Source organism: Enhydra lutris, unplaced genomic scaffold (genome assembly GCF_002288905.1).
Source record: "Enhydra lutris kenyoni isolate GAN:26980312 unplaced genomic scaffold, ASM228890v2 scaffoldscaffold58, whole genome shotgun sequence".
In the NCBI taxonomy this organism is placed as follows: Eukaryota; Metazoa; Chordata; class Mammalia; order Carnivora; family Mustelidae; genus Enhydra; species Enhydra lutris.
In genome coordinates this window covers 9,197,351-9,269,102 of record NW_019154142.1, presented here as the reverse complement: position 1 = coordinate 9,269,102, position 71,752 = coordinate 9,197,351, and the positions used below count along the sequence as shown (strand labels likewise).

General features: G+C 42.8%; 1 protein-coding gene across 2 annotated transcripts; it reads left to right on the top strand.

Moving 5' to 3' along the window:
• Positions 1-39,798: 39,798 nt before the first annotated feature.
• LOC111158276 (PR/SET domain 1) lies at positions 39,799-61,322 on the top strand. 2 transcript variants are annotated; one of them, XM_022520205.1, is made up of 7 exons: positions 39,799-39,918; positions 41,535-41,774; positions 48,829-48,948; positions 52,359-52,611; positions 57,545-58,644; positions 59,150-59,278; positions 59,658-61,322. In XM_022520205.1, the coding sequence occupies exons 1-7, from the start codon at positions 39,877-39,879 to the stop codon at positions 60,228-60,230; spliced, it is 2,457 nt and encodes an 818-aa protein (XP_022375913.1). In that variant the 5' UTR covers positions 39,799-39,876; the 3' UTR covers positions 60,231-61,322. The 2 variants fall into 2 exon arrangements, with proteins under 2 accessions (XP_022375913.1, XP_022375914.1); XM_022520206.1 differs by lacking the exons at positions 39,799-39,918; positions 41,535-41,774; positions 48,829-48,948 and adding an exon at positions 52,135-52,143.
• Positions 61,323-71,752: the final 10,430 nt, after the last annotated feature.

The following is a 71,752-nucleotide window of genomic DNA, read 5'->3' as shown; positions in this document are numbered from 1 at the left end:
GATGCGATGGATAAAATAGTGCAGACAGGAAAGAATCTATTTCTTCGCGCTTCAGTCTGATGAGGGTATGGGGGAAAATTTAGAAGAATTTGGATTTTTAAAACTCAAACTAAATGTAGTGTTTCCTAGGCAAAGGCTAAACAAAACAAATGCTTATCCTGTAGACAAATGTTCTAAAAAACCCATCTCTGCTCACCGGCTTGGACTCACAAGCTAGAAGCAGAGCTAACTTCAGACCCTCCTGGGTGATATTATTATAAAATACACTCTCACACCCAGTTCCACCAATTGTCTGATTATTTACCTTGAGCAAGGCAGAAAAACAAAACAAAACAAAACAAGAAAACCCCACCGTTGTTAGAGGGAAAGAAAGTATTAGTCCTGATTTTAGTAGAGCTCCTTTAGAGCAGAAATACACACACACACATACAGCCCCCTTAGCAGGATGCTAATCAGGCCTATTCAGAACAGCCCTAATTAATGTAATTAAAATCTGTCAGATCAAACTGATTAGCCTGATACTCAAGCCAGAGTAGAGGGGAGTGGGGTGCCTGGAAGAGGGGGGAGGCAATCCCTGCCAAGGTGGGGTTAGCTTTCAGTGGAAGGAGGTATTTGGTATCCAAGGTGATCAAAGCAACTTGTTTTTCATTTCCATGGAATAAGGACTGTGGGTTCTTGGCCTCAGGTCTAGTTTCCTGCGCCTCTAGCTCCTGGCATGTCCTGAACCATTCAGGTGGGAGAAGCGGGTCCTTTCCTGACGGTGATGGAAGGCAATAGGAGAGGCTGCTTGCCTTCGTTTTGACAGCTAGAATACAGATGAAGCAGTTTTCATCCCCTGGCAATCCCCTGTCGCAGTCTTTGGCCATGACCACTGACACACCGGCAGGAAGGAGACAAAGGCCATGTCATGTGATCATCCCGATAGGGCTGTTGACACAGGCCTCTTCTGCAGATCCACATTCTGGGCTAGGAGTGGCGAGTGGCTTCTTCCTGGCCACACGCTGCACTGAGGAGAGGGAGAGCACTGCTCAGGGGCAGCCTTTCCAGAGGCCCCGGGGGAGAATTCCAGGCTGCTTGAGTGCAAAAGTGAGTATTTCATCAACAGTGGGAGAGAGTCTTATTTGAGCTGAATGAAAAAGGAATGAAGGACAAATAAATTCAAGGTTAAGAAATTCTCTGAGCTTCTCATTGTACCTTGAGAATACATTCTTTCCTTGGGAGGAAAAATGACATTCTTCCTAATAACAGTTTTTCTGAAATTTCAGATAGGATTATCATAGTTATTTTTCACTTCTTTACCAATTAAGAAGTTTGAAAAGCAAGACTCCCTTAAGAGATTGATGATCACCGTAGGAAGTGACTTAGATGATCTCTTCTGGTTTTTTAACAAACTAATAAATAAACAGGACAAGTGTCCTGGGTCTTCGTAATTTTTCTGTATTTGTATCTATGTTGGTTTCTCCGCCAATACCTTTCTCAGAAATACCAGGAAAAGAGGAGTGCCTGGATGGCTCAGTGGGTTAAGCCTCTGTCTTCGGCTCAGGTCATGATCTCGGGGTCCTGGGATCGAGAAAGAAAGAAATACCAGGAAAGGAAAAAGAATAATCCATGGGCGTGAGGGAAGGATTTGGAATCTTAATTTGTTTCCTTAATTGTAAGTACTACGTGTTGTGCATCCCTCATTTTTAGTTACAGCTTAGCAACTTAATTCTATGCAATTTTTATTAGTTTTTGAGGGCAGTAAGAGAAGTTGGTTAAGTTGGGTTTTATTGGCATAGTACATTTTAAAAATGGTCTTTAGCAGTGAAATAGGTCTTTGGTGGAAATGCCCACAGAGAGGCAGACAGACACATGAACAGTTGGCCAAAAGGTACATTGAGAATTGCATATTTTCTTTCCATTGTGTGTGGCTTAGCTGATCACACAAGAGTTAAGATATAAAGGCTTTGTCAAAGGAAGTCGATTGGGACTTTCCAGGGGGGAAAATGTGTATTAGGATCTTCACTGCAATTCCCTCTCCTGGCAGCCCTATCTTCAGAGGTCCATTTTGCTGTAATCTCTCCAATGGTTGCACCAAAAGAATAATAATTACATTGACTTTCACTAAAATTTTACAGAGTGATAAGAAAACCATTATGGTAACAGAAAGATTAAGAGCCAGAAGTTGCGAAGCCTGGAGAGTTGTCAGTTTTCAGTGTTGATCAGACAAGTGAGAGCGCACCCCATACCTCTCTGATCCTTGGTCTTCTCCAGGGCCAAAAGGCCAGGGCCACTATATGAACTGCACAGGTCCTAGAGTCTGGGACACTTTAATAAATACATTCAAAGTAGAGGAATAGTCTTTTTTTTTTTTTTTAACCTGTAAAACTTCAGATTTTGCACTTCTTAGCCAGCTTATGCCAGAAATCTTAAAACATTGTGGCAAGAGCAAATGAGGGTTATGCCTTTGTTTGTATTTTATTTCGTACGAATGACTAGAATTTGGAAAAGTTCCTCTCCATCTTCCAGACTGCTGATGGCATGGGCACAGCACCTGTCAACAACATCTTTAGCAGAAGCAGTGCACAAGCGGGGGTGGGCAGGACGCCGGCACTCAGACTGGACCACACCACATTATCGCGATGTCAGCAGCTTAGCTCTGTCCTCACCTGGACAGATCAGGCGAAGCCAAGCCTCTGTTTGACTTAGCCCCCTTTTCTCGAAATTTCACAACTTTATGGCTCTTCTGGTTGCACTGATATCCTTGAAAAAGACAGTTTAGTTCAGTTAGTGAACCTGCAGTAAAGTGCAGTTGCCTGGTCAGCACAGGGTCTTATCAGGAGAGAAACGCATTTTATGGAATATTGAAGGCCAGCAAGGTAGGGAAAGACTTTTCTCTTTCTTTGGTGGTATGTTTCTCTCACTTCAGAATTAACCTTTTCCATTTCTTAATATTTTTAAGCTTTATTGTCTAAATACGAGGGAAAGGCTTTCCAACGTCATGTCCGCACTTTTGGAGGCGACAAAGCATGGAGAAGGGGGAGTTACGTTGTAAAGAAACTGACCCTAGGAAGCAAACTAGGGGTAGCCCTGAAAGCTGATTCTGCTGCCTCCATAGTTTTTATAGAGTAAAGCTTGTCAACAAGTGTTGAAATCCATAACTTCCTTTTACCAACAGCCCTTAGGTGGCTGACCTGATCTTACGTATCTTGTTTCTACAAGGATGTGTTTTCCATTTGTCCATTTAGTAAATAGGCACTTCCCTTCCCTCACTGCCCAGTCCCGTAACACTAGTTGGAAGCCTTGGTCTCTACTTCATCTCTTCATCTGGAGAGTTGTCAGTTTTCAGTGTTGATCAGACAAGTGAGAGCATACCCCATACCTCTCTGATGCTTGGTCTTCTCCAGGGCCAAAAGGCCAGGGCCACTATATGAACTGTTACCTCTCTTCTCCCCACCTTGAACCCCTTTCTTTCTCTTTGCCATACCGCAGAGTGGGGTCAGCTTCAAAGTTCTTTCCCAAGTAACTTTTCCAGACATACTTCCCACAACTACGTAAGAGTCCTTCATTTTAGCCAGTGTGGATGGGAGAGAGAGAACTGCATTCTTTCCACCTTTGTTTGTCCAGCTGAGGCAGCTGGAATCCTTCCTTGGTGCCGTCATCCCCCACAGTACGCTGGGAGGCTCAGCTCAGATGACACCTCCTCCAGTCCCCTGCCCTGATTGCTCTTTTCCTCTCCTCTTCTCTGCTTCTCCTGTGTCATTTTTGTGGCATCTCTCACATCCCGCCTAGGACTGCAAGCACATGCACCTACTACACCAGATTGGAACCTCGTGCCCAGAAACAATGTCCTAATTTATCTGGGCATCTTCCTCAGTACTTGGTGCCATGTCTGTCATAACTTCACTGAGCAAATGAATATAGGAAAGAATGATGAGTGGCTGCTTTTACCCTTCATTTCAGTTTGGTTCCTCCTTTCCCTGTTTCTCTATTTTCCTCTATTTCTCGTCTCTTTGGCCTAAGAACACAAATTTAGGCGATCGGGAATTTCGAGCACACATTCCCCTCTTCCACTAAGCTTTCTGCCACTCCCTCAGTTCTCCTTCAAGTGCAAAATAGTAAATTATTTTGAAATTCCAAACCATTAAGATTTGGATGAGAGTGATGTAGGCAATGAGTAAGGAGCTTGCATACTAATCTCAACTCCAATGTGAATTTGGAGAAGTCACCTGACTTCACCGGACCTCTTGTTTCCGCTTCTGTGAAATGAAGGGATTGGACTGACGGACAGTGGTTCTCAAGCAGGGGCCTCGGATCCCCAGGTTGCCTCCCAGACAGATTTTTGCTTTTACTATATTATTTATTCAGATTACTTAAGATTTCAGTAGGTTTAGGGGCACTTGGGTGGCTCAGATGTTAAGCATCTGCCTTCGGCTCAGGTCACGGTCCTGGAGTCCTGGGATAGAGCCGTGCATAGGGCTCCCTGCTCAGCAGGAAGTCTGCTTCTCCCTCTGCCCCTCCCCCTGCCTGTGTTCCCTCTCTCATCTCTCTCTCTGTCAAATAAATAAATAAAATCTTAAAAAAAAAAAAAAAAAAAAAAAGCCATGTGGATACTGTTATGCTATTTATTCTACATCATCTCAAAGTTTCCATAGAGCATTCAAAAATTGTGTGATCTTAAAGAGCACCAAAAAAGCTTGACTAAAATTAAAATGAAAGCCAAGAAGAGAGTTATTGCCCACAGGGATTTTGTTTTTATCCAGGGTTATTTATAATACTTTGGGATTTAAGGTGTTGGGGTTCTTTTTAAGTTTTATTGATTGGTTGATTGATTGATTACAAAAACAGATGAGATTGTTTCATAATAATGTATTTTCTTGAGCTGTCAGGTTTCCAGGCATGCTAAGTTTTCTGCCTCCCTCCATTACACCTACCTAGACAAAATTTCCCTCTCGACAAAAGGCTCTGATAGACTTGTTAGTTTTGTCCAATAGATGTCTTCGAGTTATACCTTCAAAAACACATTGTGTACGAGCTAGTACGAAGGTGGGTTTGGGTCATTCATCCTTTCTTTTTTTCTTCCTTGAGATAAAATAAAGTAAACCAATATACTCACACCTAAGGGATTGAGAGAAACACTATTCAGAAGTTACAAGTAAAGGAGAACATTTTAAAAAGTCATGTCCTTAAAAAAGAATTGTGTACTTTTTGTACTTATAATCTAATAATAAGTTGTACTTGGAGAAAATTTTGTAAAAACATATTTGGAAGAAGTATGCTCATAAAATCTTTACACCTGATTGGTTGGTTTTGCTGCTATAACTATAGTGTTGTACCAAATTAAAAAAAGAAATTCTCTCTAGAAAAGTCAGATCTCACCTATCATAAGTCCATAATGTTATCCATTTAGTTTGTGTATTTTTTGCGTTCAGATTCTTTGACCCCCAACTGAAGAGAAGCTTAAGAAAGCTCAGGAAACAAAACGTCTCCTTAATTACACCTAGGACTAAGAAGCATGGCAACAAGAAAATGTGACATGTAATATGGCTCTCGTTAATCGTTAACTCTTTGAGTTGGACCTGGCTCCTTAAACAAACATAACCACAGTGGAATGGGTCTTCTTTCCCCTGTAGACCCAGGCTTATGGACTAAGCTGGAGGATTGAGGAGGCCTCTTCCCCAGACTTAGAGAGTGGACTCACAGCAGGAGGGCTTTCACTGTCTCTTCAAACAGGAAGGGAAGGAATCATGTTACTTCAACTGCTATTTTCACAAAAAGAAGGCAGAGAAGGGGGACTGGTTCTCTAAATGTCTTTCAGATCATAGGGTAGCTGACCTGGCTTTCTCAGCTGTTATTTTGCTTGTTTAACTGACCCGTTGGCTGAACAGGTGTGTGGTGCAGCAAAGGGTTGCTTAGGATAGCTGGCATAACTTTCTTTTCCAGGCAAGAAGTAGACCACAATATGGCTTGTCCAGGAAGATTCTGAGGTCTGAGCCCCTCCAGGGGAAATGATGCTGAAACTTGAATTTTCTTTGTAGAAGGCAAAAATTATTTTTGAAAAGGTGAGTGGGTAGGCAATGATGGTTATGCTGTGTTTTCAGAATGGTGTTGCCTTTCTGTTTTCTGGGTAATATGTTTGTTTTCTTTTTTCACATATAAGTTGGATAAGTAAGATTTACTTATTTTTTTAAAAGAATTAACATTATGTTCAGTGAAATAAGCCAGGCGCAAAAGGATAACTATATGATTCCACTCATATGTGGAACCTGAAATTGTCCAATTTAAAGAGACAGTATGTAGAAAGGAAGTTACCAAGGACTAGGGGTAGGAAGGGATGAGGAGCTCTTTAATGAGTTTGAGGATGATGATAAAGCTCTGGGAGTGGGTAGTAGTGATAGTTGCACAACAATGTGAACATACTTCATGCCACTGAACTGAGCACTTAAAAAAAGGATTAGAATGCTAAATTTTATGTATATTTTGCCACGTTAAAAAAATCAGCTATGATAAATAATGTTCAAAGACATTTTTATTATAAGATATACCAAAGGAAACTTTTAAAAATTTGGTCCAGTGACTTGGAGGTTATCATGATTAAGATAGACCCGTTTGTTCGTTGAAGTGAACTGAGTATTTTGGCAATATTTTTTGCTCTATGGGAAAATTTCCACACCCTTTGTGTTAAAGGCATGGTCTTCCTTAATTGCTAGTTAACAGATGCCTTTTATATCTATATGCTTTACATTTAACTAACAATTCTAAGAATAATTATCAGCTTGATTTAAATAATATGTAATTTGCCTCATCAGACTGTGACATAATAAAATGTCCAGCATATCAAATTCAATTATTTTGGATCCTTTGTTGGAAGACTGTCTCCTTGTTAGCGGTTGATGATGCATTTAGTGAGATGGCAGGTTTGCACCCATACACTTCTTAGCTATGTGTGTCTTCATTATACAACTTAAAAAAAATCCATAGTCATCATCTAGAGGTTGTTAAAACCTAAAAATTATATTATTATTTCCTACAATTTTACTCTTTAATTTAAAGTAGTTGTTAGAGTAAAATTTTACTTGAGTTAAATATGAGTTTTAGAAAACATTCAGTCTTTTATTTTATTCAGTTAACTCCCTTTCACTTCCTGCTTCCCCTGATGATTTTATTTATACAGGTTTGGGGAGGAGAGTCAATGAGCTTGGCATTGGCGATCTCCGTCTTCCCTACTCTTCCTCTAGCCCCCAGAGAAGAAAAAGCTTTTTTGCAGTGTAGAATCAAATCATTTAATTTGAATTTGTAATCAAAATATCTTTGAACTTGACAGAAGATCTCTTAATGAAAGCTAAAACTCAATCAAAAATGAAAATTAAAACATCTAAATTAGAAGGAAGAGGAAATACTAATAAAGGATCTCTTTTAAATAATATTCTCCCCTTACATGTTTTTTATAGGTTTCACTTACAATCAAAAAAAGAGAAAACACCATGGAGACCCAGACAATAAATACATAAATATACTCTTCCATTGCATCCCTAGTCTTTTAGCTCTTTTAACTACACTTTTTATCAGCACCAAAGGATGCTGACAAAACTTTAAAATGCCAGTACTCTCAAGTAGCTTGCTTGTCCTCCGTGGGACCTAGCTCTTGAGTAAAAGGCTTGAAGTAAACTGAGTTCCCTGAACCGAGAGAGGATCCTTGAATAAAAGTGTCGTGGCTAATGTCCTTTTTTATGGTTTATTTTAGCAGTAGCTCTGTGCCTCCCCCAAATGTTTACAATACTCTGGGTAGAAAGTTCATGCCTTCGAGCATCCTTAACCCCCCCGTTCACAGAGTGGTGAGGTAGTTTGAATGAGTGCCTAGAGTACAAAGGTTATGAACTACTTGTAACAACTTCCAGAATAAAAGCCCCTCTGGGGTTTCACTGCATAGTGCGACCATTGGGTTGGTCTCTTTTTTTCACGGAGACTAAATGCTTGGATCAGAGGTCATGTGCTTGCGGCCTCAGTCTGCCTACTGCTGGATGAAGCGGCTGACCCAGACTGATGGTGTCCCAAGGTAGCTGTCATTATTTGATTGTAGCAGACAAATAGAGAACAAGATGGTCTGAAAGGTTTCCCATAGTTCTGTATAAAGAAAGCTGAAGGAACGTCCAAACTCTGATATTTCACAGAAGGGTTCTTAAATGCCTTGGGACTTCAGTAAATGATTCGCCTCTTTCTTCTTACAAGTATTTTGAAATCGTTTATGTGTATGCCTGGCTATCCTTCTGCTCTAAATTGAAGATCAAATCGCTACTTGTTCCCGTTTCTCTGTATCTGTCTGTCACTTGAAATGAACTCTGTATTGTGTGTGTTTTGGGATGGTGGGGGAGCGTGTCTTTGATGGTATTTGGTTTTCTTTCAAGAATACGTTAAGTATTTAAAAGACCTTTTCATGGATAAAAAGCACTGCTCTTCAACTAAATAAGTGTTATGTGTTTTCTTTTGTGCTTTACAAATTAATATATGAAAGACTTAAGCATTTCAGCCTAAGAGGATCAGTGTCAGATTAATATACAAGCTTTAAGAAGATAAGGACCGCGTGTGTTTTAACTTCTTCAGGTAGAACTAAGAATAGCTACGTGCCGCTTAATCAATTATTTTATGGTGATGGTAATGAATCCTAGCCGTACTTGTTAAGGAGAAAGGAGAGAGAAGATTGATTTAATGCTTTTCAAACTTTTTTATGCCAAGAAAAGATACACACTTCTTTTATCTTTATGAGAATACTGTGTATGTATTCTTTTATAAGCAAAAATGCCCCACTTACTGACCCTTTGATGAAGGGGAGACATATTTTCAATTCATAGTAAAGAATAAGGTTTTGACATTTTTGTACACACCATTTTATTTAAGATATCACTACTATGAATACTGACACTTGAGTTGTACCCTTAAAACAAATGTATTGAGATGATCCTTACTGCTAATGGATTTATGACTTGGGTTTCATCAGCTAACCAGCGTGTGGTCTCTCCTGTACTATCTGAGCCAAGGAAAGAGAACATTCCCTCTAAACATGGCTCCACCATGAGTTTCCCTGCAGTTAATGGGTTAGGACTCGTATCACCATAGTCAAAATATTCATCGTCCCCTGAATGTTGGTAACTTTGCAGAAAAAGTTGTTGCAAAAGATGACCCTTCCCACTCAGCCCTTCTAGTGAAACTTCCTATACTTCAGCTAGTAGGAGAGTGGACAGGGGACCTTCAATGTTTGTTTGATAATACCCTACTTTGCCGTTTGTTGAAACAAAAAGAAGACTTAGTTTTTGGAGGAATATTTTTTCTTTGATTTTGTTTTAAACGTATGAAAAAAATGCTCTCATTACTCCAGGAGGATGCATACATGTCCAGTATTATTACATCCATGAAACATTTTAGTAATCTAGTTGGGGTTCAGTGTGTGGTTGACAACCTGGTTCACTAATGTAACCAGTTGTCCGTGTGCGTCTTATGTTTTATTTACTTGTTAGAACATCTAAAATGGAAAAAGTTTGTCATTGGTGGGTCTGAAATCTTAAAAAAAAAAATGGAGCATGTGTCCCTTTGAGAAGTCTGCAGATTAGATTATCAGCACAGTTAATACTTCAGGGACCTTGTGTCTCTCTAACTTGCCAATATCTATTTGTTGAGTGTTGCAAGAGTTTGCTAATTAAACAATCCATAAGGTGTTTTGAGCAGAACTTGTGGACATTTCACCAATTAAACAATTTATTGCCGGAGTTGAAAAAAGTTAGTTGGTGTTTATTAACTAACTTTCTTGCCATGTTTATGGAGGAATCTTGGGTGTAATTCCTGGCTCTGACTGGATTATTTTTTAAGATATTTTATTTATTCCTTTGAGGGAGAGAGAGAGAGAGCCCGTGAGCGGGAAGGGGCAGAGGCAGAGGGAGAAAGAATCTCCAGCAGACTGCACGCTGAGCAGGGAGCCCAAATCGAGGCTCGATCCCCCAACTGTGAGATCACCACCTGAGCTGAAACCGAGAGTCCCCGGCTCAACCCACTGAGACACCCAGGTGCCCCCTGACTAGAATTTTGAAGTGTCCAGTCATTTTTTTTTTTAAAGGTTTTGTTTATTTGACAGACAGAGATCACAAGTAGGCAGAGAGAGGAGGAAGCAGGCTCCCTACCGAGCAGAGAGCCCGATGTGGGACTCGATCCCAGGACCCTGAGATCATGACCTGAGCCAAAGGCAGAGGCTTAACCCACTGAGCCACCCAGGCACCCCGTCCAGCATTTTTGACACTTCAGTCGCCAGTGTGCCTGTCATCATTCCAAGACCCAACCATCATTTTGCTGAATTTGCAAAAATCGGAAGTAATAAGACTCTTTTGATGGAGAGGCCAAATAAAATTAAAGTTGTCTCTATGGGAAGGGGTTTCATTCTTAAGAACAAACATCAAGTTTTTCACTCAAGGTAAAAACACATTGTGTCTGATATAAAGGTAGAAAGTGCGGTACTCAAGATTAAAAGAAAACCCTTTGAAGTCAAGAATTTCTATATCATAATTCTTAACAGATGAAGCTACAAAGCCGTTTTATTTCATTAGTTAAGCGCAAACTTCCATCACCAACTCTTTGTTGTTGCAGGCCAGCAGGATTTAGGGAATTGGCCTTCCTAACTGAAATGGAAGAAGTACAAGGAGTCTGGATGGGACCCACTGACCCTTACGAGGGTAAGGGCTGTTTCTGGTCTCCCCACTTTCTGGCCACTTCTCCTGTGCAGGTGATCGGACTTCAACTAATTGGCCATTCCTAAAATGCAATTAATAGAAGTATTAATCGAGGCCTGATAAGAGTGGGAAAACTGTCCACTCACCAGATTCTGTACTGAATCCTCCGATGTCTATGAACTGGCTTGGGATTTTCATCCCTCAGACCCACTAGCCCATTTTTCGGCAGCGCACAAACCCCTCAGAAGCAGCAAGAGAAGCTTCTACAGAGGAAGTGGGTTTGAGTCTCTTCGCCCTTTGTTGTGGTCAGTAGAGGAACTACTTGTGCTTTTTAATTAGAAGGGTGGGACCAGTCTTCTTAATTGCAATTTGAGTTATAATGTAAAGCATTTTTTTAAAAAAAGGATCTTTTAAAAGGAATTCAGTTACATTCTAGCCATTCAGTGCCTAGCTTTTCCTTTGAAATGTCTTCTCATTTTTCGCTTTTGACTTAACCCCTCCTCCAGAACATATTCAGCTTTCTCAGTTCGGAATAAGGTTTTGAAGCTGCAACACGGCTCATTTGTAATTTAGTTTGTGAAGGTGCCCAAAGTAGGCAAGACCCTGAAGTGGGGAGCGCAAGGACACTGGGTGTGCCTTTCATTTTTGGAATGGGGATTCAGAAGTGCCCACAAAACAAGAATTCAGCAGTGCACACTCAGAATAGCCAGAAAGGGTTCATCCAAAATTGCAGACAGCTGCCTGTGCTAAGTAGGACTTATCCTTAGAACTAGACAAGGAAATTTGTATTTCCTGTTTTAATTAGAAGAGACTTTCACAACATAAGTATAAAAGGCATGGTTTGCCCCAAAGACATGCATCTGCTTTATATAAAAATAAGTGCATTATAAGTGTGAGAAATTGCTTGAAGATGGCCATGATATTGAGAATATGCTGTGTATTTACTTTATAGTCATCTGAGGTTTTCTTTCCCAGTAAGGTTAAGAACCTCAAGAATTTTTATGAGTGGTTTAGAGAAAAGCATGTTCGAGCCCTCTTGTTAATGTTATATTTGTATAGAAAGGTGAAGAGAAGCTTTTTGCTTCATACACCTGTCATGGAGATTTACGTAAATGCAACTTTTTCCTGTACACCTTGAAAGGAGGCAGTGGTCCTTAGTTTTTCGGTTGTTGGTTTGGGATTCATACTGTATAGTGTATAAGTTGATAGGAGTCGTGTGTGTGTGTGTGTGTGTGTGTGTGTGTTCTCCTAAATTTGTAGGATAATTTACTGGTTTATTGCATGATACTGACTTTTTTAAAATAAATTAATTTTATATATATTTATGCCAAATTCACTATATTTCAAAGGGAAGCATATGAAAAGAGCCATTTAAGTAATCTGGAGTGACAGGGTTCCTACCAGAACTATAAGTCCTCTTTTAAAATGATACTGGAGGGGTGCCTGGGTGGCTCAGTGGGTTAAGCCTCTGCCTTTGGCTCAGGTCATGATCCCAGGGTTCTGGGATAGAGCCCCACATCGGGCTCTCTACCCAGCGGGGAGCCTGCTTCCTCCTCTCTCTGCCTACTTGTGATCTCTGTCTGTCAAATAAATAAATAAATCTTTAAGAAAAAATAAAATAAAATGATACTTGATGTAATAATCATTTGGTTGCTGTATATAAAAACTGTATTAAAAAACTCAGTTTTCATTTCTGTACTTTTCTAACTCTAAAAAAATGTGTCTTAGATCACTTATATTCTTTTAAAATATTTAAAGGTAGATAATCCAGACAATAAGGAGGGGAATATTCTGAAATTCATAGTTTAACTATTGCTCTTAAAAGTAGGTAGAACAGGGGGGTGCCTGGGTGGCTCAGCGGGTTAAAGCCTCTGCCTTTGGCTCAGGTCATGATCCCAGGGTCCTGGGATCCAGCCGGCATAGGGCTCTCTGCTCAGCAGGGAGCCTGCTTCTCCCTCTCTCTCTCTGCCTGCCTCTCTGCTTACTTGTGATCTCTGTCAAATAAATAAATACTAATAATAAAATCTTTAAAAACATTAAAAAAAAAAAGTAGGTAGAACAGGGCACCTGGGTGGCTCAGTTGGTTAAGCCTCTGCCTTCAGCTCAGGTCACGATCCTGGGGTCCTGGGATTGAGCCCTGCTTCAGACTAGCTATTCAGCTGGGAGTCTGCTTCTCCCACTGCCCCTGCCCCCTGCTCGTGCAGTCTCTTTCTCAAATAAATAAATAAAGTCTTTAAAAAAAAAAAAAAGTAGGTAGAACATGATGCAAATTAATTCATAGTCTTCCTCTCTTGCCTCATGCTAGTTCCTCCCGACTTCCTCATTTGGACAAGGGGCACCTCTTGGTTGTACAGATTTACACACTTGACGTGTTCTGTGACTCCCCCTCTCCTTGGCCCCTCTGTCCATGACGTACCACCCTGCACCAATATTTGGCAAAAGTTCTTTTCAACTCTCAGCCGCTTCTTGGGCAGCCTCAGAGCAAGGGATGCTGGCCTCCATCTGCTTCCAGTCCTGTTTTCACACACAAGTAGCCGGCATATTTCTTTAGCTCCAGCTTCATGTCAGTGTTTCTTTCTTTCTCCCCGCCCCCCTTTTAAGATTTATTTATTTATTTATTTGAGAGAGAGAGAGAGAGAGAGAGGGAGAGAGCATGAGAGTGCAAGTGGGGGCAGGGGCAGAGGCAGAGGAGAAAGAATCCTCAAGGAGACTTCCTGCTGAGTGCAGAGCCCGAGGCAGGGCTGATCCCAGGACCCCAGGACCGCGAGCAGAGCCCAAACCAAGAGTTGGCCACCCAACCAACTGAGCCACCTAGTGACATCGCCTTGTCAGTGTTTCTGTTCAAGGAATCACTGTGTTCAACAGTCCCTTGATGGACCAAATTTAAATTGAGGCTCAGAGATGCTGAGTGATATGCTCGAAGCTTTCACATAATAGAGACAGTGGCCTTCATGCATTTCAGAGGCAATGGAACACCGTAATGATATCCAACAGGCAAATTTAGCCCTGGCCCATCCATGCTCAGTTTCTACTCTAGAGTATGGGCTTAGACCATAGACCTGTCCAGGAAGCTTGGAAATGAAGCACAGATAGGTTCTAAAGCACAGTTGCAAGATATACTCAGGGGACGATCTATCCTGATAGAAAACTAGCCATCCCATACCACTTTGTCTATCAGATTGGGAAAGGCAATACCTGAAAAATGCCAGGCTAGGCAAGAGTGGGGGTGGGGGTGGGGGAACCACTGTTGGTGAAGTTGTAAATAATACAGTCATCAGGGTTGGAGAGTAAGTGGGATGTATTTATTAAAACAGAAAAACTGTTAGCCCCCATTGTCCACATATCTTGTTTTTATAACTCTCTCAGATTGTTGATAAAGAGGTTTTTGACTATTTCAAATTTGAAACTAACTATAGAATCTTAAAAATAAATTTTGCTACATAGGTTGGGACACATCATTTAAAGTGCACTATTTCCTCTTATTCTTTAAGATCTAATTACCAAGAGTAATTTTCAATGTCTTTGTCCTGTAGGGTTCATCTTAAATTTATTTATTTTTCTCCTCACAGAGAAGGAAAATGTGTAACCCCTTCTTTTATGAGGTTAATCCACTTGAAACTCATAGCTTGAAACTGACCTTGTCACTGATTTATACTGCAAAACAATTCGAGATGCATTTCCAATGCTCCAGATACAACTCCTGGTAGTATTGCTGATGGGAGTGTGGAAAAGCAGAATCTTACCAGAGTAATTGTAGTGCAGTGCAGACAAAAAATATTGGCATCCCCCGGCCATTTCCAAGAGGGGGAAACAGCCTTGATATGGAATTGTTCTGATGGAAGGTATTCCTGTATAGAAAAAGTTATGAATCGACTTCAGACCTTTTACACTTCTTCTCTTCTCCCTGAACATATATACATTTTTTAATTGCAGATTTTGACTAAACTGTGGCTTGCTGCTACTCACCTTGCAACAGCTGGTTAATAGAAGGGCTGCTGATGTGTTAGGTCATGTTGATCCTCCCCTGGTTGCCCTAAGAGGGTTTGGTGGGGAGCACTGGGGTTGAAATGAATAATCACTGCTGGCTTCTGTTTTTAAGAGTCAAAGGAAATGGCAGACCCCTTTCCTTCCACCCTCCCCACTCCCCCCCCAAAAGAGCCTAATGAAGATGGATGAATTCCCTTACCCCTAAAGGGTGAAGAGGATGCCCTCAGTCTGCAAAAGGAATGGCGGGGTGACTCTTGGGTCCCCGCAAATGCAATCTTTTTTCATGGTGTTTTCCCAGGGCTTTCTGACTGTGGCCACTGCTCAGCTCTTAAAACCTCTACCTCCAGGTCAGGCTGAGGTCAATGTAAACCAACTCAACACCTCCTTTCCAGATCATTCTTCAAATGGCAAAAAATTGCCTGGGGAAATAATGTGCTTGGATTATCCAAAGCTGCCTTATGCAAGTATTTCCACTCCCAACATTTTCATTTGTCTATAGAGCAAGTGATCTTGACACCAACTAGTCTGATCTAAAGTTGGAATAAGTTGGTAGAGTTTTTCTGATCTTAATCTATATCCTGCCTCTACATGTCTCCCACCCCACGCCCAAGAAATGAACAGACACATTTTAAAGCAAGAGCAGGAATTACTAACACGTCAGGCATGACTTTTCTCTATATTTTCAGGAATCAGCTGCAATTACGTGCTCTGTGTGATACATTTTTTTCCTCTAAGACATGACTTCATGTATAAAGATAACGAATCCATTTAGCAATTCCTGGTTCCTTGAAAAATAATTTCTTAAAAGTTAGAAAAAAGTACAAAAGAAAGGCATTATGATCAACCCAGAAATATTTATTGGTCAATTCTGAAAATTCCATTTTAAGTTTTCTACATGCTGAATTAAGTTCTTGATCAAATCATTTGTTAGTCTGAGAGTTAAAGGATGGAGTGAGGACGAGCTCAGAAAAGGAGAGTAGGAAGCAAAAATGCATCAAAGAGCTTTTGTTTATTTTGGTTAATTTCCCACTTGTGCCCTACTCTTATTTAAAGTGAGTTATCTTCTGTCATTGTGTCAAGGGTGTGGCTGGTGGGGATTTAGTGTATACTATGTTTACTTCTACATTTTAACAGAACACAGTATAGAGGGAGCTTTCAATTCAAAACTGTCTCAGAGAACTCACTTTGCAAAGGGTAGTAATGCCTTCGTATTAAACTTTTACCCCAAATCCAGCAGGGATGGACCAAACTGTGAGAGGAAGTACATTTCTTGCAGATGAAAGGGAGAAATCACTGTCCTGTCTAAAAATAGCATTGTGTTTTCCACCAGTTAACCCCAGCTGGAGGTAGGACGAAACAGTAGTTGTCTGGGAGAAAGAGAAGGTAATTGAGTGTGACCATTTCTTCTGCAAGGCCAGCTGGGGGGCGGGGGGGCGTAGGGGTGAAAGTTGAGTATTGTCATGCAGATAAGGCCCCAAGGAGGCTTGCCTCAATGTCTCTTTGGCTTTTCTACACAATGTCCTCTGGAGGTGTTGAGCTGTAGACAGACGAAACCCAGGCCTGTTCACAGGGCTCCGACAGGGATCGCGTCCCTGCCCGCCCTCCCCACCCCTGCCTTGTGAGCCGTTCCGCTACCAGGGAAGCTGTTGGGCTGCTGACATACAGGTGGATGGTTTGACAATGGGTTCAAGTACAGAGACCTGAGGAGTACGTAACAAATGATTTGAATCTGCTGTTCTGAGGAACATCTGAGTCACTGTCCACCTGAGAAAGCAGGGTGAGAGGGAGAGCTTGTCTGAGCGCATGCAGGCGGGGCCATGGTCCCCGGGACCTCTGCGTGCAGGAAACCCTCCGTCCAGTTTTCCTGGCAAGTGCATGTGTAAGTTGGGTCCTGCTGTTTCAGATGTTCCCAGAGCTGGTTCTCCTTAGCGAGAAGGAAAGAATGCTCGCTTAGCCAGAGTTCTCCCAGATGCGAAATAAAAGCTTGCATTGATGGGGAAACTTTCCACCGGGGTGGAGTGAGAGGGACAGCAGAGGGAAAAAGCCTTTGGTGACTCCCAGGTTTGGGAAGTTCTCGATCCAGTCACTGAACTGCCTGCTCTTGGGGCAGTTGCTTCACTGAACTGCTGTTTCCTCACCTGTAGGAAAGAGAAGACACTCCCCGCTATTTTCTATTTTTCTCACTTGTCTTCACCAGGACCTCTGCCAGCCACGGCTGCTGTTAATGTGACTGCACTTGCTCAGACTGCAGGAATGGTCAGGGACTCCCAACCGGTTTATTCTTACCTCCAGAAGACCAGGAGGATGTCTATAGCTTTAGAGGGTTTTTTGGTTTGGTTTGGTTTTCATTTTTGTTTTTTTGTTAAACGTATATGCTATTTATTCAACGAGCAGTTTTTGAGTATCTACTGTGTATAGACTTGCCCCCAACACAAATCAGTCTATAAGAGCTAGACGTGCGAAGACGGTCCATTGTCAAAGAGCATCCTATAATTTCTCTCCTTTTACAAAGCCTTGTGTGGTTACACTGAAATGAAAGTTGGCTGAAAGTCTTGAGGGAAGACATCAGAACCAGCAGTCCAGTTTTTCTCATGTCCATTGCTAGCATCCTGTATCATCTGCAATATTCAGGCTATTGTGATCATGGATTAAGAAGGCTACACTTTTGCTATGCAAATAGTTTTCGAAAATATGTTTTTAATTTTCTACACTGAAGTTCATATGTGATTAGGCTGCCTGCCCAGCAATGTCATGTCAATATTGTAGAATATAATTATAATGTCATCTGTAGTTTATCAGTTTATTTTTTTTTTCAATATTTATTTACTTGACAGAGGTCACAAGTAGGCAGAGAGGCAGGCAGAGAAGAGAGAGGAGGAAGCAGGCTCCCCGCTGAGCAGAGAGCTGGATGCAGGGCTTGATCCCAGGACGCTGGGATCATGACCTGAGCCGAAGGCAGAGGCTTAACCCACTGAGCCACCCAGGCGCCCCAGTTTTTCTTATTTTATTTTAGATTATATTTATTTGTTTGACAGAGAGAGAGACAGCAAGAGAGGGAACACAAGCAGGAGGAGTGGGAGAGGGAGAACAGGCTTCCCGCAGAGCAAAGAGCCCAATGCGGGGGCTCCATCCCCGGACTCTAGGATCATGACCGGAGGCAAAGGCAAATGCCAAGTGACTGAGCCACCCAGGAGCTCCTATCAGTTTATTTTAAATAAAAACCAGGTCAATAGACCTTCAGATAAGAGGTTGGGATAAAAGAAGATTGAGACTTCATTGCTTCTATAGATTGAGCCTGTGATTTCCAAAATCAGAGGCCGTTTGGTAATCCTAATGGATTGACTTCCAAAATTCCTTGGATTTGCCCTGCTAGACTTGTCTCTCTAGGGCTTAGCTGGATCCCTGTGGATAGATATTATGGTTTATATACGGTAATTCCACTTAGTCCAGCTGTAAATTTAAGTCTATTGTATTACTATAGCATTGAAAGGCAGCCTTGCTCATACCCGCGGAAAGCTGACCCTTTCAGACGTGTTTAGCAGAAAATCAAGGATTTTCAATTAGCTGAGAGGCCCTTGGAGAAATAGCCACCCTGTGTAACCACACATTGTCTGTGGTTTCCACTTGCTCCTTCCAAATGGGACAAATGAAGAGAGATTCTGTTTATGGTCATTAATGGGCAAGCTTTGGTGGGGGCTTTGTTCTTAAATGGGGGCTTTATCTTATCCCTGCTGGTTAAGCCCCTCCATGCACTCCTCACCTGTCATATCTGTCATACATTTAATTCATCACACTGTTGAACAGGAGCTAGCTGATCATGACGAAGGCGGGAGGGAGCTGGGAGGAAGGCTTAGTCAAGTCAATCTTAGAACTTTACCATCAAAGATGATTACCATATTTTAATGAAGATTTTTAAATAAAATTTTAACCAAGTAGGCAGCTTTATGAAGGAGAATTTTCTGCTTCATGATTGTCCCTCAAAGCAGGTTGTATTTAGAATCTAGCATTTCTGATGACAGAACAACAGAATTGCCCTGATTTTAGGAATCAAAATTAAAAATGTGACAGGTGTTCAAAAAAATAGCAGTCTTTTGCTCCTCTCCTATCTAATTTTTAACTTCTTTTCTGATTAGAAAAGTAATATTTATTCTTAAATATTTGAAAAATGCAGAAAAGAAAAAATGCATAATATTTCTACCCCCTAGCTGCAATTGATTATTAATATTTTGTGTATGTATTTGTAATCTTTTTTTTGCTAGAGATACATACGCTTACACATTTTCACCAGAAATCCTTATAGTAATGTCAGCTATAAGTCCAAATATTTTCTCCATTTTAACATTTCTTCTGCAACACTGTTATTTGTTATAGAATAAGGACATGCTTATTGTAAAGTATTCTAACTGCACATATGGACATTTTAAAAGCACATTCTATGTGCCAGGCCCTTTTTTGATGTTTCAATGTGTATTAACCGATTTAGTCTTATAATCTTCTAACGAATTTAGTGCAATTATTATCTCCATTTTCCCAATGAAGAATTTGTGAAGTAGAGAACATAATTTAGTTGCCTAAAGTCAGCATGTAAATAGGAGAGACAGGATGACTTCGGAGCCGATTTTTAAAAAAGTTATTTGTATTAATGTATAATGTATTATTTGCCCCCAGGGGTACAGGTCTGTGAATAGTCAGGTTTACACACTTCACAGCACTTACCATAGCACATACCCTAGCCAATGTCCATAACCCCACCACCCTCTTCATATCCCCTTCCCCCCAGCAACCCTCAGTCTGTTTTGTAAGATTAAGGGTCTCTTATGGTTTGTCTCCCTCCTGATCCCATCTTGTTTCATTTATTCTTTTCCTACCCCCAAGCCCCCCACGTTGCCTCTCAACTTCCTCATATCAGGGAGATCATATGATAATTGTCTTTCTGTGATTGACTTATTTTGCTCAGCATAATACCCTCTAGTTCCATCCACATCACTGCAAATGGCAAGATTTCAGTTGTTTTGATGGCTGCATAGTATTCCAACAACCTTACACAACTTTTTTGTATAAATAATATGTTTAACCTATTCCATATCACTAATCATTTGGTTTGTTTCCAATTTTTCAATATTAGAAACAGTGCTTATGATCAGTAACCTAGCAGATAGTTCTCTGGTGACATCTACAATTACTTCCTTAGAATAAATTCCTACAAGTGTAATTTCTGTGTTAAAATGCATGTGAGTTTTCTTCCTCAAAAAGCCAGACAGAGAATTACCATATAACTCAGCAATTCTATTCCTAGATATATACCCACAAGAATTGCAAACAGGGACTCAAATCAGATCCTTGTATGCCAATGTTCAGAGCAACATTATTCACCGCAGTCAAAAGATAGAAACAACTCAAGTGTCCATCAACAGACAAACAAACAAAAAGGCATGTACAGATGGTATATGGATAAATGGATAAGGCAGACAAGTAAACAAAATGTGGTCTATCTGTACGATGGAATATTAGCCATGAAAAGAAAGAAGTTCTGATACATATTACATGCGGATGAGCCATGAAAACATTACGGTAAGTGAAATAAACCAGACACAGAAGGATAAATTTTGTGTTATCCACTCATACAGGAACCTAGAATGGGAAAATTCATAAAGACAGAAAGTAGAATAGAGGTTACCAGAGGCTGGGGGAGGGCGGTAGAGGGGAATGGGAAGTTACCATTTAAAAGGTACAGAGTTTCTGTTTCAAGTGATGAAAACGTTGTGGAAGTAGATATTGTTGCTGGTTGTACAACAGCGTGAAAGTAATTAATGCCTATGAACTGCATACCTAAAAATGGTTAAAATGGCAAATTTTTCTTAATTATAGAGAACAAACTGATGGTTACCAGAGGGGAGGTGGGAGAGGGATGGGTTGAATAGGTGATGGGGAGAGTGGCAGCGGTGGGGGGCAGTGGGAGACAGACAGACAGGGAGAGAGAGAGAAAATCTTGAAGTTGGCTCCCTGCCAAATGTGGAGCCCAGTGCGGGGCTTGATCTCACAACCCTGAGAATGACCTGAGCCAAAACCAAGAGTCAGCTGCTTAACTGTGCCACCTGGGCACCCCTAGATGCAAAGGCATTTGTGTTTGCATTTATAGAATCCTCTCCCACTTAAACTCATGCACTGCTTTAAAACATGACGGAAGTTTTTCTCTCCCATCCTTAGTCATATAATTGAATGCTGTTATTGAACAGGCTGTACTGAGCTGGGTGGTTTGAGCCAAGAGATGGATATCCTGGCCTGGAAACACAGTGCAGTCTTGGGGTAACCTTTCCAAGTTTAGCTAGATACGATGATAGCCTCATGTCACCACCTGCAAAGAGAAAACAAACAGGCATTTTCTTTTCCCCAAAAAGAAATTAACATTATCCTCTTTAGTTTGTTTTCGGGTGAAAATAGGCAATTTCCTTAGGATTTGGTTCTTGATGAACTTTCTCTATTTGAAGGTTGTAGTATGTCCCCACCTTTGGCCATGGTTTCGTCAGCAGAGACAGTGCCTTCCTTAACAGCAAGTGACTTCCCATCACGCACTTAGCTCGGTTTCTGATGGGCTGGTGGCTGGGGTTGCAGCCATCATACAGGCACGTGGGGTAAAGACTTCAGATCTGGTACCAGCTCTGCCTCTGCCAGCTGCCACCTTCGGTGGGTCACTTAGCCTCTCTCATAAAATGAAGAAGGTGACCTGTAGGGGCTCTTCCAGCATCTAGAGTCTACTAGGTGGTTAGTAGCTTAGCGTAGGGTCCAACCAGTGAACAAACTTAAAATATACACAAATCCAGTGACTTGATTATATAAAACTTTCAGTAGTTTTTGTTTAAAATAAAATAACAGCTCCTCATAATGCATAAACGAAGATGCTAAAACTGCCTTTGACGCAGAGCTTCTTTTTAACCAAGGTGATCCGAAATTGCGAATAGACTTATGCAGCTCCAAAGTGGTGTTAAAAGGGGGAGGGAAATGGAAATGGAAGCATCTTTAGAATTTAGGGAAAATATTATAGGGTTTTCTTCTGATCGTGATAGATAGCTAGAATGCCCTTTTATAAGTGTATCAGTCATGGAAAGGAAGCAAACTGGAACCTGAGTAAAACGCCCAGTTTGTAAATTCAGATCACGTGTCTCTTAACCATGTACACAGGGACATTACTCTTCCTTCGTCTGGCAGCCCTCTCCACAGCTCCGGTACCCCGGAGAAAGGGAGACGAGCTTCTCAGATACTCTAAATGACGCGTGCCAAACACGTGGAAGGTAAATCCCCTAATTCAGTCCGTCCTTCCAGCATTCCCTGGCAGACAGCCAAGCTAAATATTTCTGCTGGATAAAAAAATGCACTCTTGTGCACTGCACTCTTAACGGGTTGTCTGACTTCAGTGGAAGGGCTTGCCTTAGTGAAGAGAATGGGAAATAAGGCATTGGCTTCTAAAGCCCTGTGTATGTTTTTTCACCTTCCAGTTTTCTCTAAGCTGTTTAACGGGCTGTGATTGGATTAACGTACGCTTGAAGGAGGGAGAAAAACGGGAAAACAGGTTTAATGCAATTCTTCCATCTCACCTCCCCTCTATTTGTTTTTAATGATTATCTTTTCAGATTTCCTGGGTGTCTGTCGCATGTTTTTTAGCTGAATCGGTTTTCAAAGGCTGTCACATTTGGTTGACGAAAAGGCCAACATATGGACCCGTGGGTGTGTGTCAGATGAGGATTATAGTTAATTGTAATTTATGACAAAACTGTTGACTTCATTAAGACTAATTAGAGGAATAGAATTGGGAATCAACATTCAGATATCCCTTCTAATTGTTGTAGAGTTTTTCTTTTACTTTAAAGACAGGGCGTTTTTAATAGTCGTAAAAAGAAATCATGTCGTAGAGTTTTGCATTCTGCTGTTTTCATCCAGTGGGGTATAATGTAGGCCTTCGCTCCTATCATACTTATGTAAAAACTTGCATTGGCCCCTAAATACTCACATCCTGTGGCCACATAATAATCTATTCAGGAATCTGTGTCAATTTGAATATTCTATTTTTATTTTGTCATAAATTGTACGTAATACTGCAATTCACATGTTTATGTAAGATTGCTCAAATGATTGTCTTGTCAGTGTATTCCCACAAGTATAATAACCTGATGGAAGCTTATGAATCCTTAAGTCTCTCGGTACATATTGCTAAATTTCTTTCCAGAAAAGATAGAGCAACACAGTATATTCTGTAAATATCTGGACATTAAGATTTAGCTTGAAATTTCAAGAGTTTCCATATTTTAATATTTTCCTCTGTGTAAATATTGGTGATGTCCCTAATATTTGAAAAACTGCCCCTTGGCACAGTGCTTCTATCCTTAGTTCATTTCATAAACATATTTGGGACCTGGCTATGTGCTAAGCACCATGCGATACCCCAAAGTGTAGCTTTGGCTGTTTTCAAATATTTATTCTTCAAACAATCTCCAGACCATTTCTTTAAATAATCATGATTTATAATGATAGGTCTGATCTATCTACATTAAGAATGTATCTTGATATGACCATTCATTCATGTTCTCATTCAGACAATGATCAGAATCCAGTCTGATAAGAGCAGTAATGAAAACAGCCAACAAAAAATTAACACACAAAGATGACAGGACTGATGCGCTTTCAGTAGAATGTAGACTTCTCAATTGATTTTCTAGTATTGAGTATTGCTTTAGTGCTTACCCATCAATATTCTTGGTGGTAGTTCCCTCTCCCAGACACCATATTCATCCACAACTGAAATTAGGGACACAATCTGTGGTCATCTCGACCCAAGCCAGCCTACGTGATCCCTGTGAGTACAGAACTCACGTCCTTGGCCTCATTGCCCCAGTTCTTGGCTAATCTTAGAGGCAGACTATCTATTACCCAGTGATTGACACGGGCCGTACATTGACAGGGTGTTCCTGTGAATGTTCCACAGCCACAGTACATTTTCTTGGCCAGGAGAGGATTGGGGAACATACTACCATGAGTATAGATATAATCTAAAAGATAGGCAGGCTTCTGAGTAAGTAAAGCAGCTAGTTCCAAACTTGACAGTACAATTGGAATCACCCAAGAATCTTTATTTTTTTATTTTTTAAATATATATGTATTTAATATTATTTATTTATCTGACACAGAGAGTGAGATAATGAGAGAGAGCACACAAGCAGGGGGAGTGGCAGGCTGAGGCAGAGGGAGAAGCAGGCTCCCTGCAGAGCAGGGAGCCTAATGTGGGACTCGATCCCAGGACTCTGGAATTGTGACCTGAGCCCAAGGCAGATGCTTAACTGACTGAACCACCCCGGTGCCAGTACAATTGGAATCACCTAGGAATCTTTAAAAATCAGCAGTGCCCCCTCCCACACCAGCATTCTGCTTTCATTGGTATTAGGTGTTACCTGGGCATCGACATATTTTAAAACTCCCCCAGCTATTCTAATATATAGAAATATTTGGGGACCACTGAAGGCTTTGGGGGAGGGTGTTCCATTTGCCAATGCCCTGCCTGGGCTTTTGCATTCTGTGCACACTAAGTCCCACGCACTGATCTTTGCCTCCTGTGCTGGGGGGGTGCTCTCCTTCATACTTCTTAGCTCCTTCTTTGGGGATGGGAAGAGAGGAGACAAGTAAGGAGTAAATTCACATCCCAAAAGGCAGCTACAACTAATTTAACCTGGAAATTGCTCTGGAGGTATCCTTTGGGGAGTAACATGTGGGATTTCAAATTATAAATGAGGTAGTTCTGGGAATTGTGACCTTCTATGTCCTCTTTGCATGGAAGAACCTGACTCAGTTGGGTGTGTCTCCCCTGCAATTAAGGGATTTCACATTCCCCAAACACAGCCCCCCACCTTTCCGCCGCCCACCCCCCTGCCCCGGAATTTCAGTGTTGGTTCAGTGCAGGGAGGAAGAGAACAGAGAAGGAGAGGAAAAGGGAGACATTGCTTCCTTCTTCTTTCCCAGTATTATTTAGTCCCAGGTTCAGTCTTTTCTCTGTAACTCAGCCCTCATAAAAGTCAAGACCAGATAACCATATTTCAGTGTGTCCTATTTGGGAGGCTCTGCCCAGATGTGTGTGGGGCTTCTCCTGTGTCTGTGGTGTGGTCTGCGTGGGGGAGCCGCAGGACAACCTTCTAACCATTTATGTCGAGAGCCCTGGGTAAATGAGAACAGAAACATGGTGGGGTGGATTTAGCTCTTCCCTGGAAGAGGGATGGTTTCAATACTCCTCAACCCACACAGACTTCCAGGGGATGCTTTGAAGGGAACCTTATGCCAGCAGGCCTTTGAGCTTCCCCGGAAGACGTGGCCTGTTTCGTGTACAGATCTGACTCTGGTGGGCCGGGGAGGGGGGAAGTAGTACTGCTAAAGTGTGCAATAGAGAGGATGAGAACGGGCTGCCTGCCCTTCTCCTCACCAAGAACCATCCAAGAGGAGTAGACATCTAAAATCGCAGTGGTAAAAGAATTTGTGTGTGCACGTATCCATTCTGAACTCACCAGGTCTCCCCATTTTCTTCTGACCATGTGTGTGAAGGCCCGTATATAGGATCATAACATGTGCGGCCATTTCTTCAGTCCCAGCGGTGATTAAGCTGTTCTATTGTCCTTGTCTTTTGGTCAGCTGAACCACGATAAGGAACTATTATTTTAACTTATCGTTTTGTCTAGATAATAGGTGGCTTAATATCATTATTGTTTAAAAATTAGTTGTCATTTTTAAGTTTGTATAAGAAGAGAAAGTATTAAAACTGAGTAACTAGGGGCACCTGGGTGGCTCAGTGAGTTAAGCCTCTGCCTTCAGCTCAGGTTATGATCTCAGGGTCCTGAGATCGGGTCCTGCATCGGGCTCTCTGCTTGGCAGGGAGCCTGCTTCCCCCCCAACCCCCCTGCCTGCCTCTCTGCCTACTTGTGATCTCTCTCTGTCAAATAAATAAATAAATTCTTTAAAAAAAAAAAAAAAAACACAACTGAGTAACTGACTTCAGTGAAGACACATGTTTGGGCCATCAGCAATCGTGTCCGTGGGGTCACAGGCGCAGTGGCCGTCTGAGGAAGCAGCCTTAGCTCTAGGATTGATCCTGATGCACACCTTACTCCCTTGTCTATGTCCTTCAGGGCCCTGTGTGGCTTGGAATTCAGACTTTCTCAAATTTTAGGGAGGTAAAACTGATGCATATACACTCAGTGAGGTGTTCTTTCTCAAACATGAACGTCTCTGCAGCAGAAAACAGCACAAAGGGCACTAATGGAGGCAAAGACGTAGACAGTCTCTTGTGGGCAGTGATGGGAGCCATGCAAGGGTTTGGGGGAGGGAAGGACTGGGGGAAGGCCGTGACCCAGAGTTATATTCCTGGTGGCAGGGGTGTTGATGAAAATAGCACAGGAGTGGAACTGGAAACAGAGCAATTAGAAGGCTATTGTAGTATCTTAGTGCTGAGTGTTGATGTGTGGTAGTGGGAATAAAAAGTAAAATAACTTTTACTTTTCAGAGCTTCTTGGATTTGGGGATTACAGAGGTATCCTGGGCGTATACTAGTAACTAGGGACCAAAGGAAAAATTACTTTTTCTGTCTGGGAGATGGTTTCTTCCCTTATGAAATTAAGAAATTAGATAAGATTTCCAGGAATTGTTTAACTTGCATGGACTAATGCTCCTGAATTTCATACTCAAATTGCCAGCTGCTCACAACATTCTGCATAATAGTTTAAAAATACAGTAATAATGTGTGTTTGATTGTTGATTAAATAAAACATGGTATAATAGATGCACTTTGGAATACTCGATGGCAATCAAAAATGTGGCAGACATGGGAAGATGTTCACAGTAGTAAAGGGGGAAAGTGGGTTATAAGACACTGTTTGTAATATAATTCCATCTGAAAAATGATACTGAAGAACCTATGCCAAAAGGTCAACAATGGTTGTTTTCTTTAGGTTCACTTAGTAGCAAGGAATAATAAACCCACTTCAACCATGTCAGGTAAAAAGCTTTCTGTTAAGGGTTTATGAACAAGGCACATCAAATAATCTTCTGGGCATCTAAAAGCAAATGCAATAAAGCTGCTGTGATATTATAAGAAATAGTCATTTCTTTATTTATAGAAATTTTAGCATGAACACTGCTTGTGAATTAAAATAGAATGATAATTTATTTTTAAAGATTTTATTTATTTATTTGACAGACAGAGATCACAAGTAGGCAGAGAAGCAGGCAGAGAGAGAGGAAGCAGGCTTCCTGCTGAGCAGAGGAGCCCGATGGGGGGCTCGATCTCAGAACCCCGGGATCATGACCTGAGCCGAAGGCAGAGGCTTAACCCACTGAGCCACCCAGGTGCCCCGATAATTTATTTTTAAATGTAGGTTTTTTTAGGGGTGCCTGTGTAGCTCAGTGGGTTAAAGCCTCTGCCTTCAGCTTGGGTCATGGTCCCAGGGTCCTGGGATTGAGCCCCGCATCGGGCTCTCTGCTCGGTGGGGCTCTCTGCTCGGCGGGGAGCCTGCTTCTCCCTCTCTCTCTGCCTACTTGTGGTCTCTTTCTGTCATATAAATAAATAAATCTTAAAAAAATAAAAATAAAAAAAATAAATGTAGGTTTTTTAGAACTTCTAACAACCAGCTGAATATTTCCTTTATTGGTATCACTATTGATTCAATTCCCAGATAGAACTTTAAGAGACATCTTTCTGATTTGAGCTCTTTTAGTACATTTGTTGTTTAGTAAACCCATCTCAGGTAACTTCACAAATGAGAAAAGTGCATATTATGATACCCTCTTAAATATAAACTTTATAGTTTTATATCCTTTTATCTTTCATTTTATTTTATTTATTTATTTTTAAAGATTTTATTTATTTATTTGACAGCAAGAGTGACAGCAAGAGAGGGAACACAAGCAGGGTGAGTGGGAGAGGGAGAAGCAGGTTTCCCGCCGAGCAGGGAGCCTGATGTGGGGCTCGATCCCAGGACCCTGGGATCATGACCCAAGCTGGAGACAGATGCTTAATGACTGACCCACCCAGGACCCCTACTTTTACTTTTTAGATCAGAATGTTTATTTTATGGAGTCAATCTTTCAAGTTTACTCTTTATTAAAAATCACTTTTCATAATTTAGAAGAAATGTGGACAAAAAGAAAAAATTGAATGATATTTTAAAATCACAGCTCTTTCAGGGTGCCTGGATAGCTCAATCAGTTAAGCCTCTGCCTTGGGCTCAGGTCATGATCCCAGCGTCCTAGGATTGAGCCCAACATCGGGCTCTCTGCTCAACAGGGAGCCTGCTTCCTCCTCTCTCTCTCTCTGCCTGCCTCTCTGCCTGCTTGTGATCTCTCTGTCAAATAAATAAGAAAAAAAGAAAGAAAGAAAGAAATGCTTAACTAACCTCATGAAACCAACTTGCTGTATGTTTTTATAGTTTCCTTGTTCTCTGTATAACATACTTTTTTATCCCCATGTCTCTCTGGCTAGCTTCTAACATTTCTGAACATTTCTGCTTTTTCTGATTCATATACTTAGCAAGAGTTGTTTGTATTTGTTCCCAAACTTGATGATGCCAGTTGTAACTATGTAATGTAATTAAATATTATATAAACCAGTGAAATATAAGTATTAAGAGTTGACTCCATTAAAACAAAGCAGAATTCTTTGGAAAGATGATAAATAGTAGTTGAAAAATTCTATAATTGAGATAGATGTGTGTGAACAAATAATAAAAATATTGGAGGAGTGGGATATAAGTAATTCTAGAAGAATTTTGTACTCAAGTTACTTGGACTGAGAGGCAATGTATTACAGGAGAGCATATGCAGAAAAGACACTGGGCACTGAAGAAGGAAGAGGTTCACACTCAGAGGCCTTGGCCCTGCATCAAAGAAAGAGAAGTTGATGTGTATTGATATATTGTAAATTTCAAACATGGTGTTTAGGATTAGTATTTACCATTTTTATAAGTTCTATTTACCTGTTTGTATAATTTGTTTAATTTAGTCCCTGTTGCATTGATTAAGAAAGCATAAGTTGGGGGCTCCTGGGTGGCTCAGTCGGTTAAGCATCTGCCTTCAGCTCAGGTCATGATCTCAGGGTCCTGGGATGGAACTCGTTATCATCAGGCTCCCTGTTCGGTGGGGAGTCTGCTTCTCCCTCTCTCTGTTTCCTCCCCACACTCATGCTCTCACTCTCTTTCTCTCCCCTTCAAATAAATAAATAAAATCTTCAAAAAAATTTAAAAATTAAAAAAAAGAAAGCATAAGCTGTACTGACTATTCAGTAAATTAGGAAAAAAAAGAAGAAGAAGAAAGAAAACAAAAGAAAGGTAATCTTGACCTTAACAAGCTAATCATTTTTTAAAAAGATTTTTATTTATTTATTTGACAGACAAAGATCACAAGTAGGCAGAGAGAGAAGGGGAGGAAGTAGGCTCCCACCCAGCGGAAAGCTTGACGTGGGGCTCGATCCCAGGACCCTGAGACCATGACCTGAGCTGAAGGCAGAGGCTTTAACCCACTGAGCCACCCAGGTGCCCCTTAACAAGCTAATCTTAATCAGAACAGAACTTGGTTTGTATCATGAATATCTCCTAATACATCAACATAGAAATTTTTTCCAAAGGCAAATTTTTATAAATTGAATCATATTTTTTTTTAAAGCAAAGACAGTTTGCTATTTAAAGGAATCCTTCAGTGGCTTCATTTCTAAAGCAAACAATTTCAAAACTTCTCATTTCCTAGACTAGATTAGATTTCTAGAAGCCAAAATAATATTCTAACCATGATTTTCACTCTGGCTCTTCACCAGCTCTATACATTTTGAGACAACTGGATTTTTATTTCCAGTGATCTATGTCATTCAGAATAAAGACATAATACTAGGCGACAGTGGCAAGCTTATAGCCTTTATTAACCATTACATGTCCCTGGCTCTAAGTCTCTTCTCTCATCCTCAGAAATGTTTGTTTTCCTGGGGGATTATCCCAGTTTTAACACACTGAGAATCTTAGTACTGTCAGACCCTCATCAGAAGTGAAAAAGAGAGCATACTTTTTAAAGTACATGTAGGCTTTCCCTTTTCTATATTTTTTAAAAATATTTTATTTATTTGTTTGACAGAGAGATCACAAGTAGGCAGCGGGGCGGGGGGTGGGGAGCAGGCTCCCTGCTGAGCAGAGAGCCCCACGAGGAGCTCCATCCCAGGACCCTGAAACCATGACCTGAGCTGAAGGCAGAGGCTTAACCCACTGAGTCATCCAGGCACCCCTGGGCTTTCCCTTTTAGGTATAGTTCCAGGAAACTTCTTTTTCCTTCATCACCATGTTCTTATTCCCTAAGTCAAGGGAACTGGTATAAGACGGTCATAAAAACCACTACAGGTAAAGTTAAAATATGTAAAACTCCAAATATCCTTGAAATTTTATCTGGTACTACTATTGAAGAATAAGCAAAGCCTTGGAATTGTGCTACATTTCTTTTTTAGTGTACAGAAAAAATAATCTACAGTTATAGTGACTGTGTCAAAATTAGACTTGAAATCATAGTATTTTTGAAGAAGGCTTTCGGGAAATTGGTTGATATTATTTTTACATCAATCTTCCGTTGAAAAACACTGAAGTTCTATTTATTTATGAGCAGAAAAAATGAGGCATCTCTCTCAATCATTTATAACTCTTAACACTGGGAAAATAATCCAAATTAGACTCATTAGATCTGACTTCATATTATATGAAGAAGGCGTACTGCTTAGTAAAATGTAGCTGAAATGTAATGGTAATTTTAGATTGCATTATTTAAGACATGGACCTCTGTCTCCTATACACAAATGGATTATAGGCAAATGGTTGCATAACTTATTTATCTTTGTTTTCAACTACTTTGCACATCCTAAAACAATTTTGCAATCAGAATTATCAGCCCACTAAGCCGCCTGGAGTTTGCTTTGTTAATTGCACTTGTTAGATTTAATTACTGTGGGGTGGAGTGGCTGTGTAGGGGCGGAAGGTCCCAAGACTGGCAGGGGAAATGTTTAGGAAGAGCTCCAATACTGGGATGTGCGCATGGAAGAGAATGGACAAAAGCAGATTCCACAAGAACTATGTAAATCACTTACGCTTGGAAAACTATTATGTTTGTTTTTAGCGGGTGATCTGATTTTCAAGTTCTATTGTTTAAGGTAGTTTCCTCCCTTCCCACGTAAATATGCATTTTTAGGACTGTGGCTTCCACCTGGGAACATTTTTTTTTTTTAAGTTCTCTGAGCAAGTGTTGAACACCCATTGGCACTTTCTCTAGGAAAAGAGAAAGATATCTCCAGAGCCTACGTAATGCCTCATTCACAGGTGGGACCGAACCATTTTTAATCTGTTCATTCATCACACATTAATCAAGCATCTAAAACAAGCCAGGCTCGGCGCTGAGTGGTCAGTTTTCAAAGATGTCTGGGATTGTTCACAGTTCCACTAAGTAGCAAACCGCAGAGACAGATCTCCATTGGGTGCCCGGGTTCTTTAGCAGATCATGAGGGGCATGGGGGACACACCAGGAAATAGAGCCTAGAGACACAGCCTGGACTGGGAGCCAAGTGCCCGGGCCATGCCTAGCGCTGGGACCATCTTCCTGTACGTCCTAGCAAAGGTAGGTTACTTCGGTAACCTAGTATTGTCTACTGACCATCATGCTGGTCTTCCTTTCCTGGTTGGGACTTCTGAAATTACAAATGTTTCGAAGAAGGTCCAAAATCACATGAAGGACTGTGTAAACTTCATAGGCTTAACAATTCGAAGAATCATTTCTCACAAAATGTTTTCATTCCTAATGGCATTTTGGAAAACCTTCTCTCCTAAGAAATGGAAGAACAGTATCTCTTGAAAACTTTCCTTCAGTTCTGCAGAAAGTTTTAATGTTAGTGTAAACGAGTCGCTCATGAAATAGAAGTCAGTAGCAAAATAAAACTTTTGATTTGTTTAAATATATCCTGGGTAGAGCACCAAGATGAATTGAGGTCCCTTGTCTGATGAGTGAAAAGCTTTGGGTCTTGAACACTGAGTTAAGCAGCGAGGTACCTGTGATGGGTCCTTTCTTGCTGGGTAAATGTGTTTACTTTTTTCCACTGGTATTTATACTAGTTAATGTATTGTGCCCGATAAATCTGCTTCCCGAGTCCATCTTTCAGCTTGGTCCCCTCTCTTTGGAGCTGACAAATGGTTTGAGTTTGACAGAGTTTATCAGTTGAGCGGCCCTGCTGGGTGCTGTCCGCCGCGGGCTCCCACTACTGCAGAGAAAACCTGAGTTCTCTGCAGTATTTCCTCCCTCCTCCCTCTGTCTAGCGGAGGGTGTTTTATTCAAGGACCCCTTCAGATGTCTGTGAGGAGTTGTGCCTCCTGTAACACATATGTTTTCAACCCGTTCCTGGTACAGCCACTGTAAAATTGCATCGAATGAGACACAGTTTTCAGTTTTATGAAATGGGCAAAATTAAACCCGTGTGGACGCTATTGTCACACCTTTGACACGGAAGGTGCCAGACTGGAGACACCCTATACCTGCCCAGCACAGAAGAACGGTGTCCCCTCAAATGATGGTGATCCCAGAGATTGCTTCTTTTGACAGGGGCAGGACAGGAGCTAGGTGCCTTCTTCATTACACCACGAGTGCTTCTCAATTTAAGGTTTATTCACACTAATGGATTGTGGTAAATGTGAGTTAAACAGCATGAGAAACTTGAGTGGATCAGGCAGAACTTAGAGTTTTATTTTTGAGCCTTTTTATTACAAAAAAATTTTTGTTAATACTAAAGACAAGGGTATATGGGGCACCTGGGTGGCTCAGTGGGTTAAAGCCTCTGCCTTCGGCTCAGGTCATGGTCTCAGGGTCCTGGGATTGAGCGCTGCATCGGGCTCTCTGCTCAGTGGAGAGCCTGCTTCCTCCTCTCTCTTTCTCTGCCTGCCTCTCTGCCTACTTGTGATCTCTGTCTGAAAAATAAATAAATAAAATCTTTTAAAAAAATAAATAAATAAAGACAAGGGTATAATGCACCTTATGACCTAGTTCAACAATTATCAACTCAAGAACGGGGTTTTCATTTCTACCCTAACTTCACCCCCTCATGATTTTGAAGCAAATCCCAGAAAGTGTATAAGGTCACCTATAGATATTTCAGGACGTGTATTTGAAATATAAGGATTTCTTTGAAAAACAACCAACAGCACATTATTGTGGATTGCTGGGATCGCTGTTAATTCCAAAGCTATATTATTTTGAAGGATAGATTGCTACGCACCCTTTCGGCTGCTGAACCGGGGAAGGGTTCGCAGAGGAGGCTCTATAAAGATTTTTGAACGTGAAAAAGTAGACCCCGGAGGCCAACACTGAATGGCAAAGACCATTTTGCTCCTTTTGTAGATTCTGGAAAGATTCTGCAAGGAGAGCACACACATGCAGGCAGGCACCAAACCGGCATTCAGAGCTCTGTTGTTTTGGTAGAATTATATGCTTGGGGAGGATGAATGCCTTGCTCTGAGTAGCTGGTGGCGGCAGCATAATTAGTGAGACAGCTACAAATAGACTCACTGAGGCATACACTCCGCACGCATAAGCACACGCAGACTTGGCAGCCAGCAGCGATCTAACAGTTGGATCTGAAGTGTGCCCCTTGCCACTTGTTGAGCCCAATGCCAAGTGCGGTTTAGTCACTGGTGTGCCCGTGAGCATGATTAGCTGTTACCGATTAGTACACTGTCTGAGGCCCCAGAGTTAATGCCTTAGATGCAGCCTTCTGTTCCACTCCCCCTCCCGCCAACACCCTTCCTTCTCCTCCTAAGGAAGGGGCGGGGAGTAGAAGAGGAAAGGGGGTCCAGATGGGAAGAAAAGAGTGCTGAAAAGATCCTGTAGGAAGTAGGTCAGGTATTTTGGAGATTAGGGTAGCGGGCTTCATCCCCGAATGCAGGAGCCAGGGACAAGTAGCATACAATTAGGAGGAATTAGAACAGCAACAAGTAGCTTGGATTTAACAGCTTTAATTGTCTATTGTCGGGACAGAGCTCTCCCCTGCCCACCCCCCGAGGATCACGGTGGCAGTCTACATCCTAATACTTTTAATGGACCTCCATTGTGGGATTATCTCTCCTAAAGACAGTGCCTGTTCTTTTAAAAGGAACTGTAGGAAAGCCAGCCTGAAAAACACCCGAGCTGTTGCAGTCTCTGTGATTGGTCCTATTCTAGGGTAATGCAGTGTTGCCCTTCTGTCCCCAGGGGCACACCTTAAGGGGGAAGATACCTATTGAACCTTAAACCCCTCTGCTCCAGCTTCCTGTGTGTGCTCGCAGGAAACAATAGGCCCTAGATGGAGACCAGATAAACCAGGGTTCATAGCTTTAGAATCTCCATACTATCTCCTGGTTGCAAGAGGCTTCCGGGCTTGTTCTGAGTCAACATTGGAGAGTTTTTCAAAAGATAAAGCGCCTATTAAAGATGGAGAAAAAGGCATTTATGGGACCAAGCCAACCGTCCTCCAAACCCACACACTGAACGAGGTTGGTTTAATTGTATTCCTGTCTTCACCAGCTAAACATTGAAAAGTTGTACTTAGGTGCATCTCTTTCTCCCACCCCTACCCCCACCCCCACTTTCTGGGCCAACCGTACCCTGGGCACAGGAGGTGCTCAATAATATTTGAGGATTCCCTGTAGAACTCTGGCCTCTTGGCTGGAAATTCAGAGAGCCAAGTCTGGTTTTGTCCTCTGCCTGAGCAGAGCATGTCTGTGGGCTGGCATCTGCCAGGCTGACAGTTGGACATAAGAGCCAAGTATCAAAAGGAGGCCTAGGAGAGGTGACCTTTCTGCTTCCTGACCTCTGGCCCTCAGTTTCCTCAGCAGGAAATGAGGTGTTGGCTGGATCTGTGGTCCTCCACTCAGGCCACACACTATATTCCCTTTGCAACAGAACTGGAGTGCGGGGGGCATCTTTCTAGAAACAAATTACAAGGCTCTTACCTTGTTTTCCCCCCTTTCCTCTCTTTGATGGGGAGTTCAAATGATTTCACTACTAAACTTTTAATTCTCTCTCTTCTCTCACAATTCATCCTGGAACATAAAAATCAGGCCTTCCCAATCTTGAATGTTTCCTCAGAAAGGATGAGAAGAAATTGTCAGTCCCATCTTTAAGAAGAAGTCATTCTTCCTTGACCTTTTGTTTAACACTGTGTGGCTTCAGGGAAGCACGCTGTGGCAGGCCTACCCAGGGGACAGTTTTTCCTCTTCACTGGGGACTCTAGGCCTCCCAGCTGTGGTTGCTCACCTCACTCTCCTCCGCCTTCCTCTTCCTCTAGAAAACCATTCCTACTGACTACTTTTCTTTTTATTTCCATCGTGGGCCCTCCCCCCCCTTTCAGTGTGGCCTCTCTACCCGCTGTAGGGTGAGAGAAGCAAACCCTTGCCTGTGGTCTTCCTTCTCTTGTGTGGAAGCTCCTCTTCCTTTTCCCTAAACAAAGAGGTCAGAGAAAGCTGAGCTGCAGACTGTATGCCCCCCCTTCCTCTACATCTTTTGCCTTCATTACTTTCGTTTTATTCCCTTTCCCCACCAAATATAAGATTCTGGAATATTTTCTGGGTTCAGAGAGGATCTTCCTTTTCCAATGACCTTCCCTGCAACCTTTCCAGAAATTTAAATCCCTTTCTTGTCTGAATATTCCCTAAAATAAAAACAGCATTAGTAACACAAACAAATATTAGAAACCTACATGGGTTTCCACACAGCCTATGGAAAAGAGTATAACTGCTTATTTATTAAGTTGGTGGATGTCAAAGTCAATGAATCATTTAAAAATATATGAATGATGGGATACGAACACAACTGTCGGTCTGAAAGGAGCGTGAAGGAGACACTTAGGTGTGATGATACACGGGTGGTTTTCTCCATACCAGGACCTCAGACACTGTGTGGGTTTTATAAGTTCCTCTCGATGGCACTTATGGATTTTTATTTCTAGTGAAGGCCAGGAGCTCGACTTTGGTTCTTCAATTGACTTAATTTTTGTTTCCCTTATTTAGGAAGTCAAAACACTGACCTCATTTCAAAACATCCACAGCCTCCCAGGCTCACTGGCCCAACGTTTAGGCCCTGAGTATGTTTGTCCAAAGAGTTGGGGCGGTGAGCCCTGTCATAAGAAGGAAGGCTTGTGCTATTTTTAAATTGATGCAACACATCATTGAAACATATCATACACATATCATACCAATGACACACACAGGCCGCATTGTAACATAGCATGTGTCATACATACATTCTCTCTCACTCATACACATACTTGCTCTTCTTGTCCGGCTTTACAAAAGGAAGGCAGCCAGAAAGCTGAGCCCAGTGAATTGAGTTGAAAAGGCTGTTAAAGTTTAAAAACCAAGTGTCCCTCTAGTGCTCGGCGTGGCTTTGAGACATGTGGGAGGGCTTCAAAGCCGTGGCGCCCCTCTTTTAGAGCTCAGGCTTGCAGTTGGTCCCCAAATGTTTACCAGCATGAAGATGCCTAACTTACAGGAAGTGGGAAATGGGTGTGGGGGGTGAGGGTGGGTGGGTGGGTGGGTAGGGAGTGGGGAGAAGAGGGTGGGGGGTGTTCTTTTGATGTGGTTAGTCTGTCATTGACCTTGTTTGGGTATAGCAGGAGTTGAATTAGAAAATGAAAACACGTTTCATCTCAGGCACATTTCATCCCATTTTTTACTTTCTTTAGGATGGGATCTTCCCCCACCCACCCCAGCAAGTGGAGTCAGATCTCCAGATTTGGTACTCAGTTTCCCTTCATTCTACCATATCTTCTCCATACAGTCCTCTGGCCACCTACATTGTAATTCCACCCCCCACCCCCAGCCCTAGGCCAGGCCCAGTAGCCCAGACCCAGTAACATGGGCTTGTTGAGGCGATGTGATGAGAGCATCAAAGGGAATAAACAGATGGGGGTTTCTGAGAGCAGAGCTATCGGGATCATTTATGATTGGTTGCCATTGTGAACACTCTATTTTAATTTTTTTAAAAGATTTTACTTATTTAGTTGAGAGAGACGGGAGAGTTCTTGTGCACAAGAACGGGGGGAGGGGCAGAGGGAGAGGGAGAAGCAGATTCCCTGCTGATCAGGGAGCGGATGCAGAACTCCATCCCAGGATCAAAACCCGAGCCCCACCGAAGGCAGAGGCTTAACCAGCTGAGCCACCCGGGGGCCCATGTGAACGTTCTTAATGAGAGAAATCTGTCTCACAACAAATGCCGATAAATAAAAGTAACTGGGGCTGTTTTGTTTTGTTTTGGTGTTCTAATAGGGAGGGAAATAATATAGAGACAAAAATGCATCAAGGTATTATTTAGAAACAAACATTTTAAGACTTAAGATTCCCAACGGTCGCAACCTTAGATAGCCCTGTCTGCACAGCTGTACCAATACCAACAACTCCCTGCTTGAGTCCGTATTCCAAATGTGGTACTCGGACTTCTCGAAGGAGTGGATGAAGCTCAGGGATCACCCCCTTCTTCTCCCCGCTTAATATTTTTGTGCTGGACCATACCTAATATGACTAGAGGAGCATGCTTGTTCTTTCCGGGGGCATGTTTCCTTTATTCCTTCTTTCTTTTTTGCATCTTTGAGTTTTAATTATATTATTGCCTATCCTTGACTGCTATCGTTGCAATAGAAATGGTTGGACTGGCGGAAGGGAGGGGCGTTGGGGTACTATTTTAGACAAGAAGCAAACATTTTAAGGATGTTCTAGTCTAACACTGTGTTTTAAAACAGACTTTCCTTAAAGTTCCACTCGTGGCCTTCTCCAGCTCAGCTGGGACACCTGGAACTAATTTTAGGGTTGCCTGGCTAAGCCCCACACTGGTATTTGAAGTTTGCGTCCTCCCCTAGACTCAGGCCCATTTCACCACCTCTGAAGGTGAGTGCAGGCTGATACTAATTAACAGCGAGTTGATTCACTGGCATCTTCCAGTCATTAAAATAAATATTGGGCTTAAAATAGCCTCTTCCCACCTCAAATATCCAACTTTTGGCCTGTCCCTCCACCATGGTTGACTCACGAGCACTTGCATGGTGTATGTGGCCCAAGAACACAGTTTGATTCTCAAAGGGAAGTGAAATAGTCTTTACCATCTGCCGGCGAGACTGCTGCAACAGCAGGCCAGCCTTCGCTATGACTACATTGTTTTTCTGTCCATTGTGGCGCTGACTCAGCATCAGTTAATAAACCCTCTCGAGAAGGCTGGATTTCTCTTGTTTAATGATCATCTTGGAGCTTTCTGAGAACTCTTAGGAATTGTTCATTGGGTTTTATACCCTTAGCACATCTGCCGGGGCCAAGCCCTGTTTCCTCTTGCTGCTAGCGTCCCCTCTGGCGAAACGTGGAATAGCAGCCTCCGGGCAACCGAGCGGGGAGTGTGTGTTGCTTATGTCCCCTAGTGGGAATGTAATTGTTTTGTACTACAGAGATTGTGGAAGGACTTTAGACGCAAAAACCATTTCCTGGCAAATAATCTTTGCCTCCCACCACCCCCTCCCTACCCCCCCCCCCGAGGCAATTCTAGAAAACTTTCCTAAAAGAGGGAAAAGAAAGGTTAAAGATAAACAGACATATTTCTATGATCCACTTGGGCTTTTGTTGGGCTTTGTTTTGTTTCTTCCTGTAAACAAATACTCAAATGTCCACTTCATTGTATGACTAAGTTGGTATCATTAGGTCGGGACCGGGTGTGTGTATGTGGGTGTGTGTGTGTGTTGGAACGTGGGTGTGTATGCACACGTGTATTTAAAATGTTAGAAAAGACATTGCAGCCTAAGGTTGAAGGAGAGACGGTTTCAAAAACAACCACCTATATGAGGCAAGCAGGAAAAGTGGGAGACTTTGTGTTTCAGTGATCTAAACAGTAATTGTAATGGGGTGCCTGCTATAAATGACCCTTTGCATCATTGTTTCTCTGAATTAGAGGATTCCTTGCTGAAGGCACAAGACCATTGAAGGAAGTAAAGCATCTGGTTTGTTTTGTAATGAGAAGCAGGAATGCAAGGTCCACGCTCTTAATAATAAACAAACAGGACATTGTATGCCATCATCACAGGATGTCCTTCCTTCAACAGAGGACTGACTGGGGCTGGAGGAAAAGCCGGACAGGGCGTAAAGCGAGCCCCACTAATTACTGCCTCCGTCTGCCCTCCGCTTGCAGTGATCAGTTCAACATTCTCTTTTACTGTGAAACGATTAATGTTCTACATTTTGCTTACACACTCCTCCTCGGAAGTCTGGCTGTGGGTTCGGGGAGGGGAGCAAAGGCAAGGACTTTTAACCCATAGGATTATAACTTTTCCCTATTTCCCTATTTATTAAATGGTTGAAAGAGGGAAGTTAGTTCTACCAAATCTGAATGTGTTTCGGTTAGCAGGAGACATGGAAGCTGACAAGTTTTGGGGGGGCGAGGGGGGGCCGGGGGGGCCGACGTGCTTTGGGGCTATAACTGGAGGATTAGATAGCTACATTTTATTACATTAAATGCAAAAATAATTTCGCACGATCTTTTCAGGTACCCTTTGTCTATTCTTTAAACTGTGAATTTGAGCCGAGGAACTACGAGATTTTTAGGTAATTTTTAGCTTTCCCTTAATTTAAGGAATGTGCGCCCCCTTAGAAAGCTTCAGCAGGAAGGAGGGCGGGCTGAGTATTTAGAATACAATACAGCCCGAGTAAACGTTGAGGTTAAGTGCTTTCAAAGGGAAGTAAGAAGATTCCAAGTAAATGTTGAAATTCACATGCGAAGAGAGGAAGCTCTGGGAGGCTCGAGATCTGGGGGAAAGCCCTGGGCCGAGCTCCGGCGCGGCTCCGGCGAGTCCAGGTGTGGCCACGCCCCCCTTCAGCAGCTGGTGGGAGTGAATCAGACGAATGGGAAATCTGCAGCAGGGAGGGGAAAGGAGCCTCCGGTCTGGTTAACACAGACTGAAAGTGCTGCGGTGACACTCAGCCCTCCAGTGCTGCGGAGAGGCAGAGCAGCGCGCGGCACCTGTCCGCCACGGAGAGCCGGGACGCGGGCGCCGGGGCGGCCGTGGAGAAGGAGGGACCGCCGAGCTGCGCGCCAGTCCTCAGCCCGCGGGGGGACGCGGAGGAAATGTGGACTGTGTAGAGATGAGCGACACTTTTCTCCGATGTTGGATATTTGCTTGGAAAAGCGTGTGGGTACGACCTTGGTAAGGAACTTGATCTTGTTTTTCACTCTGAAATTGATCAGAAATGGTTGTTGTTGTTGTTGCTGTTGTTAGCGTAGTCGCAGTAGAAACCAGGAGTGGTTCTGCTTTAGGGCTCTTAGAACTGTCAAACATTTGTAAGACTTTTTCCTTATGAATCATTAACCCTTTCAGTTCGAAGCATAATTGTCAATTCATTGAAATTTCGGTAGTGGCTCCTGCCTACCCACCGCCGAAGTGACTTCTCCGGGCTGGCTTAATCTTCATATTTTGCTTTATTTTAACACTTATGTGGCATCATGACTGTACATGTTGGAACTAAATAAAAACAAGCAAGTTTGTTTCAATCGTCAATCAGGAAAAACAACTTTGCATCTGATTTCTTTCTAAAAGAGCATCATATTTAGGGAAGAAAGAGAAGAATGTGAAAGCCACTTGGAAGGACTTCCACGGAGAGTTGTGTTTACATTCTAAGGAGGACACGTTTTTACGTGGAAATGATGCCCATGTTCCTACTTTTCATCAAACATTGTATGGGAAAGCGTTGCAGAAGTTGTTTACCTTTTTTTCTCTCTCTCTCTCTCTTCGGAAAGCACTTTTCCTGAGTGTGTGAGGGGGGATTTGCGGGAATATCCTTATCAGTTTACAAGTGGAAGCAAGAGCCTGTCCTCTGAGTCTTCTATATTTGTTAAAACTTTAGTTACAGTAAACTGAAGCACATCAGTGACTTCTGGGAATTTGTACACTTTCAGATTTAAATGGAAAGTGCTATTTGTAGCTGAGGGCTCCTAAAGGAATTCTCTGCAAGGAATGCTATTGAACAGTTTTATGCTTTGTTTTTGCTCTTTCAATCTGGCGTGAGATGCCCACCAAAGGAAACTGCCAGGAGTTTTTCCCCTTCGCCCATTTTTTCCTGCTCTTTCTCCTGTGCTCCCAAACCATTTCTGAAAAGCTGCAGCTCAGTGATGCTGGCAGGATGCAACCCTTTCAGTCTTCCATGTGAGAGGATGAAAGGGAGCGCGCAGTAGAGGGGGGGGTGGCGAGTTGTTTTGAAAGTTGTTTTGCGTTGGGAGCTGGTGGGAAAGTTCAGTCTTCCCCATTTGGAAAAGGCCGGCTGGGTTCCGCTCCTGCCCCACACGCGCTTTCCATTTTTAGCTTCATTCAGAGGCAGACAGAGGTCCTTCCTCTTCCTCTCCTTGTTTGTGACACTTTTCTGAGGCAGCTTTTCCACAGCGCTGAGGGTCTGGCGGCCATGACCCCAGGAGCTTTGGGACCTAGGACTGAGCGCCCACAGCATTCTTCTGCTGTGAGAGGTAAAGCCAGGGATTGTTCCGAGGTGATCTTTTCCTTCTTTCTTTCTTTTCTCCTTCCTTTTCCCCCCAGTGAGTTTGCCACAGTCTTGTCTTTCTTTCTTTCCTTTTTTAAGAACTAAGTAAGAGTAGCATTTTAAAACCTTGCTTCTTCAAGGCGGTCTTCTTTATACGGCTTTTTGGCTCTTACTCAACTGTACCAAGCACTCTGCATCTGCTTTTAAAGTCTTCAGACTACTGTGTTAGTCATAGCCTCTCGGACAGAGCCACAGGACAATGGGATTAAAGGCCTTTTCCCTTCTCTTCCAGGCTGCCCCGAAGTGTAGCTCCAGCACTGTGAGGTTTCAAGGGTTGACGGACGGGACCATGAAAATGGACATGGAGGACGCAGATATGACTCTGTGGGCAGAGGCTGAGTTCGAAGAGAAGTGTACATATATTGTGAACGACCACCCCTGGGACTGTGGTGCCGATGGAGGGACTTCAGTTCAGGCAGAGGCATCCCTACCAAGGAATCTGCTTTTCAAGTACGCCACCAACAGCAAAGAGGTAAGCCTCTGGTTTCTTGCTGAAGAAGGTTGGCCCCTGGCGCCCAATCTCCCTACCACTTGCCCTTGCAGCCTCGTATTTCTGTGAGAATCTGTATCAATAAATAATTGATTACTTAATTCACTTCTTTCATTGCTTTCTCTTTCCCTCAGTCTGTCCTCATTTCCTCCAGCCCTCCACTGTTCCATCCTAATTAGCAAACAGTTAAATCTTCTAGCAAGTTGACACATCTTGGCATAGCCCAACGGCAGCCTGAGGTGGGCGAAATTGTCAGCAGCCTTCCAGAAAGCCACTGTCCACCCTGCACTCGCTGACCCTGGTCCTCCAGGTGTGGCAGAGCTTTTGAGGGAGAGAACTTTCTTAGGAAAAAAAGTTTTCCTTGTTGCTTTTGTCTCCTTTTGGTCATTAGATGGCTTTCTTCTTTTTAATGAGCCAGCTTTATTAGCTGGGTTACTAAAATTGTACTCAAAACCTTGACGTGTTTATGAACCGAAGTGATGGTATAAACCAAGAAGAAGTTCGTGTAAAAGTGTCCTCTGTCCGGATGACTTCAGAACTAACCACTGTTTATCTGCCGCAGCTCCTTTGCTCTGGCTGGGGCAGGCAAGCTGATTCCTTACTGGCCTCTGAAGTGGGTACCCTCTTTGTTGTTTCAAAGGGGCTGGAAACCCAAACTTGGAATGAGCAAAGGATTTGTGTTTACCCTTTTATATAACGATTATAGCTAGGCGTGATGTTTAGCTGTGAAATAACTTGCAGAACCACTCTTGTTTTGAGAATTCAGCTACTGCAGTGGTTCCTGCTTGTCTCTACTGCAGAGCTGAGTTGAGGGAATTGACCCTCAACAGACTTCCCACCCCCAGGACTACCATGGGTCACTGTCATTTCTGTCGCTGCCTTCACAAAAAAGTGATTCCTTGCTGTGGGAATCTATGACTGGATACTGGGAGTGTTCACTAGAGCCCTGTCCGATCACTTTTTCTCCTTCCCCAAGGAACAGTATTTGAAGGAGTCGGGGGAGACCGTTGTTTGGAAAATACTTTGTCTCTTTCCTGTTTGTGTGTCTGAGTTCAGTGTTTTTGGTGAGGGGGAGACACAGCTGTCTAAAATTAAATAGAGCAGCTCTGCTTTGAGTTTCATTAAAGCTTAACCTTTTTTTTCCCCCTGCTGGAAGAATAAAGGCAGATTTCATAAAAACCAAAATTTAAATTGCAGTTGTACATGAATGTTAACCAAAAATTTAACCCCAGAGGTCGGCCTTAATTATACCTCTTTCTGAGAGTAACACTTTTTTCCATAGAAAAGTTCATAATATGTGGCCTGTGAAATCAATGTAGGATTTGTTTGGCTATTTAAGGTTTGGCTGCGGCTTTAGAAGGTGTCGTGTGTTTTTTCCCATATCACATTTGACCAAACAGTGGTCTGTTCCCAGGGTTCATTGGTGCCGTGTTGCCCTGTCCTGCCCAGTGAAATAAAGGCCTGAACTGAAATAAAGGCCTCTATTCTGTGGGTCATCTTTGCCTTTTCATTCTATAATGTTCTTTCTTATCTCCCGTTTGGCACTTAGCTTGTTTTTCCATTTCCATCATTCTACTTAAAATCATAGCTAAATAAAGGAATGCCCTCAGATCATTAGTCCAAGGTTCAGAAAGATAGTCACTTACTCAAGATGTGTAGTGAGAAGCCTGAGCCAGGACTAGGAGCAAAGTTCTTCTGACTTCCCCAGCCAGTGCTTCTTGATTATGCTACACTGGCCCCTCTTGGTGTCACTGTGGTTTTATTTATCGTCTTTATGTCTTTCAGCCCAGATCCTTTATTAAGCTTGTTTGTTTTTTGTGTTTTTTTTTTTCCCCTTTGAACATATAACTTCCTATTTCAGTATGTTCCTACAGTGCCTTGTATCCCTAAAGAGGGTCTTTCAAAACTCACCTAATAAGAGATCAGGGTCCTCCTCGTCTATTTTCCCATGTTTTATTTAACTGAAACACTTGAATAACACATCTCCAGTTCCTAATCATAAAAGCAATCAGGAAGCCAATTCGAATGTGATGCTGTCTTACATTCACTCTGGAATTTGTACCCGTTTTTCTGTTTCTTTCTCCTTCTTTTCTACACTTTGGGAGAGGACAGCTCCCTTGTGGTGGGGAGAGAGGCGCATGGAACTGAGCCATGGAGGGTGTGATACCTGACAGCCTGGTCTCCGGCAGAAACCTTCAGGATGGATGAAATGTTTACATTGACACTATTCAGTTAGTTCTTTCAGTCCCACCAGCCATGGAAAGGGGGGAAAAAAGCCTTTCTGTAAGGGGTTTTTATCTCACTGGTTGATCTTCCCCTTCTTTATATGTTTTCATTTAAGTAACAGAAGATGTTACACTGTGAACTGTTGTGCTGACATACTTGGGGATTTTTTTTAACAAGACTATTTTTCATTATGAATTTGTGCTATGTGTCAGCACCTTTTTTTTTTCTTTTGGTTTAAAAACAAAACATACGAACCAAATTTCTGATCTTGACCCTCATTTTTAGATTTGGTTTAGAATCATTCCGCACCTTTAATGAGCCCGTTCTTACTTCCTATTTCCAGAACTCAAACCAAATATAGACATACTATTCAAAACTTTTAAAACTTTTTTTTTTTTTTTTTAACTGATGGGTTATTCTTTTAGGGGGGATTTTCCCCTTGTCCTCCTGAAATAATCTTTTGTGAATACGTGAATACAGGCAGATCAATTTAAACAGTTATATTTTAGAAGCAGCAGCCTGTATCGACTTTGCTTATATTCAAGACGCACGGTGGCTCTAAGTCTGACCTCCGAGAGTCATGTGGTGATAAACATCAGACCCATGATGGGGACTCACCGAATGCCTATTTTGATTGAAGTCCATTATTAACTCAAGCCATCTGTAAAAGGTATCTCTCCATAACATGCAATTCCCTCTTCTTCCTACTGCCTTTTATTTGTGAGACAATGTGCCAAGACAGTACCATGTTTCCTTTAATATAAAGATAATCAAGGAGGAAATCTTCCAAAAACATCTCCATTCACCTCACTCCCTTTCGGGGAAAAAAAAAAAAAAAGTGAATTACAAACTGAAGTCTTAGTCCACTACAGAGTTCTAGTCATTTCAATGCAAATATCCTTATGTTTGAAATAAAATTTTAATCGAATATGTCATTTCTATGGGGTGGTGGATTTGGGGAGGGGAAGAGATAGCTAGTAATTAAAATCATCTTAATGTAATTTGGGGTGAGGATGCTCAAACCACATTTAAACCTGAATAATGTTTCTGCTTAAAGCCCTCTGTGTGTGTGTGCTTGTAGATTCCCTAAAGGAGGAATTGCTTTTAAAAAAAAACCAAGTTCATTTTCTCCTTCATATCAGACTTAAATTCAGCAAGCCCCATCCTAAGTTGTGAAATCTTCGTTTTGTACAATGAAAAACAAGCCCTCTTTTTTTGTCTGGAAGCCTCAGACATCAGGGTGTCGGCTGTAACTGAGCCCACTGACAGAGACGGATCTGCCCAAGTGGAGGAAGGCCTCCCTCCTAACGTAAGGCACCACGTGGAAGGGCTTGTGGGGTGGCGAGAGAGGAAGCAAGCAAGTGTGGAGGCAGGGTCTTCTCCCAGATAAGATTATGGGAGGCACACAGACAGCAGCCTGCCCCTAGTAATAATTCTTTAGGACCCTGGTCAGTTCCTGTGAAGTTTCCTTCTCAAGCTTAGGTGAACACATTCTTTTTTTTTTTTTTTTAAAGATTTTATTTATTTATTTGACAGAGAGAGAGATCACAAGTAGACAGAGAGGCAGGCAGAGAGAGAGAGAGAGAGAGGGAAGCAGGCTCCCTGCTGAGCAGAGAGCCCGATGCGGGACTCGATCCCAGGACCCTGAGATCATGACCTGAGCCGAAGGCAGCGGCTTAACCCACTGAGCCACCCAGGCGCCCCAGGTGAACACATTCTTAGTTTTTTTTAGCACTGTGAAATCCAAGGAACATACCAGATTCCTGTCTCATGTGCTTGCTCTGGGGATAGAATATTGTTGGCTAAGATTCACATCTGGATCTTTCTGGGGCAAGAGTGAGAATAGGACTTGGTCTTCCACTTCCCATTAAAAACAACCTTGGTTCCTATTCCCCCTCCAGTTACCTAGCCAAGCGCTGTAATCTTGCCGAGCGCTGTAATCTTAGAATTGCAGCTTGTATGTCTTTGACTAATGTCTCAGACATGGATTTGAGATGAAGCTATTTATCCTATACTAAAGTGCTGGGCTGGGAGTGGAAAGAGATGGTATTTAAGCTATACAATTCCTTCCAACCTTGAAATTCTATTATTTTGTGTCTCTGTGTATCCACTTTATGTGGGTTTATGTGTATAATGGAACTTGAAATAATAGGGTTCTGTGCCACTTGTAAAGATAATCTAATATTGAGGCTCTTTGGCTCTTTTTTTTTTTTTTTTTTTTTTTTAAAGATTTTATCCATTTCCTTGACACAGAGACAGATCACAACTAGGCAGAGAGGCAGGCAGAGAGAGAGGGAGAAGCAGGCTCCCCGCTGAGCAGAGAGCCTGATGTGGGGCTCAATCCCAGGACCCCGAGATCATGACCTGAGCTGAAGGCAGAGGCTTAAACCACTGAGCCACCCAGGCGCCCTCTTTGGCTCTTTTTAAAAAAAAAAATTATGAAATGCTCACCACGATGTGTAGGTTCTTTTGTTTGCGGCTTGAGTATTTTCATAGACTTCTCTTCCACCAAAGACCCTCCTCTTCTTAATTGTTATCCTGTCTGCTTACTTAGTTGCCTTTGTAAGGTTATAGATGGCAGGGTTATAGATGGCAAGTACTGTACTATAGCTTCCTCAGTGACTTGCTTATAGTTGTTCTCAAATAGGTGCTGGGTGGTTATGTCTTCTGCAAATTCTTTTGTAAGAATAAAATTCAGGTTGATTTCTTTTTGGCCATAAGAAAATTTTGTGTGCTTTCTTAGTATAAGAGTGATAAATGAGAACCAAGAGGCCCATGGGTTTTTTAAAAAAGAGCAATTTGGAAGGAAAAAAGGAAAAAAAAAAAAAAAACCTGACCTCAATGTAATGCTACTTGTTGGTAATCAAGCTCTGACTCCCAAGACACGTCTGCAAGAGACTGTAATTTAAAACAAAGTTGATGAACCAGTTGAGTACCTTTCTTTAAATTACTGCTTTAAAGTGGATATGTTGAAAATATCAACTGCTAATTATTGGCTCACCAACAAATGACATTATTTGTTTTTCCTGTTTGTCATTTTAATATTATGGAATAATCACTCAAATGTGAATGCCAAATGATTTGCGTGTCACAGAAGTCAATTCCATGAATTTTTCAAATTAATTAGGTTCAATAATGTATCATAAATAATGAAATCCTCATAAGTAAGTCTACTTAAGCTTTAGTACATCTTTTTATCTCAAGACTGCTCTGAGCTACTCCTGTCCCCAGTAGTTTTACTGCCAACAAATACCAGTAATGATGAACTTATTGAAAGGGCACATAGATGTAAATGAAGGCAGAGGAGGATGAGATGAACATCTGCTTTTTTCAGCTCTCTGCCAGAAATTCATAAAGTACCAAAAATAACACTTTAGCTCACAACATTGTTTCAACTTGTGTTAGGTGTAGGAAATTTTTTCTTTCTTTCTTTTTTTTTTCCTGTCTTTCCAGTCTGGGTATGCTCTATTGGCTTGTATATTAAATACTAAATGGTTTAAAAAATCATTGGCTGATAAGAAATGTACAAGAGAAAGATTGGACTCTTAAAACCATGGAGATGTGCTTATTCCATATCCATTTCAACAGGTTTTAAGTTCTTCATGAGACGTGTTGATGTATCAATGTATGTCACAACCAAAATCTGAGATTCCACTGTGCACATTAATTGATACATATATTTGGACCTGCCACGGCAGGTACACAATTACACAGGAGCCATCGGGCTTAGTAAAACCTGGAAGTAAATATTCTTTTACCTCCCCTCTTGGTCCATTTCAGTAAGGTATTCAGTAAGTAATTTGTAGGTGATTTCAGACCAAAAATAAGTAAATAAGTAAATAAATAAAAATGAGAAAGTGACTGAATAAAAACCAATATAAAACTGTAACTGTGAAATGTTACAGAGGACTCCTTACAGAGGAGTTCTTTTGAATAGTGATGAATTGCTTCCTGATTCGTGGTTGGTGCTTTTTTTCACTCCCTTAAAGAAATTTACCATCAAGGAGGAACTGGCATAGTTAACTTGTTTCTTTAGCAGGGCCCTAGTGTGATACATCCAGTCTGAGAAGGTCATTTCCTCAGATCTTAGAACCCCAGCTCTCAGAACCCACAGCTCTCCTCAGTATAAATTTCATTTCAGAGGACGACTCTTGACCACTGTTGAGTAGAAGATACTAGGGAAGAACAAAGTCACTTGAAAGATCGTTCTTCTATTAAAGAGAACTTGTAAGTTATGAAAAAAAAAAAAAACCAACAAAACAACACCTCATTTGGAATGAAAAGAATATAATGTGTTTTTATTCTGGTTCCTTAGGTCTTTGTGGAACAACCCAAGAGCATTATTTTGGTTTCTGAGGCTAAAACTATTTTTTTTTTCCCTCAAGCATGCTTTGTTTATGGTTTGATGGAGAAGGAGAAATAAGAAACTAGGAGCAGGCTGAAATAATTTAATCTTGACCATCTAATTCTGTAGTATCGGATTCTAAAATCAGATAAAACAGAATGGTTACCTTCTCTGATCTTCTAGTATGAAAAGTAATAGTAAAAATGAAAAAGTCACCTGAGAATAATCCTTTAGACTAGTTTAATGCTTCGTTGGGTATTTACTTATGATCTGGGAGCGTAAAAGTTGATTTCCCCCCTAAGATGAACATTGTTGTTAAAATTATGTGGGCACTATTGATATTTGTTCTCTGTATCATCATTTTGTCATTGTTGGTTGTACTACCACTTGCCAATTCGATTCAACAAAAACATTGGTTAATATTTGACAGTTTGAAGTAATTATTTCGCATTTTATCCCCTTCAGGTTATTGGAGTGGTGAGTAAAGAATACATACCAAAGGGAACACGATTTGGACCTCTAGTAGGTGAAATCTACACCAATGATACTGTTCCCAAGAACGCCAACAGGAAATATTTCTGGCGGGTAAGTAAGGAAGATTTTTTCAGACTCCATAAGAATTAAGGGGGGAAAAAATGGAGCCAGAAGTGCTGGGTCACTTCCTTTTTCAACCTGTACTCGGGCTTACCACAACTATTCCAGGCCCCTGTGGACACAGGGAGTTGTAAGCAAACGTGATTGAAACCGGTTAATTGTTTGGCTCTAGAAATGCAGCCCCTAGGTGATTAAGGATGGAGATATGGACTGTATATGAATCTTAATTTTTGCAATTCATTAGAGCTTTGTGATGAAAGGAAACAGTGTGCTGCTTGCTTCAAGGGTAAGTTCATTTGCATTTCTCTGCAAGGAAGTAGTAATGAGTCACCAAGCCTTAGATTTCACCCCTTCTTGATTTCTTGCTGAGTTAACTTTAATTGAATGGAAGAGTAATCATAAATGAATTAGCTTGAAAATAAAGGCTGTGAAGGAAGGATGGGTAGGAGATGGCACCAGGGGAATGGAGAGGACTGGGACTGGTCTTGTGTCTGCATCATAAAACTGTTGGGTTTGACCGTATGTACATTACTCCCGTGTAAGGGAGGTGCTTACAATCATGTGAGAGCTTTAAAGTCTGGCCCATACAACCTCCTTTGGAATATCAGGATTAGAAAGGACCTCAAAGATGAACTAATTAGATGGAGTTTTTGAGTAAAAGACCCAGAATTAGAAGGGAACAGGGACAAAAATTAGACTGCTTTCCTTCTTCCCATAAATCTCTCTAGGATATTCACTTTTCTCAATTAGAAAATAGGAACATGCTTACTAAATTTAAAAGTAATTTTTTTATGCATACTTGCATAAAACGTACATGATTACCAGGGAATCATTATTTGAATTTTTTAAGAATCTTAATTCTTTTAAAAAACAGCTGCAAGAAACAACCACAAAAACTGGATTATACTTATTTTGGCCAGTTTTTACCTACCATGGTTATATCTTGGGAGAAGTATCTTTATAAAAGACTTCTATTTGGGGATCATTCAGAAGCTGTTCCATAGAAACAGGATTTTTTTTTAATCCAGGAAGTTTTGTATTTTTAGATGTTTTTCTTTTTTTCTTTTCTTTTTTTTTTTTTTTTACTATTTTTCCAAACAAGAAAGAGCACGAAGAACTGTTCTCTAAGAACTATGTGCTCAGTTTTTATTTAATAATTACACATGCTTAAAATATATTTACTTTGTGACTTAAAATGGGCAAAATATCAGTGACTACATTTTTGCCTTTATTGCCAATAAAGTCTTCTCAGAAGTGAGCCACAGAAGTGTGTAAGTCTTGGAGTCAAAAGTCTGAATTAACACAACCCGGCGTAAGACTTATTTAATGTATGATCATTTTTTAAAAGGCAAGAAATACCTAAGAACCTCCTATCTCTGTCCCAGTTCCCTGATTCATTAAAGATTCATCCTAAGTAACTGAAATGCTTTCCTTGGGAGGATTTATTTGAATCAGTCTTTCACATACAAAGGATATTGTAGGAGAAAACTCCCCACATGTTGTCAAAAGCATCCTGATTTTTGCTGGCAGGAATATGAACATCTGTTGTAAGGAAAGAAAAAGTTTCATGCAAATTACACAGTCAAAGAAGAGCAGGGATGTTCAAGTTGAGAAACCAGTGACATTTCTTGTAACTGTACTATGAGTCAGCACATTTTTAATCTTCCTGATAATATATGGTAGTGTAGTGAGGTGAGAAGGAGCAGTGTTCATTTGATGTACGCATTATTTTATTTTCGTGTGTGTGCGCGTATGACTTCATGGCACAGTCGTTTCTGTTTTTAAATGAGGATACAGTAAACTGTAGTCCATGGAAGGCTGACTGGAATCCCACGCCCCGTAGCTTTAGAAAGCAGTCTCCGCCCAGCGAAGAGTGCAGAACGATGGAACCCCATGTTCCTGGAAGTTTGCACATCAGAGTAAACAAACTTGAAAACCCCTCTTGATAGCAGAATTCACCCAGGCTTGTTCCATTTTCTCTTAACAAAACACACCGCAAAAGCTCTCACAAGCTGCTTTGATGAAGCCACATGTATTTCCCCCTTCACAATTTACAGGAAGTTACTCTTAAAAGAAAGTGATTCTGGTGTTTACTGCCCGTGTTAAAGGGACAGAGTTCCTTTTTGTTTCTGATAACGTGTGAGTGAACTACAGACGCGATTTATAGACTATCATAGTCGGTATGTGACTAGGAACAAAGCCATACCCTGCTGTCCAGTTAGAGCCAAATTTCTGCTACGAACAGTGCCCTACTACTTGAAGACTACAAGTTGCAGATAACCAGGTACTGATTATAGATGGATAAGGAAGTTTCTTAAGTCTGAAGATGGATAAGGAAATTTCTTAGGTCTTTTTAAGTCCCTTAAAAAGAGGGAGAGAGAGAAACTTTCTGTGGAGGAGTGAGGAGTTGGTTTATAAAGTAGTTTCAGCAAGAATGAATGTTTTAATTTTTCCTATTCTTACTTCTGTCTTTTTACCGAATCAAGCCTGAGTGTGTCGGTATCACTGGGAGGGAGGGAGAATTCTTCACTATGCGTTGCCTTTAAAGGACAATAGTTTCTTCCTGTTCTTTTTTCCGAAAAACACATGCCTATGGCTCTGTGAGTTGGTGTTTTAGCCAACCACCTTACAGATAAGAGGGTTCCCTCTCCCCTCCTTCGGCTTGAAAGAGAAGTGCAAGGCTGAACATGTTTATCAAGAGGAAAAGTGACTTCTCAGTCGACTGTCAAATCCTGGCTTCTGTCCCGGTGTTCACTTTGTTATGGCAGGTGAAGTTCACCTTTGCCCCACCCAGTGTTTCCACAAAAAGGCAGGGTTCCAAGTATTCATATGAGCAAGTGTTACTTCTGGACTTGGAGGCTTGGGGGTGGAGGATGTTTGCATAGTTTAAGCCTTGGGCGGGGGTGTAGGAAACGGCAAGTACAGAGGCCATAGAAAAAGTTGAGAGACTCAGTTTGACGTATTCGGTTGGCTTGGTCTTCTACCCAGTGACTCAAAGCATTCAAAGTCAGCATAATCGGAACTAAAGTTAGAAGCTTCGCCCATTTGCCGTTCACGGCTGTAGCAAAAGTAATACTCTCTGGTGGTTTGATCCGTCCGAGGCAGCTCCTTAAATGAAATGTGGTGTTTCATTCTTCTGTCATTTTTCCCCCAACACGAAAAGATGATAAAACTGAAATGGAAAAGGTAACTGACAACGTGTGCCTTACCTGTTTCCGTCCTGATTTCTGCTGATTCAAGACGACTCTGGCTAAACCGATTGCGTTCTTTTTCTATGTGGGCAACAGGGAATGAGAAATCACACACGGTCCTTGCTGTGTTTCTTCTTGGAGGTGCCGGGGAAGCTTGTCATTGCTTTGGGGCTGACTTTCTTTTACACGTCTGTCTTTTTGTTCGGACAGATCTACTCCAGAGGGGAGCTTCTCCACTTCATTGATGGCTTTAATGAGGAAAAAAGCAACTGGATGCGCTATGTGAATCCAGCGCACTCTGCCCGGGAGCAGAACCTGGCTGCATGTCAGAACGGGATGAACATCTACTTCTACACCATTAAGCCCATCCCTGCCAACCAGGAGCTTCTTGTGTGGTATTGTCGGGACTTTGCAGAGAGACTTCACTACCCTTATCCTGGAGAGCTAACAATGATGAATCTCAGTAAGTGGATTATAGAACAAAAAATAATAATAAAAAAATTTAAAATTCCAGTAATGTCAGTTCTGCCCCTAGAGCTAATAACATGTTGTTTAATTATACGGCTCCATGTGTGGGGCCAAGTAGGTGGCTTTAAACAAGTGACGAGGAAAAGGGAAAAAAATTTTTGTAGTCCCTGTCCCCCATTAGGAAATTTGATCGTGTAAAATATTAAGAGCTATTTTGAGTATTTAATTCAGAAAGTTACAGGAAGAAATAGATGTCTAATTCTAATCTTTCCAAAAGGGGGCAGGTGGGAGTATAAAAAGGGATTGGTCCTGACATGCCTATTATGCGAGGTATAGCCCTTGTTTGTGGTGATTTGTTGGTGCTTACAGTGTGGTTGGAATATTGTAGAGATGCACATTTGGTTATCAATGTATGGTCTGATGTAGAACACCGCAGACTGTCTTCTAGAAAAACTCACAGCTGTAATTTTTAAAATAGTATTCTAAGTGGATAACTCTAAAGATTTTATATCTTAGTCTTCTTCTTTAAGGCAAAACCCTAATTATCTAACCTCTGGATGACTTTTACAGTAGCCACCTAACACTTTGTTTTAAAAAATTCTCAGTTCCTTAGGTTTATAAGCTTTTACTTTTTTATTTGGTTGAAGTTACTGTCATAACCCCTCTGCAAAAGGCTACCTCATTTTAGTCATTCTCAAGTGATCTCTAGGAACAATTTAAGAATGACCATAAAACTCTAGTCTGTTGTAATTATGGTTCTGTGTTCTCGGTAAGACTGCTACATTTTAAGTAAGTTTTTAACAGTAGGTCCTTTTGATGTAAAAGTTTTAGCATCTAAATTTTGAAATTTTTGTAACTTTTTGTTTTGATATGATTTCAAACTTGAGGAAAAGTTGCAAAAATAGTACAAAGAATTCCCAGGTACCTCTTACCCAGATTCACCAATTGCTGATAATGCAGGCTTAATTGTTTTATCTGATGGCTCAATTGCTTTAGTTCACTTTTCCACCTTTGAAACATTTGGAATGAATGTTAATTTTAACATAGATTAGGATTTTGACTTCAACTTTAGGACCAGTTAACAAACCCATTACCTATCCTGGTCAGGCTAAGCAACTCTGTAGCTAGTTGGTGCTCATCCCACACTGTCTAGTTTACTTGATCTCCCTACCATCTCAATACCGTATTTGCAGTTTTCTGAAAAGCTGGGACTATGAAAGCTTATGAATCTCCCTCTCAGATCACCTTTCAAGTTTGCATTCGTGGTCCTCTCACACACATACACACATCACACTCAGCGTACCCTTGAACTTTAGGAAGAGGTCTTGGAATCATTGGAAACAAGCTGGCTACTAACATGAACATGAGGGGTGAGTCAGGTCTTGACAAAGGAGTCAGTTCTTTTCCCTTATATCTTTTCTGAGCTCCCAAGAGTCTGTGGTATTGCTGAGTACCCCAGGAGCCATTCAGCTGTTTTGGCATTTGCACGTGCCAGACCCGCCGTGCCAGGCCCATGGTAAAAGACAGCTTATAGTCTAGCAGAGCCCCTCAGAGGAAGATGTGCTGCTTCCTCCTGACTTTCTCAGCATGGCAAGTCACTTCTTGAGGGTCTCTTTACACTCCTTGAGCTTCATCATTCATGAATTCAGATAAAGACTTTGGTTGGTTTTTTGTTTTTTGTTTTTTTCAAACAGTAACTCCATTTGAAGTGACCCATCCCAGTGACTTTGCACCAACCACAAAGAAGCTTTTTCACTACATCCTTCACCGAATGTGGTTTCAAAGGCCCTGCATTTTTATTCCCCAAAGAAAGGCTTTGCACAACATTTAAGATTCAAGTGCTTATTCTCTGTGTTCAGAGCAATTTCCATGTATATTGTGGAAATGACACTTTTGTTCCCACAAAAGTCCCTTTTTATTTATGCAGAATTTTTTTCTAAATGGCGGCTTAACATTTTCAGGGACGATTTCCTTGTCCAGTATTCATAGCAAAGGAGAGTGAACAAATAACCAGTCACATTAAAAGCCAAGACTCCCCATGCTGATTGTGAAACCAGTTGTCTTAGGTGTGGTAACTGCTGATTGAACCTCTGATCAGGAAAATTTCCACTCTTTCATCAGGCCTAATAGGTAGATTGTGTCTTCAAATGAGTTGTGTTGGGTTTCCGTGCTCCCAGCACAATAGAGGTTTGTGCCAGAGTCTCGGTGAGGACTTTAAATGGCAATGATGGTCCAACTGGTAGAATTTTGAGAAGAGATTCGAATTAAACCGAGGCCAAAAAAAAGAAAAAATATAGTAAGTAGCCAGCAATCACAAATTGGCATTTAAAAAAAAAAAGAAAGAAAAAGAAAAGGAGTAGAAACTATTAAATTTAACTCTTACCCCTCCCAGGTTTTTTGGTATTTTTTCCTATGTATCTAACCAACCCATCTAGAAAACAGTTGACCAAATTATAGACTTCTAAATGTTAATCTGCTTTCTCAGTTTCAGTTGAAAACAGACTTTGTTTTGCCTACTGCAGAACTTCTAGGTTCTTTCTTGTAGTCTTGGGGGTTCTTATTATAGATCGAAAATGTGAGTCGGCATAATTAAGCCATTCAGAGCCTTCAGAAGCAGTTCACTCTTGAAATGACTCCGTCTGCCTACAGCCATTTAAGATTTAAGAACAAAAACAGATCTTGATTTTCTTCTTCATGTTAACTCAAGCTGCTGCTGAGTGGGAGAGTCAGAAATGACACCAGCTCTACTGATTACTCAGCTGCTGAAGGATGATTTTTTAAAATGTACCTTCACATAGATTCCATGACTTCCACCTTAGAACATCTTAGGGAGCTAACATTTCCCTTTGTATATTGTTTTGGAGGAAAATAGAATTTTTTTTTCCTATGGAGGCATAAGAGACCAAACGTGGATTGTAAATTTACTATGTGCTGGGCCCTGTGCTAAGAATTTTGCGTGGAAAATTACAGATTCTGACTTTCATGTTTGTTGGCCCAGTCATTAGCTTTGTTTTCACTTTAATAACTGAATTATTAAGGTACCTAGTGAGAACACCTAACTAAATAGGAGGGACAGGGCTGCTGATGGACACTCGTTTCTTGCTTATGGTCTCAATCTGTTGAACTTTAGAACCAAGAGAGTATTGAAGCCACTGGAAAAATTATGAGACTGAGGTATAATTTGCCAAGTGAAAATGGTGAAGTTTCTGTACGTTTTATGAGGATGCCATCTTTTTTTTAATGTGGGCCTACACGAGTGTCTCCAGATTGTTCTTTTTCACCTCCATAAAATTCCTTCCTGTGACTGGGAGATGCCTCGCCTATCAGTTTCCCAACTTAGCTGTCTCTCTTCCTTTACCATTTCAGCTTTAAAAAACAAAAGTGACAATTTGAACTTCCTGCCTGCTGGGCCTCACTGAAAGACTGATATTGGCCCGATAAGGGGTTATTTATTTTGGTTTAGTGGCTTCAGAAATCCCTCTCCCTCAACAAGCTTTCCATCACTGCTCCCATCAGCATCTTCCCTGATAGTGTCTTGGCTGTGTTTATTCTGGGGCTGCTGGCTCGCCCGGGAGTAACTGATAACAGCTAGCAGGAGATAACATTCTTCGAGGGCCTCTCAAACTGGAATCGAATCCCTCAAGCCTGACAGTCCAGAGAATGATTTGAAGAGTTCAGAATCTGGAGTTCCACAGACTTCATTTCTAGACCTATCAGATATCAAGCCTGGAGTGCTTTCTGAGTGAAATCAAACGGAATTTTTTTTTTTTTTTTTTTTTTTTTTTTTTGAGACAGCGAATGATACTTTTACAGATGCTTCAGCACGGTCCCCAACGTGTCCCCTTCTGATACCGAGGCCAAAGCTCCCCTGCCTCCCAAGGTATCCACACACATGGCTGGTTCATGCCTTCAACCTACTCCTCCTTGTGGGGCAGCTGTTCAGTTGGAGCGATTGCCCTCTGATAACCAGAGGGCCAGCGAAGCAGCATCTGTTTTACTTTTGATTTCCAGGGAAGGCTGAGCTGGGAGTTTTTGGTGTTCCCTGCTCTGACTGGTGTTTTCCCAAAGGCATCGTTTGTTTCGTGTGTTTGGAGGGGCAGGGCTGGTGATGGCCTGCAGAGTCTGGAACTGTCCTCATTGCTGCTGTTCCTAAATAGTGTTATTTATCGAGTAATAATACAGAATAAATGCTTTCATCTTAGCTGCCTGTTTTCTTTGGTGCTCTAAGTAATTGAACTGGCTCGGGAAGTGCCTGTTATGGTTTGGCAGAGATGAGTATGTCAAGCCTTGTGATTCCAGGGGACAGCATTGCTGGGAGCCTGGTTAGACCAGACAGAACCTTGGTGCCATTCTTGTGTTGTCAGCAACTTGAGGGGAAGGGGTGGCATCCACATTGCTAATCTATTTGGCACAGGCAGTTTGAACAAGGTTTTATCAAATTCGTATTAAACAAGAATCAAGGCGAAAACTGATGACTGCTTGTTACTTGAAATGAGTCTTAATCTTTCACATCTAGTTCGCAGGGTGTGCTGATTTCCTTTCGGTACACTGTGAACATCAGAATGACTTTTATTAACCTCTGACACCCCCACACCAGGATTTTTCCACCCCATTTTAATGGAAGCTCTCCCGTTCTAGCTTGAACAGCACTTTTCCATCATACGGTTTTTACTAGTAGAAACAAAATAATCCAGACAGTGCCCTTCATTCGAGATGTTGTCACTGTCCTCGTTTTGCCCAGAAGGAAATGGAGCGGTGGGTGTGAGCGAGTGGCCCCCGAGCCCTCTAGAATGAGAGGGCGTTGAGAAGCCAGGTGTGTCTCGCTTGTGGCCAGCTGGCGCTCAGGTTTTCTCAAGGAGAGAGCAGCTTTGGCATTTTCACTTCAGTTCTCTATAACCCTTTGAGTAACCGACCTGTCTTTATTTCAGCACAAACCCAGAGCCATCCAAAGCAGCCCAGCACTGAGAAAAATGAACTGTGCCCCAAGAGCGTTCCAAAGAGAGAGTACAGCGTGAAAGAAATCCTGAAATTGGACTCCAACCCCTCCAAGGGAAAGGACTGCTACCGTTCCAACATTTCACCCTTCGCTTCAGAAAAGGAGGCGGATGACTTCCGAAAAAACGGGAGCCCCGAAATGCCCTTCTACCCTCGGGTTGTCTACCCCATCCGGGCCCCTCTGCCGGAGGACTTTTTGAAAGCCTATGGGATGGAGAGGCCGACCTACATCACTCACTCTCCCATCCCGTCCTCCGCGACCCCGAGCCCCTCGGCCAGAAGCAGCCCCGACCAAAGCCTCAAAAGCTGCAGCCCGCACAGCAGCCCGGGGAACACGGTGTCGCCCCTGGCGCCCTGCCCTCCAGACCACCGAGACTCGTACGCCTACTTGAACGCCCCTTACGGCCCCGAAGGCTTGGGCTCCTACCCGGGGTACGCACCGGCCCCGCACCTGCCCCCGGCCTTCATCCCCTCCTACAACGCCCACTACCCCAAGTTCCTTCTGCCCCCCTACGGCGTGAATTGCAACGGCCTGGGCACCGTGGGCAACATGGGCGGCGTGGGCAACCTGAGCCTCTTCCCCAGGCTGTACCCCGTCTACGGCAGCCTCCTGGGCGGTGGCGGCCTGCCGCACCCCCTGCTCAGCCCGGCCTCCCTGCCCAGCTCGCTGCCCTCGGACGGGGCCCGCAGGCCGCTGCAGCCCGACCACGCGCGCGAGGTGCTCGTCCCGGCGCCGCACAGTGCCTTCTCCCTCCCCGGGGCGGCCGCCAGCATGAAGGACAGGGCGAGCAGCCCCACCAGCGGGTCACCCACAGCCGGCACGGCCGCCTCGGCGGAGCACGTGGTGCAGCCCAAAGCTACCTCAGCGGCGCTGGCGGCCCCCGGCAGTGACGAAGCCATGAATCTCATTAAAAACAAAAGAAACATGACAGGCTACAAGACCCTGCCCTACCCCCTAAAGAAGCAGAACGGCAAGATAAAGTATGAGTGCAACGTTTGCGCCAAGACCTTTGGCCAACTCTCAAACCTGAAGGTAGGCCACGCAGCGAGCACGGTGTGGGGGTGGGGGGGCAGCAGCAGGCCTGCGCGCCCCGGGGCCTCACTACGCCTGCGCGCCGCGCCGGGGCGGTCCTGTGCGCCTGCTCGCTTGCGTGTGGCTCGCTCTGCAGGTGCTGAGGCGCTTTTGCAAATGTGAGACGGGTGGGAATAGCGGATTAGGGGTGGCGGGATTCTTTTGGCTATTTCTGGCTCTGTGACTTCGGACTCATTACTTCTCTGTTGCGTTTCTTCTGAATAATGAAAATGCGTTGTTTGGGCTAGAAGATCAGTGTAAAGTCCTGTTGGCCCGCGGCTTTTGTTCCTTTGGCTCAAACAAAATGAAGCGTTCTGAAAACGCGGGGGCTCTATCTGTTCGGATTAAGCTCTCACGTGATGGTTTTCCTAAAGTGTCTGCATCATAAATGCCTGAGTCCTTGAACAGAAATGTGAGGTCTTCCCACCGACCGAGAGCAGGGCTAACGCACGTGGCTTCTTTCCAGGTTCACCTCAGAGTGCACAGCGGAGAACGGCCTTTCAAATGCCAGACTTGCAACAAGGGCTTTACGCAGCTTGCCCACCTGCAGAAACACTACCTGGTACACACGGGAGAGAAGCCACATGAATGCCAGGTGGGCAGTGTTTTCCGGTAGAAATTTTCACCTTTGTACAGAATGTGTCAGGAGCGGACTCCCTGTGTCCTATAGCCCCGTAGTTTAAACCAGCACAAGAATTCTGCCTGGCCACGTCTCATAATCCTGTATCTGCTGAGGAGCAGAGGTGATGACACAGCCGGCTTCCAGTGGGTGGAAAATGGCAGGGGGAAGTAAACACCTCGCGTGCAGTGCCCACATCTCCCTGTTTGCTTAATGCCACGCCATAGGTGCCACGGGGAGGCTTCTCAACTCACAGGTTGCTGGGCGTTGGTATGTAAGCGGGCCCTTCCCACCCGCAGCTCTTAATCTTCTGGTCTTCCCGCCGCCCATCTCTGCCCTCTTCCCCACACTGCAGGTTTGCCACAAGCGATTTAGCAGCACCAGCAATCTCAAGACCCACCTGCGACTCCACTCTGGAGAGAAACCTTACCAGTGCAAGGTGTGCCCTGCCAAGTTCACCCAGTTTGTGCACCTGAAACTCCACAAGCGCCTACACACCCGGGAGCGGCCCCACAAGTGTGCCCATTGCCACAAGAGCTACATCCATCTCTGCAGCCTCAAGGTCCACCTGAAGGGGAACTGTCCTGTGGCCCCAGCCACGGGGATACCTTTGGAGGATCTGACCCGGATCAACGAAGAAATCGAGAAGTTTGACATCAGCGACAACGCCGACCGGCTCGAGGACATGGAAGACAACATCGATGTGACCTCTGTGGTGGAGAAAGAAATTCTGGCTGTGGTCAGAAAAGAGAAAGAAGAAACTGGCCTGAAAGTGTCTTTGCAAAGAAACATGGGGAATGGACTCCTCTCAGGGTGTAGCCTTTATGAGTCATCAGACCCATCCCTCATGAAGTTGGCTCACAGCAACCCACTACCTCTGGGGCCTGTAAAGGTCAAACAGGAAACAGTTGAACCAATGGATCCTTAAGATTTTCAGAAAACAAAAAGTGTTTTGTTTTGTTTCTTAACTTATGACTTGGCAAGTCAGGGTGCCTGTAACAAATGCTTGTACATAATTCCAGTTCTGCGAAGCTCTCCTGACGGCAGATGGTTTCCCCTCACCTGTCTGGAATTAAAGAAGGAACTCCAAAGTTACTGAAATCTCAGGGCATAAATGAGACAAAGACAATATATATATACATATTATATATACTTATTTACACCCCCATCTATATATTTGAACCTGTGTATTTTGAATATTTGTGTGGATATGTTTGCATAGCCTTCCCATTGCTAAGACTATTGCCTAGCCATAATTATTTTTTCAATGATAATCCTTCATAATTTATTATACAATTTATCATTCAAAAAGCAATAATTAAAAAAGTTTACAATGACTGGAAAAATTCCTTGTAATTTGAGTTATAAATGTTATATTTTTGTCTTGTGGCTATTCTTTGTAGATAGTTTCTGCACATCTGTCTAAGTACCTACGATTTAGTAAACAAATACATTACTTCAGTTGACCTCCCTCTATAATAATGGTTTGAAAATGAGGTTTGGTTTTGCCAAAGTTAGACAGTTGATGTGTTAACTCATAAGATCTCACTTGAACAGCATTGTATACCTTGGGGGGAATGTGTGCAGAATTACCCAATAATAACTTCAGTAGAAGAAACAAGAAAGGGAATCTTGTATGTTTGTGTAGATAGTTCAAATTCTTTTCCCCCTAGCCACAGATTTACCAGAAAGGAGATAAGAAGGCTTTGTTAACCTGTCTTCCTCTCCAAAAAGCAGGGTCACCTCACCCCCAAAGTCACATGGCCATTCAGAGTGGTCATGTGACCTTTGCATCCCAGTGTATTATCTGAAAATGTGAATGAGACAAACTGCCATGTTTAAAACCGCCGCAAAATGTTCCCAAAGCACAGGTGGTTTTGTATGTGTGAGGTTTGGGGGCTTGAGTCTGGGTGTTGTTTTTGTTATTGGGGTTTTTTGTTGTTGTTGTTATGTCAAAATTGCACAAACATGGTGCTCTACCAGGAAGGATTTGAGGTAGATAGGCTCAGGCCACACCTTAAAAACAAAACGAAACAAAAAAAAAAAAAAAAAAAAGAAAAGAAAAACGGGTATTCTTGTTGTCTTAGGGTAAAAGCAGGCAATGCACATTCCTATCCCCAACACATCAATTGTATTTTGTTCTGTAAAACTCAGATTTTCCTCAGTATTTGTGTTTTTACATTTTATGGTTAATTTAATTAAAGATGAAAGGGCATTGCAAAGCTGTTCAACAACAATTACCTCATTGAGTGCGTCCAGTAGTGCAGGAAGTGATGTCTTATGCAGTGATTTGCTACTCTGCAGGAGAAACCAAGTGTGCTCCAGAAGGACAGAATGTGTGCCATTCTGTCTTTTACTCTGCTAAGCCCAAAGATTACATGTCAGCATTCAAGGTGTAGCAAAGAATGATGTATATTTATAAATCTATTTATACCACTATACCATGTGTATATATAATATATTTATAATCACTTAAATTGTGAGCCAAACCATGTAAAAGAACCTACTTTTCCTAAGGGCAAAAAGAAAAAAAATCCTTTCTGAGGCTTTGCTTAACACTTGAGGACCCCATCATCATAGACGTTGGTGAGCTTGGGCACCTCCTTGCTATTGTACAAGACCCCAAAACCTTGGTGCAAAGCTGGAGACTGCATAACGACCAGGGAGAGAGAGATGCATCATCTTTCACCAGTAAGGACAGTCTAAGATGGCTTTATTTTTGTTATGTGGTCACACCCAAGTCATGGAGATAAAGTCCCATCACTCCCTTTACCACTATTAATTTTCTCTTTCTTTCTCTCCTTTCTCACTAACTGATGCATCACTTATCAGTCTGGTTTCTACATTCAACCTTTTATTGATGGCAACTATGTCAGCCTGCAGTAAAGAACGAACTTAGGAGAATCCAGAGAAACCTCAGAGCCTTACTGATCTGTTCCTCTAAAAGGCAAAACTGACGATTTTTTATGGATCAGTGCTGGGCCAACGCAGTCCCTCATTGTAGGTAAACCAAAGCATCGCACACTGACATTGACACCAGACCTTAACGGTTCTACTCACTTGTTCTCTTCTTTCCCTTTTGTGCTTTCTTATTTGTGGGATCTTTTACCAAGACCCGCATGGCTCGAGACATGCTTCTCTTTGCCATTTGACCTTCCCTTGTAGGCCTCTTACATGTGAATGTGGAGCCCACAATCAACAGTGGTTTTATTTTTTTCCTCTAATCAAAGTTAAAACTGACCAAAGTTATTGGCTTTTTACTTTGCTAGAACAACAGATTATCTTATGTTTACGTACTGGTTTACATTGTTATTTATGTGCAAATTGTCAAAATGTAAATTAAATATAAATGTTCATGCTTTACCAATGCTTGTCTAGTGTCTTCAGTGAGGGGCCAGTGAAGTGACATCTTCTTAGGGAACAATTTTGAACATGACAGTGTTTGCCTCTCTCCTGCCCCACCCACTCTCCCCAGCAGCAGTGAGTCCCTCATCCCCCACTTCCATTGGGGACCACACGTGTGAGTGATTTGAAGTGTTGATCTCTTTTATAAGTGACCAGTTTAAGATTTTTCAATTATGAGCTATAGAAGTGTTCTCTAAGGAAAGCGTTTCAAACATTAGTAATGGATTTTGTCTGTCTCTTTTACTCTATTGATGGGGATCGGGTAGTGAGGTAAGGAAGCCTTCCTAGCTAGCCTTCCTAGCCTCAGGACAGCATGTATGTGGTATGTGTGTGTATGTGTGTAGACCCAACTGACTCGGGTAAGGGACAATGAGGAAAACTGGGTTGAGGAACAACACTCAGCCCAGTGAGGACAACATTTTTGCCTCAGTAGCTAACACTGACCGTGCCATAGGGAATAAGTTCTTCTGTGCTTTTGCAGTCTTCCTGTTCTACATCCCACGGTATTTTTTTCCCTTTACATCTTAGCTCAGAAAGTAGATCTGCCACTTGTTCATTTAAAATGAATTTCAAGACAGCTGTTGTTTTACCAGAAGCTGGGCATTGTTAGGATGAAACCCAGAGACATGCTGGTATGGCCATGCAGTCCCAACTGTCATGTGGTGGGAAAGGGTTTATTTGCTTGTCCGTGGAGGATCCAGAAACTAACCTGTCTCCAGGCAAAAATAAATTTGAGTCTCATTTGGTAGATATGAACAGAAGATGCTTTTAGATAACTGCTAGTGCCCTCAATGAAAAAAATTTAGAAGTCCCTTGCAAATAATGTTTGTGCTTGCCATGTCCTCTATTACCAAGTTCTTCGTTCCATGTCCATGCTAGCCGCATGTTAGGAATAATGCTCTTTACATTTGGATACTCGAAACTGCCCGATATATTTTTTTCATGTTTCTTCTTTATATTCACATCTGTGCCAAGAATTTGAAATGCTGCCAACATGTTTAACTGTGGAGTTAAGAAAACCAGAACCCTATTGTCATAAATGTGCCAAATGGTGCTGGTTGCACTACTAAATTCTACAGAACCATTGTGGTAATAATTTTTCAAAACAAAGCCCAGTAAGATTCAGAGTATAACCGTTACTACCATAAATCATAGCTCTTTACTTGGCAAAGCATGCCTCTTTTTTCTTGAGAGTTATGTATCTTGGGAACTCTTGTGGACTTAGCCGTTTAATGAAACATTACATGAAAAGATAATATTCACTAGGAGCTCAAGTCTACCCAGCTGACATCCACACAGTTGGATCAAGGCTTCGTGCAGCTGTTTTCAGGGCAAGGCAAGACTGAAGAAGTAATCTTTTTCTGAGTCTTAACCTTAAAATAAAAGCTCTATTCTGAAATAACACATTCAATTCCCCCCAACATAAGGGAATATACAGAATATATGGTTCCATGGGAGTATATGGGCACATTTATGGATTATTTCTTCCCTTGAGGGACAGGAAATCCATTTAGGACCCGTAAGTTTGTATGAGCGAGCTCATTCCTATCTCCGTGTGTGTGTGTGTGTGTGTGTGTGTGTGTGTGTGTGTGTGTGTGTGTGTGTGTGTGTTTAGCCTTCTCTAAAAGGAGATAATAAGCAAAGGCCAGAGCAGAGAAATGAAAGTAATTAGAGGCACATGGTGCAGGATTTCTGATGTAAAACCAGGCCTCAAGGATAATCTGGTCTAGAAAGAAAGGGTGTACCACAGAGAGTGGCAGCTTAAAACAATCAATGAACAGGAGAGAAGTTACACAGAAAGTGATCCTTGAACCAGTCCAGAAGACGCTTCCACTTCCTTCAGGAGACCATGAGAACTTTGTCCGTTACATGTCCATTTCATTTTCAACTTCGGGCCAGAAAAAATCAGATCACTCTGAGCACTGGCTACCTCTCTGGAGTCCACTTCTGGGTGTAAAGCAGCTGCAAGAAACGTTTCAGGACTCACAGATAATTCTCCCATCACTTCCTTTTCCAAACTTCAAGTCCTCAGAACCCCCCAGTCCATTTGCTCAAAGCACTGCTGACAGCTGCTCCTTAAATGAGAAGTGATTTTAATCTCAATACAGCCTTAATTATGTAATTTAGGCATTTAGGCAGAAAAAAAAACCACAGCAAGATTCCAAAATTTATTTTTAACCTGATTTATGCAAATACTCTCCATGCCCAGTTTCACAAAATACCGTAAACTAACAAGCCCTCTCCCAGGGTGCTCTTCCTTCCAGGTTTGACAAGTGATGAACCAGAGTAGGCCACATGTACATTTATTTCCCTCTCTCCAAATTTAAGATAGAAGCTTTTATTTCGTATAAATGTGAACATAGTCACTTTGTAGTTTTCTTCTGCCCCCATTAAGAAAGAGGATGTGACAGATAAGTGCCAATGGTTAATTTTCATAACAAATTCTTCAGCGTATTAAAGAAAGGTGGTTGTTTTCATGGAATTGTGGCCAACGTTCCCACCTTGAGGTATGTGAAGAACTCGCCTGTGGATGAAAGCAACCAGCAGTTCTCCACTGCAGGTGAGGAGCAGGGCAAAGGAAATCCATCAAACCAGAGCAGAGGGGATTTGGGTTTAAATCACAGAGACTAACACTTTCCATTAGGCTTGATTTCGCAAAGCTTCCCTTCCAAGGGCAGGAACAAGTAGAATCTCCTTCCTGGGAGGACTCAGAGAGAAGTCAGCTTGTTTGAAAATACAGGATGCCCAAGATGCTCTCGCAAGCCTTTCCTGGGTCTATGATTCAAAGATTTCTTTTTTTTTTTTTTTTAAGATTTTATTTATTTGACAGAGAGAGACACAGTGAGAGAGGGAACACAAGCAGGGTTAGTGGGAGAGAGAGAAGCAGGCTTCCCTCAGAGCAGGGAGCCCAAAGCAGGGCTCGATCCCAAGACCCTGGGATCATGACATGAGCCGAAGGCAGACACTTAGCGACTAAGCCACCCAGGCGCCCCTCAAAGATTTCTATTGACCTTAGAAATGACTGAATGACTGGGGACAAGATGGATACAAGGTCTTGGTAGAGAACTTGACTTGCCTAATGATCGTGAGGCCTCCTAGGAAACTGTATATATATGCATGTATACACACACACACACACACACACTTATATACGTATACATATGTATACACACACACTACATGTATATGTTACTATACATATATGTATATAGAGACTGTATATACATATATACACATATATATGTATATGTGTATATATATATAAAATATATATGGAAGGCAGATCTGGAGAGCTTGTCTAATTCTGAGGATGAGTCCACAACACCATGAAAGCAGATGTGCTGTCTATTTTGTAAAATACTTGAAAATACCTTCCACAGTTAGTTCTTCTCAGGGATTCTGAAAGGGGAGAATGAGACACAGTTCCTCTCTCATCGGGCACCTGGCACTCTGCACAGCTACCTCTAGGCCAGCAGCCCTAGGGAAGAGCAGGGACCAGTCCCTCCCCTTCCTCCCATCAGCACAGCTTGGCTCCCTTGAGTACTATTTTTCACCCAGGCAGGCAAAGGAGGTGGGGCACACCCTCCCTCCCCCTTCTATGTAACCCTTTCTTGCCCCCCAGGTTAGTACCAGTAATCTGGTAGTGACTTGGTGGGAGACCAACTAATGAAGAATCATTAATGGGACGATGTCACTCCTCCTTCGGTGGTTCCCCAGGCCGGAATTTAAAATTAGACCCAAACTGAGATCATGAGCCCCTACTCTGGTGGAAAGAACAGGGACCGGAGATGCTGAGTTCTAGGCCAGGGTCAGCCCTTGGTTAACTGTGTGCTCTCAACAGGGTCCTGGCTTCCCTGGGCCCCAGTTTCCTGACCCACAAGATGAAGGAGTCGATCCCGGGGCGTCTTCCCCCTCTTGTGGAAATGTTATATCTCTTTGTATGCTAAGATTCCATCGTTTTCTCTTACTTCCTTTTCGTTTGTTTTCCTTGGAACTCTGATTGTTGCTATAGGCAGATATTTGTAATTTAGAGAGCAGATGTCCTAGAAAATGGAAATGAGGGGCAGGCTTGTATGGAAACCACTGTTGTGGCTTCTTTTGGCAAAAAGATTGGGCTTGCAAAGGTCCTGCTAATTTGTGAGAACCATGAACTTTCCTTAAGAATTAATATGCTCATCTGAAAGGAATCAAGATTCTTTTAATGGAAATAATGGGTTGTGCTTAAAGCAAACCTCTGCTAGAGTAAAGTACCATGAATTCTAGGATGTTTAGTTTAGTGGGGTTTTGTTCCTTCGTTTTTGTCTTTTTTTTTTTTTTTTTAAACCAAAGGCATACATGTAAGAAGACTGGGAAGGATTTAAGTCTGTCGCCACAAGAAGGCAAGGGGGACCCAAACACTGGTAGCTAAAAAAGAGAATAAGAACCCCATAGAGAGAAAGAGAACCCAGGAAGACGTTGAAAAGGAAACCTTTTGGTTAGCAGAGCCTTGGAGGCCTCAAGACTGTTTTAACGGTTGGAGGTTTAAAAAAGGGAATAAAGAAAAATGAAGCAGAGCGAAGGAGGAGGAGAGAGAGGGAAAGGTTACACCAAGACAGAAACCGTGAGTCGATAGATGTGAAAGGGGCTGAAAATAAGTGAAAAGTGAAAAATTGCTTTATGAATAAACCGTTAAAAACGAGTGAGTGAAAAAGCCCTTGTACTTCCAGTTATTACTGAATCACGAGCTCGTAGAAGGCGGCGGCTGACCTGAGCGGCGCCCGGGGGGCTGAGCCCCGAGGTGCAGGGCAGGTCCTGTGGGCGGACCCCGCTTTCTACTTGAGTGTCAGTTTCGTTGTGATTACCCTCCTCCCCGGGGCCCGTGGGCCACCTCACCGCCCTGAACCCAGAAACACGACTTGGTCATCTCTCCAACCTGCTGACGCTCGGGAGGGTGGGACCCTCCAGAGGACATCTAGGACAAAGGGGAGCCGAGGTGGGGGGGGGGACGTGGGGGTGTGGGGCTGGGGAAGGTGAGCTCTTCTTCTGAAGGAAGGAGAAGCCAGGATGCTCACGAGGCCTCACCCCACCGCTGCCCTTTTCTGGAAATCAGAACGTGACATCACTCTGGGTGCTCCTTGTTGTTCCTGGTGGTGTGTTCTCACAGGGACACCATGCCATGGCCCTCCCGCAAGTGTCTTTTGTGTGTGTCAAGAGCCCACAGAATACCCTTCCCTGTGACACAGGTGGGCTCCAGGCTAGCCAGTGAAATGCCATCAGAGCAGGGAGGCCTCCTCGCCTGTATCCTTGAGGAAGCATGGGAGCCTCAGGAGGAACCAGTTGTCCCAGGGCGACCCCGCCCTCAGAGCCTCCTTCCCGGAAGAGGGCCCAAGAAGGGCAGGGTCAGGGGGCCCCACTAGGAGACAGATCCAGCAGCATGAGGAGTGGTCATTTCCAAAGTGGCAGGTTCTCCCCTCCTTCTCATGCTGAGTGTAGAACATACTCCTGTATCAGAGCCTTCAGTGTGCAGCAAATGTTTGATGATCTGTTCCAACAGCAAGGAGGTGGGGAATGGGGGGGCGGGTGTCACAAATTGCAAGATGATTTGAGTGGGGGTGCTGTATGAGGGGGACACTCACCCCACCTGAGCACACCCTTGTCTCTGGAGGACTCCAGGGAGGCAGGTGGCCTGCCAGTGTTCTGGAGGCTGAGGGAAGCAAGTCAACCCCGGGGGGAACATTTGACCCAAGTGACCCATGGAGCAGCTAGCCCATGCACACAGCTGCTGCACAATCAAAGAATGAGGTCCAATTTTCATGGATGTTTCATTTTTAATAACCAGGGTAAGAGAGCAGTTCAGCGCATCTGGCCAATGGGGCTGAGGTTTTCCTCAAAGCCCCATGCAGATCTCGGTGTTCGCTCTTGCTGTTGCTGCAAAAGATAACTGGCCTCGTGTTCTGGAGGCTTGAAGGCAACCTTCTTTCTCTCCTCTTGGGAGTTTTTTCACGAAGGAGGTAGGTAGGGTTGGCCTTCGAGTCTCCCCATCAGGGAAACAGAATATCAAAGCATGGACAGTCAGGAGAGACACCCAAGCTGCCTGACAGGTTCCTACCGGACCTAGAAACCAAATCCCAGCTTCCTGACTCTGCTTCCTATGTTAGCAGATTAGTCAGTGATGCTTCTGTGAGCTGGGCAGGGCCCACAGGACCCCCTCACATTGCCTGGACTCAGACCCGGCTTGCCCGAACAGCACAGCTTTGTAGCATTAAATTACTGTCTTCTGCCTTGTCCGGAGCTTGACTCTTAACGAGTTCTGCAGACATTTTAGGAAAGAAAGGAGGAGAGATGGGATTTTGGAAACCTGTGCCTGCAACAGCCCACTGTTTTTCTGTCTCCGTCCCACTCCGAATACCACACAGCCATTCAGTCTCTGAAGCCAGCCTCCTTCCAGATGCCCCCTCCCTGGATGGTTCTCATTACCCTGGGCTTGGCCATTTCCTCGGCAAAGTGCCAGATTGAGTTGGCATTTCCTTGTGCGTTACCAGAAGGGTAGGTGTCAGACTTCAGCAGTTCTGTGTCAGCCTCAGATCACCAGGGTTCCAAAGAGGAAACTGAGGCAACGAGCGGACCCCCCTGTCTATCAGAGCATATCTCAGGGAGACATGACAAGTGCAGCGGAAGGGCACAGTGATCCTTGGATGGAAGGCATCGGACAATGGCAAAAATTCAGATGCTCCTTGGGATAAAGTGACTTTAAGTTCATCCCACTTCCAAATACGGAGAACGTATTTTCTACAAGATAGGAAACATACAAATGAACCTATTTTCTACTTCAAGAGCACATTTAAAAAAAACAAAACAAACAAAAACCAACCTCACTGCTTCTGAGTTTACACAGGTATGCTCTGTGTTTTTTTTTTTTTTTTAAAGATTTTATTTATTCATTCGACAGAGAGAGATCACAAGTAGGCAGAGAGGCAGACAGAGAGAGAGAGAGGAGGAAGCAGGCTCCCCACCAAGGAGAGAGCCCGATGCGGGGCTCCATCCCAGGACCCTGGGATCATGACCTGAGCCGAAGGCAGAGGCTTTAACCCTCTGAGCCACCCAGGCGCCCCTGCTCTGTGTTTTAAATGTTGTCCGCACACAGTCAACCAGCTTTCCGAAAGGCAGAGAGGAAAGTTGAGAGAGACCAGCCTGCTCCAAATTTTTGTTCCCGGGCAATGTCATCCCAGAAGGCACAACTCCTCCAGGAACTCTCTGAAGAGCAGTGTTGCGCCCACCTGCCGTACAGCTTTTGCAACCAACAGAAACCCTACAAGATTTATAGTCCCACTGCCTCAAATCAGTAGTCCTTGTCCTCTCTAGCTTTGACCTACACGTGGATTCCAGACTGAAAATTGCATTATCTGAAGCAAACCGTTCAGCCCAGTGTAGATAGGTCCCAGCTGCTTCAGTCCTCCCTCCCGCTTCAGTGTAAGAGCATGATATATTATGGCTCATCTAGACCCTGAAGAATTATATGCTCTTAAGAGGATTGACTGAAAAAAAAAATAAAGAAAGAAGAAAAGGAAGGAAGGAATCTTTTAAAACTAGCTGTGAAAGAAGCATCTCTCAAATTCAGGTTCAAATCTTGTTCACATCAGAAAAAGGAGAGTTTGAAAGGGGTAGAGTGGAGATGGGTGTTTGCGGGGAGAGTCCTGCAGCCCCAGCTCTCTGGGGGTCCTGCCAAGGGCCACTGGGCATGTGGGGGGACAGACATCTATCCCACACAAGAGAGGAATCTATCTCTGAAAGACAAAAAAGTAGCAGCAGCAGTAGCAGCAGCAGCAGGGTAAAGCCTGTACCCAAGGCGCACAGACTTCCTTCCGTACTTGGGTTTTTCTCCCTTCTAAGGGGTGTTTGAAAGTTTTTCCTGTGCTTCTAACTGAGTAGAAACCACATCACGTCTTTTGTCATCTTCTTTGCTCACCACTGGAGACCCGGGTGGTTAGAGAGGGAAAGTCCCTTTTGATGGTGCATGTGGGGGTAGAAGGTGTTGGGGGCCACGCAGGAGGGTGGTGGGGAGAGGGGAGACCAGGAGAAATTGTTAAGGTTTCTTCTCTGGCCTACACAGGGTACGCACTCTGGCCGGGCTCTCCAATCCGTAGAGGAGCAAAGCATATCTTTAATGCCCCTGATCATCTCGGGGCGAGGGAGGAAGAGATCGTTAGACACAGGAAAGAGTATTCACTTCAAGAGCTCTGTGGTTTTGGGAAGCCCAAAGAGTGGCCACTGTGACCTCTGTATGCCTGAGACTAGCTTGTACCTGTCTCCTTAGTACTTGTCCTGATGGACTGGAAGGATAAGGGGAAAGGTTAGGGCACAGCTCTGTACTTGCTTTGAGCTGTTTTAGGGAAGTCTCTGTGGTGACATGTCTTTCCTTTTCCTTTTTAATTGTGGTAAGACAAAAAAATAACAAAATTCATCAACTTAACCATTTTTAAGCGTACAGTTCGGCCACGTTAACTACATATGCACTTTGTGGTACTGCCAATCCCTAGAACTTTCTCATCTCGCAAAGGTGAGACTCTGCTCTTGGGATAGCTCCCCTTTCCCAGGGCCCCCTCGGCCCCTGAGAAGTGACACTCCTTGCTCATGCTACGAAGTCACGAGCGCTCTTCTTTGGCTCAGTCTGGAAGCTTGATTTCCATACCAAGCCCTGTCTGGAGTTGGCGCGCCAGCCAACCCATTTGGGGAGCAGTTCAGATTCACTCTGCCATGAATATTCATCACTCCCTCGGATCATGTTCCCAAATGCGTGTCCTCAGCACTCCAGCGGGGCTTCAGCAGTTTATGGAGTTGTTATTGGCACCACCAAACCAGTCAGGAATGAAAATAACAATCAACTCCTTAAATGTTTACAAGCCTCCTGGGCTATTGCACATGTAATTTAGAGCCGCCATCTTGTCTCCTTCTCTCTCTCAGTGGAATGGAATGTCCTCTCCAGCAACGTGGTGGCTGGAGGAACATGAGGAGGAGAAGGCCCCGTGTCTCCAATTTTCTAATGGAACCTGGGTTGCAGTCCTCTTT

Coding starts and splice junctions, on each gene's coding strand:
- LOC111158276 (XM_022520205.1), top strand. CDS start 39,877: ATGTTGGATATTTGCTTGGAAAAGCGTGTGGGTACGACCTTG. Junction 39,919..41,534: donor AGCGTGTGGGTACGACCTTG/GTAAGGAACTTG, acceptor CTTCTCTTCCAG/GCTGCCCCGAAGTGTAGCTC. Junction 41,775..48,828: donor ACGCCACCAACAGCAAAGAG/GTAAGCCTCTGG, acceptor TATCCCCTTCAG/GTTATTGGAGTGGTGAGTAA.